The sequence below is a fragment of the Salmo salar genome, chromosome 22 (assembly GCF_965601325.2).
Source record: "Salmo salar chromosome 22, fSalSal1, whole genome shotgun sequence".
NCBI classification, from domain to species: Eukaryota; Metazoa; Chordata; class Actinopteri; order Salmoniformes; family Salmonidae; genus Salmo; species Salmo salar.
This window is the reverse complement of record NC_138312.1, coordinates 23,368,145-23,428,672: the sequence shown is the minus strand read 5'-3', so window position 1 is coordinate 23,428,672 and position 60,528 is coordinate 23,368,145. Positions and strand designations below refer to the sequence as shown.

The following is a 60,528-nucleotide window of genomic DNA, read 5'->3' as shown; positions in this document are numbered from 1 at the left end:
AGCAAGGGAAGCAGGGAAATCAAAGGAATGCAAGGGAATTACACATGTGCTGTACATACAGTAAACCTTCACAATGCAGAACAACATACACAAAGACAAATATACAATCCAAGCAGAATCTGATCAATAAAGAGGATTTTAATTAGGATTTTAATTTGATCATCCTGTTGCAGGATACCTTTCCTGCAATGCAGGACATTTTACATTTGTTGTGTATTTGAGGTTTAACAAGGGTTCTGAAGTTTGTCATTTCCACTTTGAATTTTCAGACTTGATTTTCCCTCACGAAAAATGTCAATTAATTATAATCCGCATAATAATTCAATTTTCCTCCTGTGGCAGGATTATTTTCCTGCTATAGCAAACTTGCAAAAATGAAGATCCTACATCTGTAGTGTAAACATTCCCCATGCTGACTGTATATACTGTAGGCCTTTTTGGTGGTAATCTGGCAGGTGTTATTTAAAAGGAGAAGGGATGAGCACTGAGAAAACAACCGGCATGTGTTATTTTCCTCCGCGGGACTGAACTGAGCTGACCTCTGCTGCTCCCTCACTCCCTCCATGCCAATAACCATCACAGTGTATTTTACTGCTGTGTGCTGGGCATACCAAAACCAATGTGTTCTGAGACTGTGTGTGTGAGACTGGTGTGTGTCATCGGCAAACTTTGAGGGTGTGTACTTTGTCAGAGTTCTCAACGACAGTCCCAGATGTGAGCGTGTGTTTCTCTATGTGTGTGTGATATCCTCACGCGAAGGCACTGAAACTGTCTCCACTGTCTGAGTCGTTTAGTCAGGAGAGAGCACCAGTATCCTACTCTGTAAAGAGAGATACAGCTCAGGTCAGAGCAGCTTTTGTCTCGGCCTGATGGGTATTGCTCTTTTCTTCTCCTTTTAGGAGGCCTGGTATTGTAATCATCATCTGACAGAGAACTATCAGAATGACAGCAACCTCAGAGGAAAAAGACATACTTCCCTGCTCCTTACTGAAACAGACATAGACAAGCAATGATGGAAATCACCTAGTCCTCGCTGAAACACACTCAGCTGGAAAAGCACTACGATACAGACAAAGGCATGCATGCACTTCAAATCTGAGCTGAGCTTGTCAGGGTTAGGGTTACCATAATATACATTTGCTTAGATTCAAACCAATAATGCTTCATTAGCATGTCTGTATGTAACAACTGACACCGCCAAACTGCACTGTTGCCAAAGCGATTATAAATATCTTCAGGATGTGATGTATCACAGGTTCAACCATTACACAATGAAACATGTATCATACGACTTTGGAGCTGTACAGTGCGCCTGAAGGAATGTAGGAAAATCACACTGGTGTGCCAGAGACTGGGGTTTTATTGTAGGGTGAGTGATTAAAAACCTAAAGGAACTGGAATTCCTGTGCATAAAAGGAAGTGTTGGCTCCTATGGTACATATTTGAGTTATTACCAACAGAAGCAGATGTGACCTAGACCAGAGACTGTTCATGTTCACATGGTAGATGTCTCGTAGGTTGAATGAATAAACTATTTATTATATTGAGTTAATATACTTTATTCTGTATGACATAACCAGTAAGTAAGATTTATCTTTGAAGATACGGATGCCTGTTGGAGCAAAGATAATTGTATATGGAGTAAAGCACTTTGAACTTTGTGGTGTAGGTGAAGAGCTGGTTTATTTCCCAAATGGCACCCTATTCACTACGTTGTGCACTACTTTTGACCAGAGCTTTATGGTCCCTTTTCAAAATGAGTGCACTGCATAGAGAAAAGGGTGCCATTTGGGATGTAGCCCTGGTGTTGCCTTCAGTGCTTCAGTGTCACATTTTCTCCTATTAACTAGACAGTCAACTTTATCAATGACACCAACCATCTTTTAAACCACTTAGCATAATTTAGAAGCCATGAAAATGATTCAAACTGTAATTGTCTGCATTTTTTGGGGGGGAGGGAGTTGGTTGAGCCAGTAGAGAGGAATCTTATTGACTAGACACTATCTCTATTTGCCAACAAAATAATTAATCTGTATAATATCTCAATAACCGTATCCCAAATAGCACCCTATTCCCTTCATAGTGCACTACTTTTGACCAGAGGAAAAATACACACTTCCCTGCTCCTTATTGAAATAGACACAGACAAGCAATGATGGAAATCACCTACAGTAGTCCTCGCTGAAACACACTCAGCTGGAAAAGCACTAAGATACAGACAAAGGCATGCATGCACTTCAAATCTGAGCTGAGCTTGTCAGGGTTAGGGTTACCATAATATACATTTGAGTAGATTCAAACCAATGATGCTTCATTAGCATGTCTATATGTAACAACTGACACCGCCAAACTGCACTGTTGCCAAAGCGATTCATATAATATCTTCAGGAGGTGATGTATCACAGGTTCAACCATTACACAATGAAACGTATCATACGGGGGACCCATAGTGCTTTGGTCGAAAGTAGTGCACTTTATAGGGATCAGGGTGCCATCTCATTTTCTTCAATCATTTGTTTTTCTCAATTGTCTAATAACACAAGGTAGAGAGACCTGAGACAGATGCCAGGAGGAAACAGGAGAGGGAGAGATAGAGATAAAAAAAATATACATAGAAGTGATACATAGATGGTTTGAGAACCTAATGAGGTTCTCACGAACTGTATGTGTATGAATTGTATATTGCATGAAATTATGCCAGGATTCAATCCGATCATGGGCTATAGGCATTGCAGCTTTCAAAGGTAATTTCCGATTGAACCAACCATGAATGGGAACATTTCTTTAAAAACCTTCGTGCCTATAACCTGAGATCAGATTGAAACCCAACCTAGCTATTTTACATAGATAATTAATGCTATATTTCCAAGAGAAGACTGACAGAAATCCCCTTACCGTTTATTATACCAGTAATCAGAATAATCCAACATTTAAACTATATGAAAAAGTTTACGAAGAGACATAAAAACAGCAAAATCCCAAACTACATATATAAAATAAGATAAATAAACCAGGTCTATAATTAGGCTGAACGCGCCAGGGAGGACCATCACAAATGCGGCCATATTGTCTGACATCTGTTTTGCAGCAGTTTGCCGGGGCGCGAGGGTTTTATGTTGAAAAGGCAGCGTATGTACATGTATCATCTTTGGCCCAATTCCACAGGGCTATGACATATTCCTGCAGGCAAAACTGTCTGATGTAGTGCTTTGAGAGAGTGGAGGGGAGAAATGAAGAGAGTTATATTCTGTAACTGTCTCCCCTTCGGAGGTCAACCAAAGCCCGCCAGAGGCCCCAAACAGAGAGAAAGGGCTTGTAAAAGTCCCCCACACTCATATTATCTGTGATATGTCTCCATTTTCACCACTGGAAGAGGTTTACACACTGCAAAATGTGTTTTCAATGTTGTCATTTCTGAGTTTTACTTCCCTTTTCCCTCTCTTTTATGAAACGGCCCCATATGGAAGAGATTGGGTTCAGTTCTCTCCTGGAAATTGTGTTGAAAGTTTTTATAGAAAACGGTCTGCCAAGATTATTCCAGATCGGAAATGATCCTTCCTCCGTCGCTATACCTAACTCCGTACAAAAGGATCTTTCGAGGAAAAGGTCAAAATCTGGGCTGACTATTTCGAATCCTGCTTTGTATTCATGCAAAAGAGATCATGATTTATTCACTTTGTATCACATTGAAGACCCCATAAATGCCAGAAGGAATCTATCACAAGCTGTCACACAGCAGAACAGAGGAAACATCTTGTCTGTTTTTGATTTGAGTCTTGTCTGGAAACAACAAGTCTGTTCTGCATGCTCTCTTTGCAACTAAGTTCTCCCGGTGGTAGCTCTAACATTTGGCTGTACACATCTATGTTGAAATACCAGATCCATAGATAAAAAGAGTTTGGCAAACTATCCTTGTTGGCACCAAACATTCCATGACAATATGTATGTAATCGTTTAGTAACCTTTGGTATCAATATGGTACCCTTTGCAATTCTAAATCCCAAACAAATTCTCCTCAACTGTTTACCAATGGCTCCAGGAAATCCCATGGATTCACTAATCCTCCAGTCTAGTTCTAGGGTTTAGTGTACATCACAAATCTGCTCCAAGTGGCGGGGAGTAGAGGGACAAGACTGCTTTCATGCCTCAGTCTAACATAGAACTTCTTTCACTTCATCTCTGTGATGAAAGCTCTTTGGCTGACTGCGTTATCATATCAGCACTGTTCTATATAGCTCTCTGGGAATAGGAGGTAATAATCTGTAGATAATATATCTAGTTATTTTACTATATATAAACATCTCAAATAATCAACGAGAAACAAAAATATAAACACAACATGGAACAATTTCAACGATTTTGCTGAGTTAAAGTTCATATCAGATAATCAGTCAATTGAAGAAAATTAGTTAGGCCCTAATCTATGGATTTCACATGACTGGGCATGGGTGGGCCTGGGAGGGTATAGGCCCACCCACTGCAGAGCCAGGCGCAGCCAATCAGAATGAGTTTTTCCCCACAAAAGGGCTTTATTACAGACATAAATAGTCCTCCGTTTCATCAGCTGTCCAGGTGTCTGGTCTCAGATGATCCCAAAGGTAAAGAAGCTGGATGTGGTGGTCCTGGGCTGGCATAGTTACACAAGGTCTGCGGTTATGAGGCCAGTTGGACATACTGCCAAATTCTCTAAAACTACATTGGAGGCGGTGTATGGTAGAGAAATTAACATTCAATTCTCTGGCAACAGCTCTGGTGGACATTTCTGCAGTCAGCATGCCAAGTGCACTCTCCCTAAAAACTTGACACATCTGTGGCATTGTGTTGTGTGACAAAACTGCACATTTAGAGCGATCTTTTATTGTCCCCAGCACAAGGTGCACCTGTGTAATAATGCTGTTTAATCAACTTCTTGATATGCCACACCTGTCAGGTGGATGGAATATATTGACAAAAGAGAAATGCTAACTAACATGGATGTAAACAACTTTGTTCACACAATTTGAGAGAAATAAGCTTTTTGTGCGTATGGAACATTTCTGGGATCTTTTATTTCAGCTCATGAAACATGAGACCAAAACTTGACATGTTGCATTTATATTTTTCAGCAATATTTGTTTTGTCTCTCCTTCCAACCACATACACTACATGACCTTCCAACCACATACACTACATGCTTCCATTCAGCCACAAGAGCATTAGCGAGGTCAGGCACTGATGTTGGGCAATTATTGGGCGGCAGTTAGCCTAGTGGTTAGAGCGTTGGACTAGGAAGGGAAAGGTTGCAAGATTGAATCCCTGAGCTGACAAGGTAAAAATCTATCGTTCTGCCCCTGAACAAGGCAGTGAACCCACTGTTCCTAGGCTGTCAATGAAAATAAGAATTTGATCTTAATTTGGGCTAGGCGTGCCTCAAGCGACCCACCTCGACAACATCCGGTGAAATTGAAGAGCGCCAAATTCAAATGACAGAAATCATAATATTAAACTTTCATGGAAATACAGGTGTCATACATCATTTAAAAGATAAACTTCTTGTTAATCCAGCCGCGTTGTCAGATTTCAAAAAGGCTTTACGACGAAAGCACACCATGCGATTATCTGAGGACAGCGCCCCACAGACAAAAGCATTAAAAACATTTTCTAACCAAGCAGATGCATCGCAAAAGTCAGAAATAGCGATAAAATAAATCCCTTACCTTTGAAGATCTTCATCTGGTTGCAATCACAAGGGTCCCTGTTACATAACAAATGGTCCTTTAGTTTGATAAAGTCCTTCTTTATATCCCAAAAAAGTAAGTTTATTTGGCGTGCTTCATTCAATAATCCACCCGTTTCCCCTCATTCAAAATGCATACAAAATGAATCCCAAACGTTACCAATAAACTTGGTCCAAACATGTCAAACAACATTCCTAATCAATCCTCAGGTACCCTAATATGTAAATAAACGATCAAATTTAAGACGGAAAATAGTATATTCCATACCGGAGATAAATAACCAGAAATAGCGATAAAATAAATCGCTTAACTTTGAAGATCTTCATATTTTTGCAATCCCAAATGTCCCAGTTACACAATGAATGGTCGTTAAAGTCCTTCTTTATATCCCAAGTCTATATTATGGCAAAAACATCTCAAATAACCAATGAGAAACGACAGTCCATCATTACTTCAAGACATGAAGGTCAGTCAATCTAGAACATTTAGAGAACTTTGAAAGTTTCTTCAAGTGCAGTCGCAAAAACCATCAAGCACTATGATGAAACTGTCTCTCATGAGGACCGCCACGGGAAAGGAAGACCTAGAGTTACCTCTGCTGCAGAGGATAAGTTCATTAGAGTTACCAGCCTCAGAAACTGCAGCCCAAATAAATGCTTCACAGAGTTTAAGTTGCAGACACATCTCAACATCAACTGTTCAGAAGAGACTGCATAAATCAGGCCTTCATGGTCGAATTGCTGCAAAGAAACCACTACTAAAGGACACCAATAAGAATAAAATACTTGTTTGGGCCAAGAAACACAAGCAATGGACATTAGACCAGTGGAAATCTGTCCATTGGTCTGATGAGTCCAAATTTGAGATTTTTGTTTCCAACCGCCGTGTCTTTGTGATACACAGAGTAGGTGAACGGATGATCTCCGCATGTGTGATTCTCACCGTAAAGCATGGAGGAGGAGGTGTGATGGTGTGGTGGTGCTTCGCTGGTGACACTGTCGGCGATACAAATGTAAAAAACATAATGTTTATTTTTTTCATTATTTGCTGTCATACATGAATATACTAAGGTTAAATTAAAGGCAACCAAATGATTATTGTTTGAAGAGGACAAACATAAAAGCCAAGTACAACACATAATAGGGGACTTGGGACGCCTCTCAGTTCTGACACAGAAAAATATTTTACTGTACCACATCACACCTCATTGGCTAGTGGTTGTATTTATTGAGTGCTCAGCACCCTGTTTCAAATATAAAAACACATTTTTCACTCAATAGAAATGTATAAAACCACCCACAAAAAGTTGGGATCTTAAAAAAATAACAAATAAACCTGGAAGCCCTTGGGATAAAGTTATTATTGGTTAATAATAACCATATAACTGGCAAAATGAGAAACATCTAGATTTCAACAGAATTTGTTGGTGTGTAATGGTTATAGTTGGAACTGGGGAGGGGAGGGAAGGGTCGGGAGAGCTTATCAGAGCCATAGATACAGTATTAAGAGTTTAGCATCTGTGTAGTCTATCGTCTGTGTTGTCACTAAATCAAACTTCCTGTACTCTGTGGAAGTGATCCAGCATCAGTTGTTAAGGACGGAATGTAACCTTTTACATGTAACACTCAAGTCATTTAGCAGATGTTCTTAACCAGTATGACTGTTTTGGGTTTCGCACCCTCAGGGCAGCAGTGTGGGGTCCTTGGCATGGTTTTGCCAGCACACCTGTAGGCCTTTCCTTGACTTTCCCACTAGTTCTCCAAAAGGTGACAGCTACCATGGCAGCATCTCACCTGGCATGGAGACTGGCATCGAACTCCACTCTGGGGAAGGCAGAGTATTTTGCCTGGGCATGTTTGGGGCGTGAGAGGTGTGTAAAATTACAGGGTGAGACTTTGACCTGCCAACATAGCTCAAACACCTCACCTTATTTATCAGAATGTTATATATTTTTTCAATATTATATCCTCACAGGAGGATAAGGCTTCACAGAGGCAGCACTGACCTCTACTCTATGGTACTGAGATGAGGGGACCTAGGAAAGGGGGGATATGGGAGCAAGGTTTGGATGAGATAGGGGGTCAGGAAGGCCCGGTGGGATGAGACTGTGATTACCATATCCCCCAGCATACATGTTTGTAACAAAGCAGTTGTATAGACGGGTTGGCTGACAACGTCACAGAAATTACGAGTGTGCATCAATGTGGCCTTGCTTTGTTATGATTCTGAATGATCAGATAGCTAGCAAAAATGACAAGAAGATGCCATTTTGTCATTCGTAGCTGGCTCGTTTCAGCTAGTTTTATCTTGTTCTTGATACCATATCTTGTTTTGAGGTGTTTTCATTGATTTCATGTCAATGCCAAAATGGCAAAAATTCACTAGCTTGCTAACCAAAAAGTGTAACGATGTGTTTGAGAGATGTCCTCATTGTGCAAATGTATTTATGTTTCAAAAAACATTTGGAGACTAAATACAGCTTACATGTTGTCACAATCAAAGCGAACCCCCGTCTGTTTTGTTCTCACTGTTCTATAACCAGTGAGTCGTAATGAAGCAAGAGTGCCGTCTCAGCCTGTGTGCGGAAATCACATTTGATCCAAGACAACGTTTCCCAGCTAGCGCAGTGGATCTGGGCCGATTCCGGCTGAGAGTCGGGGCACTCGGCTGAGAGTCATGTGGCCGACATCATGTGGCCTGAGTGTGGGCCACCTTTGGCAGTATTACTTATGGCTAGGATGCAGGGATTGAGCTCGGGCCTATTCCGGTGTGTGTTATCTGGCCCAAATGTATAACTTGGGGCTCAGGTCGATTCCGGTGAGAGTTATCTGGCCCAAATGTATTACTTGGGGCTCAGGCTGATTGAGGCTACTCTCTGGCAGATTATTACACGGGCTGCTTTATAAAATTAACATTTCATTATACATTTTTTCCATATGTTCTCATAGTTTCTGTGATAAAAAAAATACAAATAAATTCTTTAAGAGTCCTGTGTAGTATTTTAGAATTTTGATACTTTGTGCAAGGCAATTCATAAGCATTAAAAACTTTGTGGATGGAGCCTCCCGAGTGGCGCAGCGGTCTAAGACACTACATGCAGTGCAAACTGCATTGCTACAGATGTTGGTCTGAGACCTGTGCCGGCCGCGCCCGGGAGACCCATGAGGCGACGTACAATTGGCCCAGCGTCGTCCGAGTTAGGGGAGGGTTTGGCCAGCCGGGATGACCTTGTCCCAGTGCGCTGTAGCGACTCGCTGACACGGTCACCAGTTGTATGGTGTTTTTTTGTGGATGGGTATAATTTGTATGTATACAATGGATAATAGTACTATTTAAAATGACGAAATTGGGTAATTTTGAATACATTTATTTACATTTGCATCAGGCCGCTTCTGGGGGGAGTCTGGTAAGATGCCGGAAAAGTCGGCTGAATTCTGGTAGACGGAAACGGCCGATGTACTTGGGCCAATTCTGGGCAGTCATTCATTTTGATTCTGGGCCGAGTCTGACACCTAATTCCGGGCCGATTCAATCAGTTCCGGCCCCCAGGAAGAGGGCTGCTTCTGGGCCGATTCCTCATTGCTAGCTGGGTTTCCTCAAATTGTCCTGCTACTCTTCCTGTGGTAAGAACAGAGTGGCACAATGTGATTGCAATGACAATAAACGCTTATCACATTGTAATGTAGGCATTCCTTATAGATCCATACAGAGTATATGTGTGTGAAATAACTTGATTTATATTTAGAAATTATGAAGGCTATTCTATAGTATTATATTATTGAAGGGAAAAATAATAAGAAACCTCCATCGTTGTTTTACTGCATCGTTTTTTTCAGCATACAAAACATTTCTGATTTTCTGAATGCACTTTCTTGTAACAGAGTTGTGCCTAGTCTGCATCACATTAAGAGTATGCAATTCCGCTATCTCCATAGCTTTTGACATGATACATTATTACATACAATACCTGTCTATAGCCTACTTATCCTTCTCCTGATGTCACATTCTATACAGTTCTTATATCCTTTTAAGCCTGTCCATGTCTGCAGTGCAACAGGTGGTGGTGGTAGGGGCGGGTTTGGGCTTAGTTTTTTAGCGTCTTGGTGAGGATCTTTTTGAGGGCGGGTCTTTTCTGGTCCTGTGTGGTGTCCTGGTGTGGGTGGGGGGGCTCGGGGTTGTGCAGCTGTTTCATTGGAAGGGTCTTCTGGTCCTTGGTGTCTCGTTTAGCCTGGCGTAGCAGGCGCTTCATGTTCTTCACCTTGTCTCGCAGATGGCTGTTGGCCTTCTCCAGAGAACGCACCTTTTGGGAGAGAGTCTTCACACGCTCCTCCTCCTCAAAGAGGGCCTTCTGCACCGTCGAGCACAGCAGCTGGAAGAAACAGGAAGTCAGTCAACAGGAAGTGAGCAAAATGCTAATTTACCAGATTGAAGTTGATCATAATTGATTCAGATGATGTGTGAGTTCAGAGAATAAAGTCTCAGGCTGTTGTTTAGCATGCTGTTCTATAGTATTATATTATTGAAGGGAAAAATAATAAGAAACCTCCATCGTTGTTTTACTGCATCATTGTTTTAGACCTTTGATGATCCATTGCACAAACCCCAACCAAGTTGTTAACCTAATTCAGTCCTGAATCTTTAGATCCTATGGTTACTCAAGTTCCTGATACAGTCTTAATGTTTGGAAATCTATAATTTACTTCAAAAGGCAAAGATATTCATCTCCTTTCTTTGAAACATATTTCAGAAAACAAATGCTTGCCTTGTAGGGGGATATGCTAAAATGGTCATGTCAAGCCACAATGTATTATGTGCCAAGCAATAGAGATAGAAAAACAAATCTAGAAACTGTTCCACTTCAGTGATGGAAAGTCTGAGACAGATTCTAAGAATTTTTCACCTCATATGTCATGAATTAGACCTAATCCTTTGAACGAGAATACACTGATATTGAGGATGAAAGATATCTGCTAATTTACTGTGTTTCTACAGCTAAGTTGTAGGTGAACATACTATCCAACTGAAGAATATTCCCTTCATTCAAAACACATGACGCACAACTTTAATGATTAACGATAAACACAAGGTAATTTCTTCAAAATGATGACAGGTGTCATCAGTTAACAGTGGTAGTACTGAGGAGAGTAACCTATCATGTTTGTTGATAGTGTTAAATCTTCTAAGACCAACAGTGAAGTCTACTTGTATTTAAAGATATTCCCTGGTTCTTTTGGATACTTTTTAGCCAGTAGTTCTAAAATTCAAAAGACACTTGCACATCTGAGCTATCTTTTTTGCAGATGCATGGTAACAGTTGAATAAGATGAGACATTTTTTTTTTAAACCCACACACTGCTCTTGATAGTATCACTGCTCTTGATAGTATCACTGCTCTTTATTAATTAAGCTTTATGTTTCGGCCTCCTTCGTCAAAGCTTTTGTACGTTTTTTTTTAATTAGCACCCTTATGTAGACATAGCTCCACCCACATCCGTTCAATGCATCGAATGTGGTTGGAGTCAAGGGAAAATAAGTAAGTGTTAGCAAATATAACAATGCGCATTTCATAAATATTCGAATAAAGTGTGTACATAAAACGTATTAAACACATCTGTAAAACCACAATGAGGACATCGACCCATCAAGCAAGTTTTCGTAAATCATTGGGTACAGCGCAAGAAAAACGTCAGAGTCATCTGAAGTGGTGGCATTAACTCATGTTCACATTTACAAAATAACATGCATGGGCATTTCATCATTAAGACCTTCAGGAAATAATGTCTGGAGGTTGAAAATCCCATAACATTCTCTGTCACTCAGAGTATTATTTATATCCCCTCCCCTGTCTGATATCTTAACTTTCTCTGTGCCACAAAATCTAATCGGGTAGAAATGTCATGTTTTTGGTCATTAAAATGTACTGCGAATGGATAATCCCTGTCGTTTCTCCTGATGTTCAATAATTCTCTGTTTCAGAGAACGAGAGGTTTTACCTACATAACACAGCCCACATGGACATATAATCATGTAGATAACATGGGTGGTGGAGCACGTAACAATGTCATTTATTTGGAACTGTTTTCCTCTATGTCAGTGGCAGAAACTTTCACACTTCATCATATTGCTGCACTGTGCGCAACCTCTGCATTTATAGCTACCATTCGGAAGACGGCGTAAAAGAGCCTGGCTCATTTTATTTTGTGGCTGGCTGTTGGCATGGCCTGTTGATCGCGTAAATTGCGACCTCTCCTATATACAGTGCATTCAGAAAGTATTCAGACCCTTTGATTTTTTTCCCACAATTTGTTATTCTAAAATGAATTAAATACTTTTCCCCCCCCTCATCAATCTACACATAATACCCCACAATAACAATGCGAAATGTTTGCAAAAGTAGAATTTTTATATATATATATATATATATATATCTTATTTACATAAGAATTCAGACCCTTTGCTATGAGACTCGAAATTGACCTCAGGTGCATCCTGCTTCCATTGATCATCCTTGAGATGTTTCTACAACTTGATTGGAGTCCACCTGTGGTAAATTCAATGGACATTTATTTGGAAAGGCACACACCTGTCTATATAAGGTCCCACAGTTGACAGTGCATGTCAGAGCAAAAACCAAGCCATGAGGTCGAAGGAATTGTCCGTAGAGCTCCGAGAGAGGATTGTGTCGAGCAAGAGATCGGGGGAAGGGTACCAAAAAATATCTGCAACATTGAAGGTCCCCAAGAACGCAGTGGCCTCCATCATTCTTCATTGGAAGAAGTTTGGAACCACTAAGACCCTTCCTAGACCTGGCCACCCGGCCAAACTGAGAAATCGGGGAAGAAGGGCCTTGGTCAGGGAGGTGACCAAGAACCGGATGGTCACTCTGACAGAGCTCCAAAGTTCCTCTGTGGAGATGGGAGAACCTTCCAGAAGGTCAACCATCTCTGCAGCACTCCACCAATCCAGGCTTGATGGACAATGGCCAGACAGAAGCCACTCCTCAGTAAAAGGCACACAACAGCCCGCTTGGAGTTTGCCAAAAGACACCTGAAGGACCATGAGAAACACGAGGAAGGAGGAGGAAACTTGACAACATCCCTACAGTGAAGCATGATGGTGGCAGCATCATGCTGTGGGGATGTTTTTCAGCAGCAGGGACTAGTCAGGATCGAGGGAAAGATCAACGGAGCAAAGTACAGAGAGATCCTTGATGAAAACCTGCTCCAGAGCTCTCAGGACCTCAGACTGGGGCAAAGGCTCACCTTCGAACAGGACAACGACCCTAAGCACACAGAGAGAGAAGCATGGGATAAACTCCCCAAATACAGGTGTGCCAAGCTTGAAGCGTCATACCCAAGAAGACTCGAAGCTGTAATCGATGCCAAAGGTGCTACATCAAAGTACTGAGTAAATGGTCTGAATACTTACTTAAATATGATATTTAAGTTTTTATTTTTAATACATTTTCAAAAATGTCTAAACTGTTTTTGCTCTGTCATTATGGGGTATTGTGTATAGATTGATGAGGACCATTTTTTATTTAATCAATTTTAGAATAAGGCTGTAACGTAACAAAATGTGGGAAAAAAATCAAGGCTTATGAATACTTTCTGAAGGCACTGTAAGTTGTTTGTCATAAGATATGGTATCTATAGCTCTATCGATCACTCAGTAAATAGAGAAAAAAACAATGCGGTTTTGTCAAATAGCAGTAGGCCAGATTCGAACCTATGCCGACACTGTATACAGTATATAGTATATACAGTATGTGCTGGAGGCTGCGTCATTACTGCTAGACCAGCCAGGACACTCAGCAGGTAACTCTTAACAGAAAATTCCAGGTAACCAAAACATTTGGAAGGAGAGATGGAGCTTGTTTGCCTGAGTATTTTTCATTCAGACCAGAGGTACCCAGAGTAAAGTCCCCATTTCCACATCTTTCTGTCATTGTTATTGGAAATGCCAATAAATGCCACTAATCATAAGTGGCACATGAATGATGTATCACTGTGGTCATAATGGTAGGGACCCAGGTTCCATAGAATCATTGACATAATATGCAATCTTGACACTCATCTCTTCATTAATACATTTATTTCCAGCCTTAGTGGAACATTTTCCCATGTTATTAGAGGGACATCAAAGGTTTTTGAGGGAAAACAGCTGTGGGTCCCAGTTGAAGATACCTCCATGGGCATGAGATTTTCAGTCTAACGCAGGAAATTGACGACTATAATCATAACATCATGTGTGTTGGGTAATTATCATTCGTTTTACATGTGAAGACCCTAGAATGTCATTCTTACACAGCAGTAACAGTCATGTCTGTGTGGCATGATGACAGTATATGATTGCGTTGTGCTGTCACACAGTCCAGCCTGTGGGCCTAGCCATTCCTTTCAGTTATTTTGTAATACGAGTGTAATCATAAGAAAAACATTGTGCATTTCCTTGGCTTTGCCTCTGATTACAGATTTGAGCTGAGATGTGGTCATTAATGGAAATAAGCCAATTCTTATTCCTTCATCGTGAAAGAAGGCTTTTATGTGCAGTTAGCACATGATTGGAAACAGAGAAGACTGATGTAAATCTTGAATTCAATGAATGGCATCTAAAGACATTGAAATGGCAGATTATTCGTTTCTATAAAGGGACCGTACAGGACTCTATGATGTAATCACTGGCGTTGATCTTGACACTGGAACTCTGAGGTGAACCATGGATAGGTTATGGAGAAATGTGTAGACATCAGCATGTTTACTAGCATTCAGTATCTTACAATGCGTATGAGGCACACTTTTCCCTCAACCTACTTCAAATCAGGACCACGGGACAGGGCTTTGAAACTGATCCAATAATTTGGTCACACTTAATTTGAACAGTCCAGATAGTCCATCTGTAAATGCTCTAAAGATGGTCCTACTATCAACAAACTATCTGTCGCTAAGCAACTGCTTGCTAAGGTTACGGTTAGGATTAGGTTTAGATTAAGGGTTAGGGTAAGGTTTAGGGTTAAGTTTAGGGTTAGGTTAAGGGTTAAGTTGAAATGTTACTGTAGAGCATCTAAAATGCTTGTAGAGCATCTACAGATGGACTACCCAAATAAAGTTTTACCAAAATGTTTTACCTACAGTACCAGTCAAAAGTTTGGACACACCTACTCATTCAAGGGTTTTTCTTTATTTTGACTATTTTCTACATTGTAGAATAATACTGAAGACATCAAAACTATTAAATAACACATATAGAATCATGTAGTTAGCAAATAAGTTTTAAACACATCTAAATATATTTTATGTTTGAGATTCTTCAAAGTAGCCACCCTTTGCTTTGATGACAGCTTTGCACACTCTTGGGATTCTCTCAACCAGCTTCATGATGAATGCTTTTCCAACAGTCTTGAAGGAGTACCCACATATGCTGAGCACTTGTTGGTTGCTTTTGCTTCACTCTGCGGTCCAACTCATCCCAAACTATCTCAATTGGGTTGAGGTCAGGTGATTGTGATGGCCAGGTCATCTGATGCAGCACTCCATCCCTCTCCTTCTTGGTCAAATAGCCATTACAAGTACAGTCTAATAGATTTCTGTTCTGTGCTCATTGTAGAAAACTCCATAGATGGATAAAAAACCTGTATGCCTCTCCTTGTCTCTCAGCCGCATCCCACTCTCCAGTCAACATACTCTACTCTGCATTGACACTTAGAGAGAGAAGCACAGCAGAGCTCTAACTAAGGGGAGTCTGACTGTCTGCACCATCAGAGCAAGGCCTCTATCCACCACCTAAAGAATTCCGGTCTCCCAGCCACAAAGAACAAATTACACTTACAAGCCTCTCCTCAGTAGACATTTGAAGATTGTGGTTAGCCCTGACTACAAAGCCACTATTAGGGATGTAAAAAATATTTTCACATGGCCATCCCCTTGTACTGTAGAAATGATTTACATACATTTCCCTCTCATAAAATGTACTCAAAAAGAATGATTACCACCACAAATAACAATAACTGTAGCAACCCTGTGTTTATAAGTGTGGATATTCGACTTGACCACTTCTCCCTGTTTGTCTCATTACACTACGAACAGAGCTGGCTGCAGACAATGATCAGCTAGTGGGAAATCAGATAAAAAAATGTTGATGCTATGTATACACTGAGTGCACAAAACATTAGGAACACCTGCTATTTCTATGATATAGACTGACCAGTTATTGACATCACTTGTTAAATCCACTTCAAGCAGTGTAGATGAAGGGGAGGATACAGGTAAAAAAAAATATTTGTAAGCCCTGAGACATGGATATTCCTCTATATTCTTGTGGATTTATATTGAACATTTGTGCAGATTTGAATGATTTTATGTATGGTATGATTGCTAGTTAACCTTGTAAAGTTCATGCCCCAACAAATGGAGGCTGTTCTGAGGGCAAAAGGGGGTGCAACTTAATATTAGAAAGGTGTTCCTAATGTTTTGTACACTTAGTTTGTGATGGCAGAGTATGCAAAACAAATGTGCACCCAATTGATACAAATCATCATGATATCATTCTGTCAGGAAGGCCTACTTTGCAGTCAACATTTAAATAGTAATGTTTTTGGGGAAAAATGTGAAAATTTCAGCATTCATGGCGGGTTTTATAGAGCCAATAAGCTATATATATATATATATATATATCTTACCTTTAGAAGTGTTTACTTCAGGCTGACTACTAGCATCTTTTGAGTTGCAATGTCCCATAAATTGAATGACCAAATAAACCTAAACTACCTACAAAATTTGTTTTGCAGCGACACAATTGGAAAGGAAGGCTACAGCTAAAAAAAAATTGATTACTTCTGCAATTCACAAATGATTCCCATGATTCGATTCACCGCGATGTCACCAAACCCCAACTACTACAATTGGGAAGTACTTTATTCAATTTGAAGCAAATAATCATTTAAAACAAATAGTTTCATATAAATTAATCAATTTTTTATGTGAAGAGATTTTAATGATTTTATGTGTGGTATGATTGCTAGTTAATGATTAATGATTGCTGTTGCAGATCTGGACAAAATTGTCACGGCTGTCAAAAGGATCGGACCAAAGTGCAGCATGGTTGTAGTTCCACATATTTATTTATTACGTGAAACGTTGCGATACACAAATAACTACAATAACAAAACCAACAAACCGTGACGCAGAGAGAAATAAACACTACTCAAAAAATAATCACCCACAAAAACAGGTGGGACAAACATCAGCTTAAATATGACCTCCAATTAGAGACAACGACAACCAGCTACCTCTAATTGGACATCATACCAAACAAAACCAACATAGAAATACAAAACTAGAAACTGAACATAGAAATACAAAACATAGACAAACACCCCCTGTCACACCCTGACCTACTCTACCATAGAAAATAACAACTTACTATGGTCAGGACGTGACAAAAATCCACCTACCACTATTATCACTATGGATAGAGGGCAGGATAGAGTTGACTGTATAGCAAGTGCACAGAAAAGTAATGGAAGTACCAAAACACCTTGATAGGGGAGGCGCATGCAAGCAGATGAGGAAATGTGGCTGTAAGGAAGAAATGATATAGTAAAACCTGCAAATGGTGCATGTAAAACAGGGAAAAGATTCACTACCCTCCCCTGTATCCAATAAATACACAATTTCACATAATCCTCCCCAAAGCAAAAATAAAATCCCCTATTTCGGATCAGCCCCCCCCCCCCCACCCCTGTCAGTTAGCAGAATGCTTTCTGGATAGCATACAATTCCATTCCCTGTGAAGTGGGGGCTCCTATTCAGTGGCAATTTTAGCATGTAAATCTTGGTGGGACAAACAAAACAAACAAATTGGGGGGTGCATACCAGCAAAGCCACTACACAACACAACACTAAACAATGCATTAATTGCACTATAAAGGTGACAAACGGTGACAACAAACTGTTAGGGCCTACATAAAGCTATCCCAACAGCAGAGTTCCAACAGCAGTCCCAACACTTTACCTCTGCTACACGTGGCTATCTGCGGAGCCTTGTCTGGCAGCAAAACAGTTAATTCAGCCTAATTTACTAGCTTTTAAAAAAACATATCTGACATGGCTGACATGCTTAAACAAATGTGGTTTCTACTGACAATTGAGATGTACAAACTATGGCATAAGGGGACGACAAGCGGATAAGAGGCAATCTGTAAATTTTGATTAAGACATTAATGAGCGAGCTAGGACGGATTTAGTCAATATAACTGTTTGTTCAGAACATACTTACAGTGTTCTCCCTGTACATCAAGTCAGAACCGTAGGATAAATAAAGGGGGCATATAAGCCGACAATGAAAGCTCTTACAATATTTGATGATTACATTTCTCTAAAACAGGTTATAGGCTACATGTGCACCAACAAGTCAGAACGGTAGGCAAAATTCAGAGGGGAAAATAGATCAAATTATTAGGGTGAAGCACATGGGCTACTAACAGTTTACTACAAAACATACCTCAGTATTACTTTCTTAGCTACAGTATACATATCTCCCTGGCATATTACATAATTTATACAGCAGCATACAAGACATTTTTGGACTCAACTTGCTGTGCTGTACTCACTTGAACAGGAATGAGGTGCGGCGGTCCTTTGTGGGCAAATTTTGTCAAACTTTATCATCAAAGCTTGGCATTCTCTGGATTTATGTTGCTTTGAAAACATCTGGGAACTCGGGAAAAAAACAAGGTTGAATCATGATGACGTCAGTGATCTTCCGGGAATAGCTTTAGAATGAGGCTCGAGTTCCCAATTTACAATTTGGAAGTTGGATAACGGTTCAAAATGTATTTTCCCTGTCGGAGCTAGTTTTTTCCTGAGTTCCCAGTTGTCTTGAACTCACTGAAGTCAGATTTCCCAGTTCTGAGTTAACACTTGTTATGAGCACGACAGAAATCATGCTAGATTGACAGCATGGCCAACGTTGAATGTTTATAATTTTAAGCATGGAAAGAGAACCTTAAACCGAGAATTGGGACCACACACCTACTCCAATGAATAACAGGCTAGTGATTGCTTTGCAATGCTTACAGTTAGCCACTGATTCCTTCCAAACCACTCATTGTTGAAGGTGCGATTTCCAACTTGCTGTATAATGTTTATGTCCAATGCCCGATGAGCACCGATACTTTTTATCTATAATTTCTCTTCATTATTTCACTTCATATGACAAGGATTAAAAAGGATTTGCCAGTAGATTGTTGACTTCAAATCAAACTGTTGTGTCATCGGCAAACTTAATGATGGTGTTGGAGTCGTGCCTGGCCATGCAGTCATGAGTGAACAGGGAGTACAGGAGGGGACTGAGCAAGCACCCCTGAGGGGCCCCTGTCTTGAGGATCAGCGTGGCGAATGTGTTACCTACCCTTTTACTTCTAGCTAAGATTTTGAAAGTATGTCCAATCAAAGCTACTGTAGATATAACGTGATTTGACATCATTTTATCTGTGGCCAATGACCTTGAGCCTTCTTGGATTGGCACTTATAATGTAACTCTATGGTAGCTCCCAAGGGGCTTGAATTTTGTAGCTCTACCCATAGATTTGTCAGTGATGTAGTGTCCCCATGTGTGACAGAACACTAAGCCAATCACGGCGCAACTAGAGAACATTACCAACCCCTACGCTCCACATTTTCCGCTGGCTGCCCCACCACCACAGAGAGCACTGAGCTAGGCTGAAACACCTGCATTTTGGAGCTGCCTTACTCAAGAAAGCAAAAAAGAGACCATGTTTGTATGATTGAATGGAGGCTTTATTAACTCAAGTATCATTAATATTTTTTGGGCTAAAAATGTGGGGCTCAAAACACCACTGCTCCTATTGCATTCTGTTTCATTATAGGCACTGTTCACTGATTGGGGGTTAAGGGGAGGTTAAGCTAAACATAATACTATGCAGCACTACCTTTTACTAAAATCTTCCTGTCTATCAAGTGCAGGTGATCATGGAAGACTTGCTACAATATGCAACGCTGCATGCTACCTCAGCCATGGGGAATGGCAAGGAAATTTGATCAGCTGTATATAGTGTGTCTGTCAAAGGTTTCCTGCATGTGTTTTGATGAGATTCTTCCAACCTAGGTTGTTTTTCTTTGCCGATCTTGCTCTTTGGTGGTTTAGGAGATGCTGTTTAAGCGATGCTGTTAAGACTTTTGTAATAAAGGCACACATAAACAAGAGCGATAGATAAGTTTAATTTGTACCCGGCTGTCTTCCTGAGCCTCCCACTCTGGGGTGTAGGTGTGGACTGTGATTCCGGCCGTGCAGTTGGAGAACTGGAAGAGGCTGGCGAACATGCGGTGGTTCTCTGGTGTGTCTGGGAAGATTGGGTCTTGGAAGTTAACCCCATGGGGGATGATGTTGTAGTTCTCATCCATCCTGAGGAACACAGAGAGACAGGGGATCAAGATGCATTGCATTTGAATTCCACACACACAGACACACTCTCATACTGTAAGGCTTTGAGACTGAAGTGTGGCAGATTTTGTGATACTGCCGTTGGGGTTTTAGACTGGGTTAAAATAACATGTATTTTATCCTCCTCAGTGTGTGGCTTTGGTATCTGTTTATCTCAACTATGCTTTGGGCCACAGCTGTCTAATAAAACCTCCAATCGTGTGACACGGAGGGGAATACCCGTAGCATAACAGTTAGAGCACCTGCAGTAAAATATTATAACAATTCTTCAGCAGCTACACAAAAACACTTAAGTATTACAAAGGCATTTGGCAGCACAATTACATTTACCTCCAGGTGAAACATTGAAAGTTCACATCCAAACTCATCTAAACTAAGTGGCATACTCTCTCTATGTCTCACATCCTCTCTTCTTTCGTTCTGTTGTTTTTATTAATTGTGGTGTTTAAACCATGTCACTCATAACCTCTCCAAGCAGACATCTGCACACACACACACATATCCACACACACACACACACCTCCCATCAAATGAAGGAAGTCTGTTATCACATCTCTCAAGGTGGCAAAATACATATTAATACAACACCATGGTTACCCTGGCATAAAAGGAGGAGAAATGACACACTTATTTGGTCTGCCTCTCGTTAAGGGCACTGCTCCTTTCTTTACTGTGAGCTTTGGCTGCTTTCCATGGGCAAGCCTGAGGAAAAGTTCAGATTTATGTTTGTGCTACTCAATTACAGAGAATAGATCACGTAATGGCCTGCAGAGTTTATTATAAGTAATAATCAAGCCTACATTGCGGTGAAGGAAGGACACGTGAGTTCTTCCATGGATTGTTTCCTAATGCAGGAAAATGTTAAATGGCCTGGTATGACATCATTTTGAATTATAAAGCTGGAAGGAAATTGTGTGTTTGTTCAAACAGATAGATTTTTAATGTGATTATCAGGAGTTAAACAGCTGTGTTATTCAAATGATTCAAGCAATCAACATCTGACAGATGCTTGAACCACTGTTCTTCAGAGAAAACTTATCTCATGCATTCTGTTAGGTTCAAATAATGACGGTCAGCACAGAACAGTATATGTTACAGTATCTTCTCCAATCAACAGCTTCCACCCTCCCCCCCCCCCCCCCCCCCCAGTCCATGCATCTAGACTCCATCTAGGTTATGAGTGACAGTAGCTGCGTGCGAGAATTGTTACATTGGGTTTTGAGGGTAGTGAACGAAAATTTAGTATGGCACAAAAATACAAAATAAAAAGGCACCTCATGTATGTGTGTGTATGTGTGTGCATGAGCTCTATGTTTGTATGTTTTTGTCTGACCTAGACAGCCTGATGTTTTGTCCCTACAGTGGGGGTCACTCATAACGTTGATAATGATGGCCAACTCCGGCACTGGAATGTTAGCAGAGGCAACACAAGGTCAACCCTAAGAGCTACAGTGCCTTCGGAAAGTATTCAGACCCCTTGACTTTTTCCACATTTTGTTACGTTACAGCCTTATTCTGAAATGTATTACATTTTTCAAAAACTTTCTCAGCAATCTACACACAATACCCCATAATGACAAAGCAAAAACAGGTTTAGAGATTTTTGCAAATTTATAAACAGAAATACCTTCGCTATGAGACTCGAAATTGAGCTCAGGTGCATCCTGTTCCCATTGATCATCCTTAAGATGTTTCTACAACTTGAGTGGAGTCCACCTGTGGTAAATTCAATTGATTTGACATGATTTGGAAAAGGTACACACCTGTTTATATAAGGTCCCACAGTTGACAGTGCATGTCAAAGCAAAAATCAAGCCATGAGGTTGAAGGAATTGTCTGTAGTGCTCCGAGACAGGATTGTGTCGAGGCACAGACCTCGGGAAGGGTACCAAAACAGTTCTGCAGCATTGAAAGTCCCCAAGAACAAAGTGGCTTCCATCATCCTTAAATGTAAAAAGTTTGGAACTACCAATACTCTTCCTAGAGCTGGTCGCCCGACCAAACTGAGTAATCGGGGGAGAAGGGCTTTGGTCAGTTAGGTGACCAAGAACCTATGGTCACTCTGACAGAGCTCTAGAGCTCCACTGTGGAGATGGGAGAACCTTCCAGAACGACATCCATCTCTGCAGCACGCTACCAATCAGGCCTTCATGGTAGAGTGGCCAGACGGAAGCAGCTCCTCAGTGAAGGGCACATGACAGCCCGCTTGGAGTTTGCCAAAAGGCACCGAAAGGACTCTCAGACCATGAGAAACAAGATTCTCTGGTCGGATGAAACCAAGATTTAACTCTTTGGCCTGAATACCAAGCATCACGTCTGGAGGAAACCTGGCACCATCCCTACGGTGAAGCGTGGTGGTGGCAGTATCATGCTGTAGGGATGTTTTTCAGCGGCAGGGACTGGGAGACTAGTCAGGATCGAGGCCAAGATGAACACAGCAAAGTACAAAGAGATCCTTGATGAAAACCTGCTCCAGAGTGCTCAGGTCCTCAGACTGGGGTGAAGGTTCACCTTCCAACAGGACAACGACCCTAAGCCCACAGCCAAGACAAAGCTGGAGTGGCTTCGGGATAAGTTTCTGAATGTCCTTGAGTGGTTCACTTGAACCCGATCAAACAAATCTGGAGAGACCCGAAAATAGCTATGCAGCAACGCTCCCCATCCAAACTGACAGAGCTTGAGAGGATCTGCAGAGAAGAATAGTAGAAACTCCCCAAATACAGGTGTGCCAAGCTTGTAGCGTCATACCCAAGAAGAATCGTGGCTGTAATCGCTGCCAAATGTGCTTCAACAAAGTACTGAGTAAAGGGTCTGAATACTTATGTAAATGTGATTTCTGTTGATTATTTTTAATACATTTGCAAAAATGTCTATGATGAGGAAAAAAAAACTATCTAATACATTTTAGAAAATGCGGACAAATTCAAGGTGTCTGAATACTTTCCGAAGGCACTGTATGTGGCTGGTAAGAGAGGATCCGGCGGGAATAACACTCTGTGTTTGACTGTGTTGGCCCCCCAAAAATGCATATGGTTCTAACTAACTATTTTGTACATACACAATAACACACTCACAATACACAAGACCACTGAGAATGTCTGTGTGTACTCATTTCAATAGCTTTGAAATTAATTTAAATATATATTTTGAAGGATGCTGGAACCAATGTCTCCCTCAAAACAATAACTGATGCACTGGTTTTAATTAATTCCATGCTCCTGAGACATGGATACTTCCCATCCTGACAAGCATGGCTTTGTGGATTGTTTTATACCACATCATTCATGAACAGTACGTTTTGTCCCTATTTTTTCTCCCTTCCTCCATCCCTTACCCGATCTCTCTCACCCTTCCTCCATCCATTCCTCTCTCAATCTTTGCTCTGTTGCATATGGCCAGTGTTTCCCCTACTTCTCAAGTCTAGCATGTAGCCTAAGTCTCCGGACATTTGGTTCCTATTGGATTACAAGCTGATGTATAAACCAATCAAATACTCACAGAGGGCGCAGTAATGTCAACCAGCACTAGTAAATACAGGCCAATGTTTCCACTGGTTTAAATTTCTACTCAGCTTCTACAAATTCCATTGCACTTAGCAGAAACATAATTAAGCCCCAACCACTTGTGTACATTCCCAAAAAGTTCCTCAGGCAATGGTTGTAGAAAAAATTGCTGGCTTAGCCAAGTAATATCCTGGATGCGCTTTCTGTATTAGCTAGCTATATTGTCGCAGTTCTGCCAAACCAACTTATCATCTATATTACACCCTCAGCATAAGGTATCAACTACATACAGTAGATGGGACAGCAGTTATAGAGATTATCCTTTGTTTCAAACCCTCAGACTCCTTTTCACATCCCCTCTCAAATTCCCCAACTTTAAACAGCTCACCTCCCACTCGCTCCCATCCCTCAACATAAAACCCTGTTCCTTCATAGGAAAGCTTGTCCTCTCGTCATAACCTTGTTTAGTCAAAGCACGTTGGTTTAATTAATGCAGCCTTCTCCTATTTCTTAGCTTTTCTTTGATGGTTTGACTGGTGAGTTTTGCCCTACCAAAATGGAACAAGCTGGCTGGTTGGTTCATGTGGCCACACGGTGGTGGAAAAAGTACTCAATTGCCATAATTGAATAAAAATGACGATACCTTATGTGGCGTACAGCGTATAAGCCACCAGGGGGAGACTCGTTGAGGCCAGGTGACAGACGGAGTCTAGATCAAGTGGTGGTGGCTCCCTCTGTTGGATGTGCCTGGTCTCGACGGGTCCGCCCAGGACTAATTAGGGCTGATTGAGGCTGGTGAGTAAGTCAAACCAACTGGTCTGCCACAAGTGGTGGAGAACGCGGCATTTGACAACGTGGTCGGACCAGGGTTGACGTTTACGCGAAACGGGCATGGACGAGTTGATAGCTCAGTTCTTTTGGGCACAACAAGAGCAACAGGACATTCAGGAATGATCGCTGGAAGAACAGCGTCTACAGAATGTCTGCCTGCTTGAGGAAGTCAGGAAGCTGAGGGGAGAAAGGCAGATCGATTTGCATTCCAATCAATTTTTAATCAAGCTAACGGACGATGACGACATCGAGACCTACCTTTGCACGTTCGAACGGACAGCACTCTGGGAACGATGTCTCAAGGCGAAGTGGGCGAGTCTGCTGTTCCCGTCCCTGTCCGGAGACAACCAAAAGGCATACTATGACCTCAACACCGAACAGGTGGCTTACTACGACGGTCTCAAGCGGGAGGTACTCTGCCACTACCGGTACAGCCTGGAGGTTCGTGGCCAATGCTTTCCCCACGAGCCCAGATGAGCGACCTACTGCGCATCACCAGGGCATGGCTCCTAATCGACGTAACTACCCTCCCCGTTACCGACAAAGTGGTCATGGATCACTTCTAACAGGCGCTACCTCACAACATGAAGAGGGCGGCGAGCCTATGCATGCCCCAGACCTTGGAGGACCTCTTGGGAGCCGTGGAGACACACTAGAATAACGAGGCTCTGCTGAAGGGGACGCAGGACGAGTTCGGGAGCCATTGGATGGGACGGAAGGACGACCCCACCCTCGTAGTCCACAATCCGACAGTCAGCCAGGCTAAAGGACCCCCCCCCCCAGGTGGATGAAGACCAAAGGAGGTGTTTTGGGGCTGATTGCTCACCAACCGTACGGGGCCCATAAAGTTGCCATGAGGGCAGCACGTGGGAGGGATGGAGATAGTGAGAGGTTGGTACCAGATAGACGTCCTCAAGGTCTGCTAGATCCAAGGGGCTTGGTGATCTACCCAAGAGGAGACAGCATTCCCTGGAGCCCAGAATGCGGAAACCAGGAGGAGACCTGTTTCTTTTCTTTATTGTTTTAAATGAACACCCTTGAATCTGAGGTATCACACCTGTCTGTCTGATCTGTGTAAACGTAATAGAAAATGACTCAAGTGAATGTCACCCAGTAAAATAATCCTTGAGTAAAGTCAAGTATCTGGTTTTAAATGTACTTACGTACAGTGGTGGAAAAAGTACTAAATTGTCATGCTTAAGTCAAAGTAAATGCTATAAATCAAATTCCTTATATGAAAGGTCAACTGCCCCTTAGAACCAACTTCATGTCACGATCGTGAGGGTAGACAGACCAAAGCGCAGCGTGATTTGAGTTCCACATACTTTTAATCCAAAGTGAAACTACAACAAACAATAAACAAACAAACACCGACCGTGAACAACCAGCGCGCACATCAGCACTTAACAAAATAATATTTACATTTACATTTAAGTCATTTAGCAGACGCTCTTATCCAGAGCAACTTAGAAATTGGTGCATTCACCTTATGATATCCAGTGGAACAACCACTTTACAATAGTGCATCTAAATCTTTTAAGGGGGGGGGGGGTTAGAAGGATTACTTTATCCTATCCTAGGTATTCCTTAAAGAGGTGGGGTTTCAGGTGTCTCCGGAAGGTGGTGATTGACTCCGCTGTCCTGGCGTCGTGAGGGAGCTTGTTCCACCATGGGGGTGCCAGAGCAGCGAACAGTTTTGACTGGGCTGAGCGGGAACTGTGCTTCCTCAGAGGTAGGGGGGCCAGCAGGCCAGAGGTGGATGAACGCAGTGCCTTTGTTTGGGTGTAGGGCCTGATCAGAGCCTGAAGGTATGGAGGTGCCGTTCCCTTCACAGCTCCGTAGGCAATCACCATGGTCTTGTAGCGGATGCGAGCTTCAACTGGAAGCCAGTGGAGAGAGCGGAGGAGCGGGGTGACGTGAGAGAACTTGGGAAGGTTGAACACCAGACGGGCTGCGGAGTTCTGGATGAGTTGTAGGGGTTTAATGGCACAGGCAGGAGCCCAGCCAACAGCGAGTTGCAGTAATCTAGACGGGAGATGACAAGTGCCTGGATTAGGACCTGTGCCGCTTCCTGTGTGAGGCAGGGTCGTACTCTGCGAATGTTGTAGAGCATGAACCTACAGGATCGGGTCACCGCCTTGATGTTAGTGGAGAACGACAGGGTGTTGTCCAGGATCACGCCAAGGTTCTTAGCACTCTGGGAGGAGGACACAAGGGAGTTGTCAACCGTGATGGCGAGATCATGGAACGGGCAGTCCTTCCCCGGGAGGAAGAGCAGCTCCGTCTTGCAGAGGTTCAGCTTGAGGTGGTGATCCGTCATCCACACTGATATGTCTGACAGACATGCAGAGATGCGATTCGCCGCCTGGTTATCAGAAGGGGGAAAGGAGAAGATTAATTGTGTGTCGTCTGCATAGCAATGATAGGAGAGACCATGTGAGGATATGACAGAGCCAAGTGACTTGGTGTATAGCGAGAATAGGAGAGGGCCTATAACAGAGCCCTGGGGGACACCAGTGGTGAGAGCGCATGGTGCAGAGACAGATTCTCGCCACGCCACCTGGTAGGAGCGACCTGTCAGGTAGGACGCAATCCAAGCGTGGGCCGCGCCGGAGATGCCCAACTCGGAGAGGGTGGAGAGGAGGATCTGATGGTTCACAGTATCAAAGGCAGCAGATAGGTCTAGAAGGATGAGAGCAGAGGAGAGAGAGTTAGCTTTAGCAGTGCGGAGAGCCTCCGTGACACAGAGAAGAGCAGTCTCAGTTGAATGCCCAGTCTTGAAACCTGACTGATTAGGATCAAGAAGGTCATTCTGAGAGAGATAGCAGGAGAGCTGGCCAAGGACGGCACGTTCAAGAGTTTTGGAGAGAAAGAAAGAAGGGATACTGGTCTGTAGTTGTTGACATCGGAGGGATCGAGTGTAGGTTTTTTCAGAAGGGGTGCAACTCTCGCTCTCTTGAAGACGGAAGGGACGTAGCCAGCGGTCAAGGATGAGTTGATGAGCGAGGTGAGGTAGGGGAGAAGGTCTCCAGAAATGGTCTGGAGAAGAGAGGAGGGGATAGGGTCAAGTGGGCAGGTTGTTGGGCGGCCGGCCGTCACAAGACGCGAGATTTCATCTGGAGAGAGAGGGGAGAAAGAGGTCAAAGCACAGGGTAGGGCAGTGTGAGCAGGACCAGCGGTGTCGTTTGACTTAGCAAACGAGGATCGGATATCGTCAACCTTCTTTTCAAAATGGTTGACGAAGTCATCCGCAGAGAGGGAGGGGGGGGGGGGAGGGGAGGAGGATTCAGGAGGGAGGAGAAGGTAGCAAAGAGCTTCCTAGGGTTAGAGGCAGATGCTTGGAATTTAGAGTGGTAGAAAGTGGCTTTAGCAGCAGAGACAGAAGAGGAGAATGTAGAGAGGAGGGAGTGAAAGGATGCCAGGTCCGCAGGGAGGCGAGTTTTCCTCCATTTCCGCTCGGCTGCCCGGAGCCCTGTTCTGTGAGCTCGTAGTGAGTCGTCGAGCCATGGAGCAGGAGGGGAGGACCGAGCCGGCCTGGAGGATAGGGGACAGAGAAATCAAAGGATGCAGAAAGGGAAGAGAGGAGGGTTGAGGAGGCAGAATCAGGAGATAGGTTGGAGAAGGTTTGAGCAGAGGGAAGAGATGATAGGATGGAAGAGGAGAGAGTAGCGGGAGAGAGAGAGCGAAGGTTGGGACGGCGCAATACCATCTGAGTAGGGGCAGAGTGAGAAGTGTTGGATGAGAGCAAGAGGGAAAAGGATACAAGGTAGTGGTCGGAGATTTGGAGGGGAGTTGCAATGAGATTAGTGGAAGAACAGCATCTAGTAAAGATGAGGTCAAGCGTATTGCCTGCCTTGTGAGTAGGGGGGGAAGGTGAGAGGGTGAGGTCAAAAGAGGAGAGGAGTGGAAAGAAGGAGGCAGAGAGGAATGAGTCAAAGGTAGACGTGGGGAGGTTAACCTGTTAGGGCTAGGGGGCAGCATTGACACGGCTGGATAAAAAACATACCCGATTTAATCTGGTTACCACTCCTACTCAGTAACTAGAATATGCATATACTTATTACATATGGATAGAAAACACCCTAAATTTTCTAAAACTGTTTGAATGGTGTCTGTGAGTATAACAGAACTCAAATGGCAGGTCAAAACCTGAGAGATTCCTTTACAGGAAGTGGCCTGTCTGACCATTTCTGGAACTTCTTTGCCATCTCTATCATTTACTAAGGATCTCTGCTCTAACGTGACACTTCCCACGTCTTCCATAGGCTCTCAGAGCCCGGGAAAAAAGAGAATGTCGTCATTCCAGCCCCAGGCTGAAACACATTATCGCCTTTCTCAAGTGGCCCATCAAGAGACACTAGCTTATGCGCGTGACCCCGACCGCCCCCGCCTTTGGGATTTTTTCCTCTGTTTGCCGAAAAGGAGATTCCCTGTCGGAATATTATCGCTTTTCTACGAGAAAAATGACGTAAAAATTGATTTTAAACAGCGGTTGACATGCTTCGACGTACGGCAATGGAATACTTTGAATTTTATTGTCAGGAATTGCGCCAAGCGCGCGACACTTCTTTACTATTTCGGATAGTGTCTGGAACGCACGAACAAAACGCCGCTATTCGGATATAACGATGGATTATTTTGGACCAAACCAACATTTGTTATTGAAGTAGACGTCCTGGGTGTGCATTCTGACGAAGACAACAAAAGGTAATGACATTTTTATAATAGTAAATATGATTATGGTGAGTGCTAAACTTGCCGGGTGTCTAAATAGCGAGCCCGTGATGCCTGGGCTATGTACTTAGAATATTGCAAAATGTGCTTTCACCAAAAAGCTATTTTAAAATCGGACATATCGAGTGCATAGAGGAGGTCTGTATCTATAATTCTTAAAATAATTGTTATGCTTTTTGTGAACGTTTATCGTGAGTAATTTAGTAAAATGTTAGCGAATTCCCCGGAAGTTCTAGTTCTAGTTCTGAACGTCACATGCTAATGTAAAAAGCTGGTTTTTGATATAAATATGAACTTGATTGAACAAAACATGCATGTATTGTATAACATAATGTCCTAGGGTTGTCATCTGATGAAGATCATCAAAGGTGAGTGCTGCATTTAGCTGTCTTCTGGGTTTAGGTGACATTATATGCTGGCTTGAAAAATGGGTGTCTGATTATTTCTGGCTTGGTACTCTGCTGACATAATCTAATGTTTTGCTTTCGTTGTAAAGCCTTTTTGAAATCGGACAGTGTGGTTAGATTAACGAGAGTCTTATCTTTAAATGGCTGTAAAATAGTCATATGTTTGAGAAATTGAAGTAATAGGATTTTGAAGATTTTGAAAATCGCGCCACAGGCTGGCAGTGGCTGTTACGTAGGTGGGACGAATTCGTCCCGCCGGTCCCATAGAGGTTAAAGTCACCCAGAACTGTGAGAGGTGAGCCATCCTCAGGAAAGGAACTTATCAAGGCGTCAAGCTCATTGATGAACTCTCCAAGGGAACCTGGAGGGCGATAAATGATAAGGATGTTAAGCTTGAAAGGGCTGGTAACTGTGACAGCATGGAATTCAAATGAGGAGATAGACAGATGGGTCAGGCGAGAAAGAGAGAATGTCCACTTGGGAGAGATGAGGATTCCAGTGCCACCACCCCGCTGGCTCGATGCTCTAGGGGTATGCGAGAACACGTGGGCAGACGAAGAGAGAGCAGTAGGAGTAGCAGTGTTATCTGTGGTAATCCATGTTTCCGTCAGCGCCAGGAAGTCTAGGGACTGGAGGGTAGCATAGGCTGAGATGAACTCAGCCTTGTTGGCTGCAGACCGGCAGTTCCAGAGGCTGCCAGAGACCTGGAACTCCACGTGGGTCGTGCGCGCTGGGACCACCAGGTTAGAGTGGCAGCGGCCACGCGGTGTTAAGCGTTTGTATGGCCTGTGCAGAGGGGAGAGAACAGGGATAGACAGACACATAGTTGACAAGCTACATAAGTGTTGTTTCTTGTATTATTGTCTCTTGTGTCTTTAGAGAACTGTTTCACTTTCATATCCTTTTTCTTCTGTCCTGATTTTCTCTTTCTTTTCTTCTGTTAACTAGATATTCTTTGTTGTTCTTCGTTAGCTAGCTAGCTTCTTCCAAAAGAGTCCCTAGCAACTGCTTAGCAACTGGTAAACAATTCAGCTAGCTAAGATAACTACAATTTTATGAAAAATAGTTATTTTTCAAAAGCCTATCTTCTTTGTTTGTTGCTTGTTTTTTCTCCTATTCAGTCTTGCAGTTTTCTTTTGCTTTTTTCCGATGTACTTCACTCTAAAAACCATGTACATTTCAATATTTGTAGGAGCTCATTTTTCAGCTGCTGCTACTCAAATTGGAGTTCCGGAACAATATAATAATATATAATAATATCCCACAAAGCAGGTGGGCGAAAGGGCTTCCTAAATATGATCCCCAATTAGAGGCAACGATTACCAGCTGCCTCTAATTGGGAACCATACAACTCACCAACATAGAAATAGAATGACTAGAACACCCCCCTAGTCATGCTCTGACCTAAACACCATAGAGAACCAAGGGCTCTTGTGTCAAGGCATGACACTTCACTGGTTTTAAAATGGCATATGTGGCATCGATATGAGTCAGCAACATCAATTCTAGTGTCAAAATTGACTACAAAGTGTAAATAGCATAATTTTGGTCATAAAGTCAGTCTTGTCAAACTGAGTTTTGTAAGTGAGTTCGTCACAATTTACCGGAGGGTTGGGTATGGATTAGAGGTCTTCACGGGTCCCGTTCTGAACGTACCCGAGGACAACTAGACCCGTTCCATATAAACCTGGTCGGATCCACACCAGGTCTGAGTTAGGGAAGCAGCAGAAAAGTCTAATTTTAAGCTACTTTATTAACCAGAGCTGATAAAGCCAGAGAAGGAGAGAGGTTCCACTCTAGCAGGTGGGGGAGGGTCCGTACTGTGAGCGAGTGACACAGGGAGGAGGGAGGGGGATACGCGAGACCGCAACCAACCAAGCCGACTTGTGCTACAGTAGACTAATAGCTGCCACAGCTAGGTTATTTAGCATCAATATGATTACGTAGTACCTGTCTTGGACTGCATCAAATCGGGAAAATCTAGTTAAGCTAGCTAACTGAGGCTGCAGTGCATGAGCTTTATCATCCTACAGTTACCAATAACTTAATTCAGAATATTATGTAGCAGCCTGCCTACCTGTTGGCTCTTGGTTGTTGTAGCCTCAGTGGTGTGTATTCATGGATGCCAAGGGAAGCCAGCCTTCTCCCCAAAATGTACCAAAAAATTATTATAATAATTTATCTATCTTTCATCTCTCTGTGTTTCATCATCTATGACTGCCTAATGCCGCTTTGATGACTTATGATTGGCCAACAAGCTACAAGTGCCACGCTCCACTCTCGTGAAAAGCAAGAGCAGCGGCATAAATTATACAATTTCTCTCTCTCTCTACTGCAGCAGACGCGTTTGGATCTGTATGGACCCTTCCGGACAAGTCAGTTAAAATTACAAATACACGAGACCCATGACAATCATATCAGATCCGACAATCATATCAGATCCGGACCCGCTCGGGTCCCAGATCGGGTCTTGGGTATTCGGGTAAAGGTGGATCCGTGAAGACCTCTAGTATGGATTACTTACATGCCCACTTTTGCCAATGACACCCAATTGCCCAGAGACAACATGTTTTGCTCTGCCCCCAGCTGCCATGTGGACATTTATCGTCAAGTCTGCATATGAGCGCAATGCACACACATTTCGCTCGCCCAATATTTGCTGTCAATTTAGCATTAAACTAACTATTACTGGTTTTAGCTATATATGGCAAGTTTAGTTGAGTTTGTTTTCCTCAAGTTGAATGGGCAGAACACGACAGAAAGACAGCAGAAGACGACATAACTAAGTCTCACAGAAGATGGCAGGCATGCTAGATAGCAACGATGACAGCTATAGCAGCATGAACACACAATGGCGCGAGCTCAAGCAAGCAAGGAAGGAAATGGACCAGGATGAGATCCTTGCAACCTCTTTACCTCAGACCCCAAGCAAAAGTCCACCGGTGGAAAAAAGTGAAAAAGGACATTTCCATGTCTGAACTTCTCACTGCAATCCAGACCCTGACTACTAAACAAGACGCCACATTCTCCGAAGTGTCCACCATAGAGCGGGCTACCAAAGAAACATCAATGAAGATGGATGGTTTGTCAGAAAATGCCTGTCAGCTTCACACAGATGTGAGCGGGAACAAGGAAAAGATAACATTTCTAAAGAATGAGAGGAAGAAACTGAAGTCCAAAAACATGGAGCTGAGTGAGAGTGTAGCTGAACTTCAATGTTACTCTCGCAGGTGGAATCTGAACATCCAAGGTGTAAGAGAGGTAGAGCGAGAGGACATCAGGAAAGTCGTCATCATATCCTGGGGCAGGTGGCTCCGTGCATCAAAGACGAGCTAAGAGATGTGATCAACGTTGTACATCGACTTGGGAATCGAAGGACTGATGGACCTTCTTGCAATGCCATCCTGTGTTTCACCATACGCCACTACAGGGAGATCATCTGGAAAGCGGACATGGGGAACAAGTTGCTGGACTAGAAGACGCTTCGCATCAAAGAGGCTCTGTATACCGCAAAATCAGACTCTCAGGGAGAAGCTGTGGCCGCTAATACAGAATGCTCGACATGAGGGCAAAAAAGCTAGGTTCAAGGGCCCACATGTGTTCATTAAAGGAAGAAAGATTGCTGGTTGATTCTTGTGACATGACACCCCACTTGAACTGTGAGTACTGCCAAGAGTAAATTTACCGTTCGAACTATAACTTTATATAAACACTTTCCAACCCCCTTCTGTTGTTGATGCCTAGTCTTATTTCAATCTGGATGCAAGGGGTTATACCTGGACCAACAAAATTATGTCACGAAAATCTATAATAGATTTATTCCTAATTTCCCCCTTATTGTTACAATTTGTTCTAGATGTAGATTATCTAAGGGTAATCGAGGCTATTTGAAATTAAACAACACACTTCTCAAAGAACCTATTTTCAATGGGAACATCAAAATCAATAGCCAAATACATTTTTGCGAGAGAAGAATTGGGTCATGGAAGTAAATGGGAAATTCTTCAAAAGTCAGCGTTTTATCTATTAAACATGCCAAAGAGCTGAAGCACCTAAAGCACCTTAGATAATGTTTTTAAATGTTTTTATTATTTTATTTAACCCCCTTTTTCTCCCCAATTTCGTGATATCCAATTGGTAGTTACAGTCTTATCCCATTGCTGCAACTCCTGTACGGACTCGGGAGAGACGAAGGTCGAGAGCCGTGCGTCCCCCGAAACATGACCCCGCCAATCCGCACTGCTTCTTGACACAATACTTGCTTAAAGAAGCCAGCCGCACCAATGTGTCAGAGGAAACACTGTACACCTGGTGACCGTGTCAGCGTGCATTGCGCCCGACCCGCCACAGGAGTCACTAGAGAGCGATGGGACAAGGACAACCAGGCCGGCCAAACCCTCCCCTAACCCGGATGACGCTGGGCCAATTGTGTACCGCCCTTAGATAATGTTTTTAAATGAGCAATCTTGACAGTCTTCAAAAGAAAGATAATTTATCTCAAGAATTAGAGTCTGAACTTAAATCTTTAAAACTAGAGTTAGAACAGTTTTACACAGATCTGGCAAAGTGTGCTTTTGTCAGATCAATAGCAAAATGGATTGAAGAGGGGGAAAGAAACACCAGTTATTTATTTGCACTCGAAAAGAGAAACTACAAAAGAAAATCTATAACTGAACTCAAAATGAATGATGTATTATGAAAAGATCCCACTGAAATATCAATGTTTGCTAATTCCTTTTATGAAAACCTTTACAACTCACAACTTCAGGTAGATTGTTAAGAAAGCTACATTCAGAACTATGTCCCTGTGTTTGAGGATGAATTCCACTCAGTTTGCGAATCAATAGTGTCAATTAAAGAAATCACTTTGCCCTGATGACCTGTCAGTTGAATTTTATATGCAGTTTTGGGAGTTACTTTTTATGTTTCAAGGTTTCATTGAAACTTCTGAAATGGTTTCCACTATGAAGCAAGGCCTTATTTCACTGATTCCGAAGCCTGATAAAGACCCCTCTCTCATTGACAATTAGAGACCCATCACTTCATTAAATATTGATTACAAATTGATTGCTCTGGTTTATGCCAAAGGATTAAAGAAATGAATAGATCCAATTATAAATGAGACTCAAACAGGCTTTATGAAAGGCCGTCACATTAAGTTTCAACATTAGTTTAGTCTTGGACCTTATGGATTATTCAGATGCAATTGACTCAGATGCTGTTATTTTATGTTTAGACTTCTGTAAAGCCTTTGACACAGTTGAACATTAATTTATCTTTTGGTTTCGGTAAAAATGTGATCAAAGTCATTCACATGTTTTACAAAGATCTAAATAGTTCTGTGATATGAAACCTTAATATATCCAAAAGAGTCAGTATCAACATAAATGTACGACAGGGATGTCTGTCTTCACCTTTCTTATTCATTTTGGTATGCACATTTGCATGGCTTATCAATTTTTGACTGAGATATAAAAATTGACCAGCCTGCTAACAATACTACTCTTTTTTTAAGAGACAAAGACCAGGTTGCCCATTCCCTTAATACCATCACTGCATTCTCTATTGCATCTGGATTAAAACTGAATGTTTCTAAATGTGAAATCTTATGTTTACAGTATATGACTCTAATGATAAAGAAATATAAAATATTCCTGTACAGGACTGTGTTAAATATTTAGGAACACATATGAATTTCTCTCCTAAAATTAAGAAAACAAAGTACATATTTAATAATTGGCTACAAAGGGATCTACACTTGGAAGAGCACTTCTGTCCAAAGCAGAGGGACAGCTCACTTTGTGTACCATCTCATTGTCTTTATTTGTAAATCCCTCTACCTGTAATGAGATTGACAAGGCATTTCTTATTTGTAAAAGTCTTTCAAACTAAAAAGTCTATCCTCTGAAATAAGAGAGCTGAAGGAGGTCTGGTAGTGTTGGATTTTGTTGACAAAAATAACACGTTCAAGGTCAATTTATTGAAAAGATGTTTGGTCAATAAAGAATCCATTTGGTATTTCATTCCAAACAATGTATTTTATAAGTTGGGAGGTCTTACATTTTGACTGAAATGTAATTATTTTCCTGAAAGATTACCCACTAAATTAGATAGGTTTCCCTAACAAGCTTTAATATCCTGGAAAATACTTTTGCTACACAACTTCTCCCCGCATAATGCTCTTTTGTGGAATAATTCAGAAATAACTGTAAGGAGTAAGTCATTGTTCTACCCTAGCTGGCATGAAATAAATATTAACTTTGTTCTTGATGTATTCGACAACAGGGGTAATTTTCTTTCATAGGAACAATTTATTACATTGAATGAGTTTCCAATACCTTTCAGAGTTTATTTCTGTGATCAAAACCATTCCTAGTGGTCTGACTACACTAAGGAAAACTAATCTTAGCTTTGGTGATGATCACAGAGCTTATCCAGAACTCAGCCTGTAAGGCGTGGGCTTACTTGAGAAATCTTGTTGTAACAAATACAAAAAAGACACTTTCCATTCAAAGAACAAATTTATGCCTAGAGGTACATTTTGTTTGGAACATGTTTATTCCTGACATTGTCTGGAAAAAAGCAGGGTTAATGCCTTACAAATGCAATTTAAGATTCTGCATAAGATACTATACATCCATATAATTCCACGGTGTGTTTTCTACAAAAAATGTGAAAATCTTATGCACTTTTTTCTAAGAATGTAAATCTATGATAGATTTTTGGAGAAAACCTTGCGGAGTACATATTTAGCTTTTTGAACACAACCAATGTTGTTGGCATGAAGGATATGGTATGTTACTATTGCAATCTTGTTATTAAATACATTAAACATAAACAAAAATTCCAGAAAGCTATACCAAAATTACAAATATTTCGGATTGAGTTGAATCCCTTGTTAATAACAGAAATGGTCCTTGAATTATTATAATGCGATTTTTTGAGTGAAGACAATTGCACAATAAAAAAAAAAAAAGTAAGGTCTCTTCTTGTTTTAACTATGCATTTTGTTTTGTGGCAGGGATGTTTGATGTAGTGATGTAAATTGTTTATTGCTGATAATCTGTGTAACAAATATTTGTGCCGGATATTTGTAATTTGTACTTGGAATAAAAAGGAAAAAATGTAATAAAATGGACTTTCATAAAGTTGGTGTAAACTTCCAATGCATTTCAACAATATTGCCAGATGGCCATGAACAGATTACATCAGACATGGTTACATCTGCTGCCTGTCAAGCAAGGTTAATACAAATCTCTGCAGTTGAAAATGAAATGCTAGTCTGAAAGAAATGGGAGATGTCTAGATGCTTTTTACAGTGGAGATCAAGTTTATAAATTGCCTGGTTTGGCTAATGAGACAGTGGACTGCACAGTCAAATACTGTAGAATAGTGAATAGGCTTTTCAACATCATAGCCTTAGCCGGTGGTATCTTTTGGAATAGACACTGGCTGGAATGAGGTTTTAACCAATCAGCATCCAGGATTAGACCCACCCGTTGTATAATATTTGTTAATGCTAGCGAGCCAGGCTAGCTATGCTATCACAGATGAAAGGGGAAAGATACTGTAAATAGCTAAATAAATCAAGCTAACATGTGATGTAGCATATAAGAGGGAGATGTGCATAGCTCACATTAGCTAGCTACCTTTCTAACAGCAGCTAACTGTAGCCCATTGGCATTTAGGGTTAATACAGGGCAGGTACTTGGATACAAGCTTGCTAACTAATCATAGGATATAGCCAGCTTGCTTTCAATAATGTTTCAACTCGAACTGGCAAGCTAATGTGTTAGATAGCTAGCCAACTAATTTCAAGTCGGACAAAGATAATGATAACTGACACGGATTTGCAAGTTGGGTAGCAAGCTAGCATTTTGGGGCTTCGTCTGCTAACCCAAAACAACATGCCTGTTCTCATAAAAGTTTATTGTGTATTTTCTAGGGCAAAAATAAATGAAGGATGGTACTCGTCTACTACAAATATAGCTATGGCTGTGGCAGCAAATAGCAAAACGTATCAGCAAACATTAGACGTAGACAGCTGGTTGCACCGTAACGGTGTCAGCATCACCGGCCTGAAAATATTATGTAGTTACCGTCCATCTATTAGCATATAAATTACTAGAGGCTACCTTTCCCCTAGGCTGAGTTTAGGGACCTACATCAAAGAAAGGGACAGAAAATAAAAATATTTTTGCAATTTGAGTGGTATCAATGGAAAGACTGGCTCTGTGGCTGCACTGCTAGCAACCAACTCTACTGAGTCAGTTACTGTGACTTAAATAACTTGCCAATAGCACTCAACAAGCATGGGAAATCAGTATCTCACATCCAAAGCCAGATACAATAGCTCTTAAGACATTTGGCAGCTCACGGATAGATTTGACATTGAATGAACAACAGATATTGAACATCAGCACAGTGCAAAGGAAAAAGAGAACCGTGAGATTTTGGTTTCTCCTGCGCCTGTCTTCCCTGCCACCTACATACATGATTATGACACTTTCACACTGAGGCCTGGTGGTTATCGAGGGGGAGTGTTGAAAAGATTTGTAAAATGCTGTGAGGAACTATTAGCCTATCATTCGCAATGGATGTTAAAAAAAGCTGACTTTGTTGACTTACTGTGTGAGGTGAGGTGAGGCTCAGCTTATTATTAGTGGTAGTCAGAAGTATCCTACTTAGTGCGTGCTCAGGCACGCGCACTCCGTCAACATTAGCAGGACAGAGAAATATACCAGAGACATGTTCACTGCTCACATGGATCGCTCCAAACAAAAGACAAGGAAAACAATTACAAAACTTGTAAATGGTATGAAACAAAAACCTAAACTTACTTCTCACAAGTGTAGCAGGTTAATGTGAATTCTGCAAACAACTTTTCCACTCTGAAAATTAATATATGCATTAAGTGACCCCTTAACACGCGAATCCCGTTAGCGGGATCGATTTGACAACAGCCAGTGAAATAGCACAGCGCCAAATTCAAAAAACAAAAATCTCATAATTCATATTTCTCACACATACAAGTATTATACATCATTTTAAAGATAAGATTCTCGTTAATCTAACCACAGTGTCCGATTTCAAAAAGGCTTTACGGCAAAAGCAAAACATTAGATTATGTTAGCACATCACCTAAACAAGAAAAGCCAAACCGCCATTTTCCAAGTAAGGAGAGACGTCACAAAAAACAGAAATACAGCTAAAATGAATTACTAACCTTTGACGATCTTCATCAGATGACACTCCCAGGACTCAATGTTAGACAATACATTTATGTTTTGTTAGATAAAGTTCATATTTATATCCAAAAACCCCATTTTACATTGGCGCGTGATGTTCAGAAAATGTATTACCACCCAAAACTTCCGGTGAATGAGCACATCAATTTACAAAAATACTCATCCTAAACGTTGATAAACTTTACAACAGTTATTGAAAGAATTATAGATACACTTCTCCTTAATGCAACCTCTGTGTTAGATTTCAAAATAGCTTTACGGCGAAAGCACATTTTTCAATATTCTGAGTACAGAGCTCAACCGTCAAAGCAAGCTATACAGATACCAGCAAAGTTCTGGAGTCAACTAAACTCAGAATTAGTATTATAAATATTCACTTACCTTTGCTGATCTTTGTCAGAATGCACTCCCATGACTCCTACTTCCACAAGAAATGTTTGTTTTGTTCGAAATACTCCATATTTATGTCCAAATACCTCCTTTTGTTCGCGCGCTCAGATCACTATCCAAAGGCATAATGCGCGAGCGTAAATCCAGACACGAAAAGTCAAAATGTTCCATTACCATTCGTAGAAACATGTCAAACGTTGTTTACAATCAATCCTTAGGGGGTTTTTTTTAACATAAAACGTCGATAATATTCCAACCCGACAATAGTGTATTAATTCCAGAAGAAAAAGAAGGAACGGTGCGCTCGCGCATAACCAAGTCCTTTGTCCTCAGGCAGTCCACTGATTGACTGAGCTCCTATTCTCTGCTCAGTAACAGGAGAAGGATGAAACAAGTTTCTAAAGGCTGTTGACAGCCAATGGAAGCCTTAGGAAGTGCAACGTGACCCCACAGACACTGTAGTTTCGATAAGGATTCAAAAGAAAAACTACAATTCTCACACTTCCTGGTTAGATTTTTCTCAGGTTTTTGCCTGCCATATGAGTTCTGTTATACTCACAGACATCATTCAAACAGTTTTAGAAACTTCAGAGTGTTTCCTATCCAAATACACGAATAATATGCATATCCTCCTTCTGAGTCTGAGAAGCAGGCAGGTTAATTTGGGCACGTTTTTCATCAGAATGTGAAAATACTGCCCCCTATCCTTAACAGGTTTTAACAGAAATTAATATAACCAAATGACAGGGATTAACGGTAAATTTACCACCGGTTACATATGTAATGGGGAATTTATTAAAATAAACAATCAAAGGGCAAACAATTCACACAATGAAACAACCCACTGGGCACAAACTGGTTGAATGAACGTTGAACCAATGTGGAATATACGGTGAACGTCTGTACCCAGAAGGAATTAAATGCGCAACAATTGGATGGAGTGCTGAGTGCGTTCTGGAGAGAGATTTCACATTATACTCATGACATTATCTTCACAAATATTTTAAATGCTTTTCCCTGACAGTCGCAACTCAATAATCAGCTAGGGCTATTGCCATGCGTGCTGCCCAAATTGCTGGCTTCCAAACAAGGCATAGGCCTAGGTTCTTGTGATTTGAAACAAACCACAGCAATTTTTTTTACGAAGCTAATGATCTTCTGCAGCTAAGTCATGCTCTCTGGTGAACTATTTTGAAATTATTGTATTTATTTCTGTAAAGAGAGGAGTAATTATATAATTTTGGCAAATGTATTTCAATTTACTTTAAGATGTGCTGCCTATGGTGCAGTAGTTGAAATTCAGAGCTTGAATAGCAAAAAGGATTAGTCTTAGGTCTTTGTCAGGTATCAGGACTATAAAGCCAATGCAACAGCCTGTTTAACAAACTATAACTTGCACATGGATGGTATTCATAAAAGTGCATTGCGGGCTACTAGGCTACTATTTTACTTTGCTGGGTTAGGGGGAGGGAGGCATATCAGCCAGGACCGGGCCTGTTACCAAGTCGTACTTACGTTTGTGAACTGAACACAATGGAGATATTATAACACTGTGACAAAAGCCTTGCAGTAGACAAGATCAAGTGTTTATTGCTCTCAGACAATGCTTTCACCTATTCTATTTTCTCAGATCAGTTATTATAGTAATTAGAAAATAGAGAAGGAAACTTCTTCCAGATTATAGTAGCCCTCCCTAGTGGCAGGCAGCTCAGTGTCTTGAGGCTTAAAGCTAGTCAGAGTACCACCACTGCATTGAGATTTATTTACCTACAGTAACTTGTGAAGACCCCCTTGTTAATGGCTGTCATGACCCCTTCACTTAATCTGGTTAGATGAAAGCAAGAGATGAACTATTAAGTCCTAACCTTGATATTAACTGTAAAGCCTTAACCTGTTAGGGCTAGGGGGCAGTATTTACACGGCCGGACAAAAAACGTACCCGATTTAATCTGGTTATTACTACTGCCCAGAAACCAGAATATGCATATAATTATTGGCTTTGGATAGAAAACACCCTAAAGTTTCTAAAACTGTTTGAATGGTGTCTGTGAGTATAACAGAACTCATATAGCAGGCAAAAACCTGAGAAGATTCCTTACAGGAAGTGGCCTGTCTGACAAGTTCTTGTTCTTCTTGACTCTCTTTATTGAAAACTTAGGATCTTTGCTGTAACGTGACACTTCCTACGGCTCCCATAGGCTCTCAGAACCCGGGAAAAAGCTGAATGATGTAATTCCAGCCACTGGCTGAAAAACATTAGCGCCTTTGGTAAGTGGTCGATCAGAGGACAATGAGACTGAGGCGCGTGCACGAGGCGACCCCATGTTTTTATTTTCTCTCTCTTTGTACTAAAACACAGATTCCCGGTCGGAATATTATCGCTTTTTTACGAGAAAAATGGCATAAAAATTGATTTTAAACAGCGGTTGACATGCTTCGAAGTACGGTAATGGAATATTTCGAATTTTTTTGTCACGAAACGCGTCGGGCGCGTCACCCTTCTTTACCCTTTCGGATAGTGTCTTGAACGCACTAACAAAACGCCGCTATTTGGATATAACTATGGATTATTTTGAACCAAACCAACATTTGTTATTGAAGTAGAAGTCCTGGGAGTGCATTCTGACGAAGAACAGCAAAGGTAATAACATTTTTCTTATAGTAAATCTGACTTTGGTGAGGGCTAAACTTGGTGGGTGTCTAAATAGCTAGCCCTGTGATGCCGGGCTATCTACTTAGAATATTGCAAAATGTGCTTTCACCGAAAAGCTATTTTAAAATCGGACATAGCGAGTGCATAGTGTATCTATAGTGTATCTATAATTCTTAAAATAATTGTTATGTTTTTTGTGAACGTTTATTGTGAGTAATTTAGTAAATTCACCGGAAGTTTGCGGGGGGTATGCTAGTTCTGAACGTCACATGCTAATGTAAAAAGCTGGTTTTTGATATAATTATGAACTTGATTGAACAAAACATGCATGTATTGTATAACATAATGTCCTAAGATTGTCATCTGATGAAGATCATCAAAGGTTAGTGCTGCATTTAGCTGTGGTTTGGGTTTATGTGACATTATATGCTAGCTTGAAAAATGGATGTCTGATTATTTCTGGCTGGGTACTCTGCTGACATAATCTAATGTTTTGCTTTTGTTGTAAAGCCTTTTTGAAATCGGACAGTGTGGTTAGATTAACGAGAGTCTTGTCTTTAAAATGGTGTAAAATAGTCATATGTTTGAGAAATTGAAGGAATAGCATTTCTAAGGTATTTGAATAACGCGCCACGGGATTCCACTGGCTGTTACGTAGGGATGAAATCGTCCCACTGGCCCTAGAGAAGTTAACACACACATTCTACTCACAGAATCACCAAGAATAATAATCTGTCTCTTCACTTTGTTAAACAGCAGACCAGCAACAATGTTATGGGAGTGAGACTGCTACATTTGGCACAGACAGGCAGACCAATCAACCAGTCTACAGTTTGGGTCCAGTGGGAGATTCCTTATTGCATTTCTTCCTATGCTAAACTATCCCTTTAGTCCTGTCCTGGGGACTCATAGTCGCGATTGATTAGGGGAGGCTGTTTCAGACTCTGTGATTTGGGGGGCTTTAACAGGAAATGGGAGATCACTGGAGACTCTGATGGAAACTTTTCAGCACTGGCTTGCTGATTCAACGCTTGAGAGAACCATGCTTGCAGAATGACGAGAACAATGCTTACTGGAACTGGAGACTCCTCTGTTAAAAGTTTAAGACGCAGGTCTGAGATTAGTTGAGAAGCTGCAGAGCAGCACTAGAGGCTCAGACAGACACATCCCCCTCCATCCCAGCATCCTAATGAAGGAAGGTACAGATGTAGGATCTTATTTGAGCCCTTTTGCTACAGCAGGGAAATTATCCTGAAGCAACAGGAAATGTGAATTATTATGTGGATTATATATAATGGATTTTTGTTGATACATTTTTCATTAGGGCAAATAAAGTCTGACCTGTTTAGTGAAAATTACAAACTTTAGAAGCCTTTTTAAACCTAGAATACACTACAAGTTTGCATTTCCTGCTGTACAGGTGTCAGGCCCTGACCTGAGAGAGACGTTTTTCTCTGTTTAGTTAGCTCAGGGTGTGATATGGGGTGGGCATTCTATGTATTTTATTTCTATGTTTTGGCCGGGTATGGTTTCCAATCAGAGGCAGCTGTCTATCGTTGTCTCTGATTGGGAGCCATACTTAGGCAGCCTTTCCCACCTGGGTTTTTGTGGGTAGTTATTTTCTGTTTTGTTTTTCTGTGACCTGACAGAACTGTTTGGCTGTTTTCGGTTTGTTTCTTTATGAAAGTGTTTTCATTGTCTAAAGAAATATAATGAACACTCACCACGCTGTGCTTTGGTCCCCTCCTTTCGACAGCCGTAACAACAGGAAAATTCTCAGCAACAAAAGAGTGATCAAATTACGATCCTACATATGTAATTCAGAGATGCATCAGAGGAGGTATACAGTATTCTAATATAGGCTTTTTATGAAACTTTTAGTGACAGTGTAACGCAGCACACTAAATGTCAATGTCTCGGGCTGTTTTATTCTAGTTTTCATTGCACCCTAAATCCTTGGGCCCATATGTCTGTGTCTTACTGTAACCCTTATTAGGTTGTTTCCTCCCATAGTAGCTGGCTGATTGCATCCCTATGGCTTGTAGTTGAGGACACTTTCAGATCAGCAAAACCCCCAAAATGCCTTAAGGATTTCCCAATGATGGAGAATGGTTATATCATGACACCATCAACCTGTCCTCTCAAATGGAACACACAATTTCCTTCCTATGTGTGTTTAAAACGTGCGTGTATGTAGTCTGTGTTAATGTCTGTGTGTTCATGTGGGAGTGTGTGCGTGTGTTTGAGTATATGGATTGGCAACAGGGGGCCTATGAACCTGGGGTCTTCAAAAAACGATTGAAAATGCAGCTGGCCATCCAACTAATCCACACACACACACACACACACACACACACACACACACACACACACACACACACACACACACACACACACACACACACTCTTTCCCTCTGACTATCTAAACACACGGTCACTATTGTACTTGGCGCTGGACCTCCATGCGGGATAGCTGAACACTCCACACTGGAACGCCTTTGAAAGACTCTTTGAATGACTGTGCACTTATCTGTTCTAGGTGCTGAGAATGAAAGGAACACAGGAAGACTTGAGACATCAGTTAAACGTGTCGGCACAAGTTAATCTCCCAGAACAGAAGGCTGGTGTTATTCAGCAGGGTTGTTCCGTGTTTGGGAAACAATAGACTTCCCAGCCAGCCTGTGGTTGGTGTGGAGATAACACCATCAGCCTAAACTCCTAGCTTTGAGGGTCTTCCCTAAGCGGTTGGGAACTGTCAGCCTCTAATTACACAAGCTGGAAAGCCATGGCCACTTTTTTATATGATTGCTGTGTTGTTCCCCTCTAACACCAAGGGAGATGCAGTGCCTTCAGAAAGTATTCAGACCCCTTGACTTATTCCACATTTAGTTGTTTTACAGCTTGAATTCAAAATGGATTGAATCATTTTTTTTTCACCCATCTACACACAATACAACATAATGACAAATTGAAAACATGTTTTTATAATTTTTTTCACATTTAGAAAAAATTTAATACATAAACAAATAATTTACGTAAGTATTCACACTCCTAAGTCAATACATGTTACATTCACCTTTGGCAGTGATTACAGCTTTGAGTCTTTCTGGGTAAGTCTCCAAGAGGTTTTCACATCTGGATTGTACAATATTTGCACATTATTCTTTAAGAAATTTGTCAAGCTCTGTCAAGTTGGTTATTGATCATTGCTAGACAGACATTTTCAAGTCTTGCCATGGATTTTCTAAACGATTTAAGTCAAAACTGTAACTAGGCCTCTCAGTAACATTCAATGTCGTCTTGCTAAGCAACTCCAGTGTATATTTGGACTTGTGTTTGAGGTTATTGTCCTACTGAAAGGTGAATTTGTCTCCCATCGTCTGTTGGAAAGCAGATGGAACCAGGTTTTCAACTAGGATTTTGCCTGTGCTTAGCTCTATTCTGTTGCTTTTTATCCTAAAAAAAATCTCCCTAGTCCGATGACAAGCATACGCATAACAAAATCGAATCAAATAAAATGTTATTTGTCACATGCGCCGAATACAACTATTGTAGGCCTTACCTTGAAATGCTTGCTTATGAGCCCAACTCAACATTACAGAGTTAAAAAATAGTAACACACGAGGAATAAAATAAATAAAATATACAACAATGGAGCTATATTCAGGGAGTACCAGAACCAGATCGATGTGCAGAGGTACGAGTTATTTGAGGTAGATATGTACATGAAGGCAGGGTAAAGTGACTAGGCATCCAGATAGATAATAATAATAAGAGTAAAATAAAGAACAGAGTAGCAGCAGCAAATGATGTGTGTAAAAGTGTGTGTGTGTGAGTGTGCTGTGTCAGTATGCGTGTGTGTGTTTGTGTGTGTGTGTACATGCATACGTAATACATGTAAATGTGTGTGGGTTTTGTCTGGGAGTGGCAATGTAGTGTGTGTGAGTGAGCGTGTATATGGTTTGTATATGTAGTCTAGTGAGTGTGCGTAGGGTCAGTGCAAGATAGAGTCAGTGTAGATAGTCGGGTACCATTAATTGGCTATTTAGTCTTATGGCATGGGGGTAGAAGCTGTCTCGGAGCCTGTTGGTCCGAGAGCCAATGCTCCGTTACCATTTGCGGGATGGTGCAGAGTGAACAGTCTATAGGTTGGGTGACTGGAGTCTTTAGCAATTTTTCGGGCCTTCCTCTGATTCCGCCTGATAAAGAGGTCCTGGATGGCAGGGAGCTCGGCCCCAGTCATGTACTGGTCTGTCCGCACCATCCTCTGTAGAGCTTTGCGAGGGCCCCTACCAAACCCTCTTCAAGACTGTGCGGGTGTGTGTTGACCATGTTAATTAAGTCCTTAGTGATGTGGATGCCAAGGAACTTGAAGCTCTCGACTCGCTCCACAACAGCTCTCTCAATGTGAATGGGGGCGTGCTCTCCCCTCTTTCTCCTATAGTCCACGATCAGCTCACTGAGGGAGAGGTTGTTGTCCTTTTGTCACACTGCTAAGTCTCGTACCTCCTCCCTGTAAGCTGACTCATCGCCGTTGGTGATTAGGCCTACAATCGTAGTGTCGTCAGCAAACTTGATGATGGTGTTTGAGTCGTGCGTGGCCACACAGTCGTGGGTGAACAAGGAGTACAGGAGGAGACTAAGCACACCCCTGAGGGACCTCTGTGTTGAGGGTCAGCATGGTGGAGATGTTGTTGCCTACCCTCACCACCTGAAGGAGGCCCATCAGGAAGTCCAGGATACAGTTGCAGTGGAATGGGTTTAGTTCCAGGGTCCTTAGTTTGGTGATGAGCTTAGAGGGGACTATGGTGTTTAACGCTGAGCTGTAGTCTATGAACAGCATTCTCACATAGTTATTTCCCCTGTTATCCAGGTGGGAGAGGGCAGTGTGAAATGCAATTGAGATTTCGTCAACTGTGGATCTTTTGGGGCGGTATGTGAATGGGAGTGGGTCTAGGTCCCGTGTGACTCAGTTGGTAGAGTGTGGTGTTTGCCATGCTAGGGTTGTGGGTTCGATTCCCACGGGGGACCAGTATGGAAAAAAATGTATGCATTCACTACTGTAAATTGCTCTTGATAAGAGTGTCTGCTAAATGACTTAAATGTAAAAAAAATAAATGTCTGGGATAATGGTGTTGATGTGTGTTGAAAGCAGCCTTTCAAAGCACTTCATAATTTCTAATGTGTGCTACACGGCGATAGTCATTTATGCAGGTTACCTTGGAGCTCCTAGAAACAGGGACAATGGTGGTCATCTTCAAACATGTTGGGATTAGAGACTGGGACAAGGAGAGATTGAAAATGTTTGTGAAGACACTTGCCAGTTTGTCTGGGCATGCCTTGAGAATGCTCCCTGGTTTTCCGTCTGGCCTGTCGGCCTAGTAAGTGTTAACCTGTTAAAATATTTTGCTCACATCAGCCATGGAGAGTGAGATCTGAAAAAACAGGGGCTTTCATGTTATATGCCTTGAAGCGAGCATAAAAAGGCATTTAGCTCATTTGGGAGTTCTGCATGGCTAGGTTTCCCTTTGTAATCCGTTATCGTCTGCAAGCCCTGCCACATATGACAAGCGTTGGAGCTGGTGTAACAGGATTCCACCTTCAGCCTATATTGTCCTTTTGCATGTTTGATGTCTTGTCGGAAGTCGGAGCGAGCTTTCTTTTATGAGTCCATGTCCGTGTCCCGTTCCTTGTAAGCGGTAGCTCTAGCCTTTAGCCCAGCGCGGATATTGCCTGTAATCCATGATTTTAGGTTTGGATACGTTTTTATAGTCACTGTAGGGACGACATCGTCTATACATTTATTGATGAAGCCCGTGACTGTTGTGGTAAAAGCCTCAATGCTATCGGATGAATCCTGGAACATATCCCATTCTGTACAAGCAAAACGGTCTTGTAGCCTCGCGTCTGCTTCATCTGTATTGAGCGCATCACTGATACTTACTGCTTGAGTTTTGTTTGTAAACAGGAAGCAGGAGAATGGAGTCTGGGTCAGATTTGCCAAAGGGAGGACAAGGGAGGGGCTTGTATGCATTTCTGTGGGTAGAATAAAAGTGGTCTAGACTTTTAGTGCCCCTAGTGGCGCAGGAGACTTGTAGGTAGAAGTGACAAAGGACGGTTTTAAGTCTCCCCGCATTAAAGTCTCCTCCCACCAGAAACGCTGCCTCTGGGCAAGCGGTTTCTTGTTTGTTTATGGCCTCATACTGTTCGTTGACTGCCAGAGTGGTGTTGGCTTGTGGAGTTACGTAGACAGCCATGATAATTTCAAATGAGAACTCTCTTGATAGATTAAAGGGTCTGTAGATTACCATGAGGTTGTGAGGATCGACGCTGGTAGAGACGAGAAGCAGGTACAGGGAGTGAACATTTAATTATCAATGGACATGGAACGGAACAGGACGGGACAGCGTCTGGACAAGAACACATAACGACATTAATGCGGACACAGGGAACAAATGGGGGAGCAGACAGTTAGACGGGGCAATTCACAAAGGGAAGGAGTCCAGGTGAGTCCAATGAGCATTGCTGCGCGTAATGATGGTGACAGATGTGCGAAATGAAGGACAGCCTGGCCCCTCCAGCGCCGGAGAGGGAGAGCGGGAGCAGGCATGACAGAGGTATTCTATATCAGGTGGGAAAAAGCTTGAGATTTCCTTCACACTTGAAGCAGAACACTAGTTGTTATTTATGAAAAAAACACACTCTACCTCCTTTCGACTTTCCCGAAGCCGCCGTATGATCCTGCCGCTGCATGGAGACTCCACCAAGTACTACGTGCATAGCGTCAACATCCAGACACGTTTCAGTAAGAGATATAATATTTCTGCTTTTCAAGTCTCTCTGATAGAATGCCTGTATCTTTGTAGTGACTGGGTGTATTGATACAACATCCAAAGTGTAATTAATAACTTCACCATGCTCAATGATACAGTGCCCGCCCTAATTTTTGGGACAGTGACGTAATTTTTTTTACTCCACATGTGTAATTTTGGAGTCACTTTTATCGTAAATAATAATAGAATATGTTTTTAAACACTTCTACTATCACGACTTCCGCCGAAGTTGGTCCCTCTCCTTGTTCGGGCAGCGTTCGGCGGTCGACGTCACCGACCTTCTAGCCATCGCCGATCCACTTTTCATTTTCCATTGGTTTTATCTTGTCTTCCATCACACCTGGTTCCAATTCCATCAATTACATGTTGTGTATTTAACCCTCTGTTACCCCCAATGTCCTTGTCCGTAATTGTTTCTTGTAGTGCTTGTGCACGGTATGCTGGTTATTACTAGGTTTTGTTTGACCCATTTCATGTATTGTTATGTTTATGTTTATTAAACGACACCGTTGTAAATCAGTTTCCGCTCTCCTGCGCCTGACTTCTCTGCCACCAGTACGCACCTCATTACATCTACATCAATGTGGATGCTACCATGATTGTGGATAGTCCTGAATGAATCGTGAATAATGAAGAGTGAGAAAGTTACAGACGCAAACAAATATCATACCCCCAAGACATGCTAACCTCTCACCATTATAATAACATGAGAGGTTAGAAAGAAGAAGAAATGCTTCACTGTCCCAATAATTATGGAGGGCATATTCAATGTCCACTTTTTTTTTTTTTTTTTTTTACCAATCTACCAATAAGTGCACTTGTTTGTGAGGCATTGGAAAACCTCCTTGGTCTTAGTGGTTGAATCTGTGTTTGAAATCTACTGCTCGACTGAGGGACCTTAAAGAATAATTGTATGTGTGGGGTACAGAGATGCGGTAATCAATTCAAAAATCATGTTAAACACTATTATTGCACACAGAGTGATACTATGCAACTTATTAAGCAATTATTTACTCCTGAAATTATTTAGGCTTGCCATAACAAAGGGGGGGCATTTTCCCCCCAAATTTCGTGATATCCAATTTGTAGTTGCAGTCTTGTCCCATCGCTTCAACTCCCATACGGACTCGGGAGAGGCGAACTCACTGTCTCAAAACATTTAAGCTTTTAATTTTCTATTAATTTCACTTTAACATTATGAAGTATCGTGTGTAAGCCAGTGACACAAATCTAAATTTAATCATTTATAAATTCAGGTTGTAACAACAAAATGTGGAGAAAGTCAAGGGGTGTGAATACTTTCTGAAGGCACTGTATCAAACTCAATTATCTCCTACTCCTGCACATTGACTGATTCGGGACTGGTACCCCGTGTATATGGCCAAGTTATTGTTACACATTGTGTATTTATTCCTTTTGTTCCATTTTTTTTCTAGATTTTTCTCTGCATTGTTGGGAAGGGCCTGTAAGTAACTATTTCACTGTTAATCTACACCTGCTGTTTATAAATGATCTAACAAATAAAATGTGATTTGTAACTTTACAGGGGTTACTTCTAAACGACCTGAATCTGATCATCTTTTCAATCTGTTGATATTTATCTCACATGCGAAACGGTTTGTGGAATCTAGCTACACAATATGACACACTATAATATTGCGCGCACACACACCCATGGTTTGGTTTATTCTTTCTGCTGTGTTTGCTTGCCACTTGGGTCTTCCAAAGTCTAAAACATATCCCAAGACAATCCTAAGGGCAGACCCAGCACTCTCAACTCTATTCCACCTAGTGTCTATTCATCAGACAAAAGTTTCTCATTAAACTGTTAAAAGGTTAACACCGCTGGAAATGTAAGGGTTATATTATATCTAGACACAATACATCTCTATATGTCGATATTCTGGTGTATTGTACTTGTGTCATTTCAGTCTTTAAACTTGCTTGAAAGTGATAAATGCTCCTCCATCAACACCAGGACTTCACGGTCTCTTACCTCAGAAAGAAATAGTAAGAGCTATTCTCCACGACGCTGTAGGAGTAACAGGGGAAGTAGCCCAACCCGGTGACATTGAACCGGGAGCCGGTGGGGACCTCCAGCATGCTGCCCCACGCCTGGTCGCATTGCAGCTCGATCTCTGCGGAGAAGAAGAGGTCCGTGTCATACTGCCAAGGCAGGTAGTTATACACACTGTACGAGTCCTTGTGCAGCGCAAGCACCTTGGCGAACACGATGATCTCCGCGAGCTCCGCACGGCACGCCTCAGTCTGGGGTCTCCAGTCGTGTGCCAACTGACATCCCCAAACCCTGCTCAGACAGGTCGCCAGAATCAACGCAAAAATAGCACCCATTTCTGGTAACTGCAGGTTTCGATTGCAGCCCACGCCAAATTCGGGGCAGTGAAGGGTGTGCGGGCTGGTGAGAGTTACAGGACCAGGACCACAGACTTCTCATCAAACTGTCAGGCACGACTGTATTCCATGGGCTTGTCAGCGCATGTAGCATCAATATGTGACAGGTATCATACAAGTAGGCTATGCTCTCTTTATAAATAACAGCAGGAAAGTGACATAAAGTAAGTTGTTGCATTCAAATTCAATAGCAGTTACTTATGCTAAACCCTCTTCCCTCATCCCCTCCTGCACGCTAGGCTACACTGTGAGTGCTGATCTAAAATTACGCGCAGCTTCCCTGGATCCTGTGAGTAGAGGCGCTCCGTGCGCTTGACATCTGACACGCGTTAAAGTAGGCTATTCTGACTAGCCAAGAGAACACCTTGTCTATTAGCTAACACTTTATAATACATAACCTCTCTCAATTATACATGCATGGGGTAATCTTGCTTCTACAACTGCATTGCTTGCTGGTTGGGTTTCTGTATCGGCCCTTTTTGACATCTACTGATACATGTGATTGATTGATCGGGGTTATCAACAGTGCCATTGCTTAAAATTGAGATCCTATCGAATGTTTTTATTTTATAATCCTCCAAAATTGCAGACCGTGGTCTACTTCCATACATTTCCAACATCACATAATATTGGGTTTATTTCTATACTTCTGTATTTTTTCGATCACAATAAGCCTTGTAAAATGTACTAAAAGACATTTGTTTTCAGCCCCTCACAACAGCAACCTTATCACAGACACAAACTATGTCCTATGGGGACATGACTTCTGAGATATGATGAACTGGGGCCCCGCCCACTCCACGTGTGATAACAAGTTGGGGGTGCAGTCACAAATTAGGCTACACCTAAGAGCAAATTAGACCACCAGATAACTTTCTAATCAGTCTGGTATCTGAAAAATATATGAGTTGCTGCTAAGCGTCAGAGGTCAAGAATACTGTACATTTCCCAAATGTCTCAGGCTCAAAAGCCCAACAGAACAGTAGGCTCATACATTGACATGTAACATCATGTCTGTGTACCTGCATTGCACCTCTGTCATGGGAATGTCCTTCCCAGCAGAAGAGCCCCCAGTTGTCTTCTCTTTAGTAACCTCATCCTGGAATGAGATTACCCAGCAAACATGACACCTATGTTGTTATTACACAGCCTAGCCCACAACAAGCCCATATCAATCCCACATTACATTTACATTTTAGTCATTTAGCAGAAGCTCTTACCCAGAGCAACTTACAGTAGTGAATGCATACATTTCTTTCTCCATACTGGTGCCCCGTGGGAATTGAACCCACAACCCTGGCGTTGCAAACACCATGCTCTACCAACTGAGCCACACAGGACAGACATGGTTAAGCCTAAACCCAACATATAGGCTAGCCCAGTGTTTCCCAACCAGGGGTAGGTGTACCCCTAGGGGTACATGGGCAGTCCCCAGTGAGTACGTGGGAAGATTTAAAAAAATGTGAAGTAAAAAAATATAAGAAAAATATAACCAACAAAATACACCGCTCAAAAAAATAAAGGGAACACTAAAATAACACATCCTAGATCTGAATGAATTAAATAATCTTATTAAATACTTTTTTCTTTACATAGTTGAATGTGCTGACAACAAAATCACACAAAAATAATCAATGGAAATCCAATTTATCAACCCATGGAGGTCTGGATTTGGAGTCACACTCAAAATTAAAGTGGAAAACCACACTACAGGCTGATCCAACTTTAATGTAATGTCCTTAAAACAAGTCAAAATGAGGCTCAGTAGTGTGTGTGGCCTCCACGTGCCTGTATGATCTCCCTACAACGCCTGGGCATGCTCCTGATGAGGTGGCGGATGGTCTCCTGAGGGATCTCCTCCCAGACCTGGACTAAAGCATCCGCCAACTCCTGGACAGTCTGTGATGCAACGTGGCGTTGGTGGATGGAGCGAGACATGATGTCCCAGATGTGCTCAATTGGATTCAGGTCTGGGGAATAGGCGGGCCAGTCCATAGCATCAATGCCTTCCTCTTGCAGGAACTGCTGACACACTCCAGCCACATGAGGTCTAGCATTGTCTTGCATTAGGAGGAATCCAGGGCCAACCGCACCAGCATATGGTCTCACAAGGGGTCTGAGGATCTCATCTCGGTACCTAATGGCAGTCAGGCTATCTCTGGCGAGCACATGGAGGACTGTGGGGTCCCCCCAAAGAAATGCCACCCCACACCATGACTGACCCACCGCCAAACCGGTCATGCTGGAGGATGTTGCAGGCAGCAGAACGTTCTCCACGGCGTCTCCAGACTCTGTCACATCTGTCACATGTGCTCAGTGTGAACCTGCTTTCATCTGTGAAGAGCACAGGGCGCCAGTGGCGAATTTGCCAATCTTGGTGTTCTCTGGCAAATGCCAAACATCCTGCATGGTGTTGGGCTGTAAGCACAACCCCCACCTGTGGACGTCGGGCCCTCATACCACCCTCATGGAGTCTGTTTCTGACCGTTTCAGCAGACACATGCACATTTGTGGCCTGCTGGAGGTCATTTTGCAGGGCTCTGGCAGTGCTCCTCCTGCTCCTCCTTGCACTAAGGCGGAGGTAGCGGTCCTGCTGCTGGGTTGTTGCCCTCCTACGGCCTCCTCCACGTCTCCTGATGTACTGGCCTGTCTCCTGGTAGCACCTCCATGCTCTAGACACTACGCTGACAGACACAGCAAACCTTCTTGCCACAGCTCGCATTGATGTGCCATCCTGGATGAGCTGCACTACCTGAGCCACTTGTGTGGGTTGTAGACTCTCTCTCATGATACCACTAGAGTGAAAGCACCGCCAGCATTCAAAAGTGACCAAAACATCAGCCAGGAAGCATAGGAACTTAGAAGTGGTCTGTGGTCACCACCTGCAGAACCACTCCTTTATTGGGGGTGTCTTGCTAATTGCCTATAATTTCCACCTGTTGTCTATTCCATTTGCACAACAGCATGTGAAATTTATTGTCAATCAGTGTTGCTTCCTAAGTGGACAGTTCGATGTCACAGAAGTGTGATTGAATTGGAGTTACATTGTGTTGTTTAAGTGTTCCCTTTATTTTTTTGAGCAGTGTATATGTTCAAGTTATTTAAATCTTAATTGTCAGGAAAACATTTACTGAGATCACTGGTGTGAAATCTCTAGTTATTTTATATTTATAGGCCTATTTTGTTAACTATAGTTTCTGCTACTGCGCGCCCGCCCTTTGGGTCAATGGTTGATCCTCTGTGTCACGGTTGTCGTTGGTTAAGGAGGACCAAAACGCAGCAGGTATGTGGATGCTCATCTTGTGTATTTATTTACAAACTAAATGAACACCAAAACAACGAAACGAACTCACGAACAACAAAACAGTCTTACAAGGCTAAACTCAGAACAATCTCCCACAATTAAACAGACAAACACACCCAACTAATATAGGACTTCCAATCAAAGGCAACACCACACAGCCGCCTTCAATTGGAAGTCCACCCCAATTAACCAAACATAGACATACAACTAACTAGATCAACATAGAAATACGTAAACAAGGAACAGTGCCCAAAAACCCCGGAATAATAAATCAAACACCCTCCTAACTAACACACCACCCTGAACCACATAAAACAAATACCCTCTGCCACGTCCTGACCAAACTAAAATGACAATTAACCCTTATACTGGCCAGGACGTGACACTCTGCTTGCGCCGAGTGCATGTGATCCTTTGCTCTGTGCGCTAGAGTGCCTGCTACTCTTATCCTCGCAGAAACTATGATTGATAAGACAGCAGTTGATGCACTGAAGACGGTACCATTGTCAAATAACATAGTGTGCTGTACGATCGAGGACATGGGCATTGATATTGTGGATCAAGTGCTGATAAAATATTAATTCCGGTCCATTTTCTCTGCAGTTAGAGATATCGACTGATGTCATTGGGGAAGGCAATTTGATTGCGTTTGTGCCATACAGAAACATTTAGGAAATTAATGAGCAGATTCTGTTCTGCAAGAAGTTAACGGGGAGAACTACGGGTGAGGATGTGTTTCACGCTATTGACACCTTTTTCTCACAGCACAATCTGGATTGGGAAATCCTGTGTTCATGTGTGCACGGTTCGTGTTGCATCAATGCCTGGGACTCGCAGTGGCGGATTTAGGCATAGGCGACATGGGCAGGCGCCTAGGGCGGCATCTTGCCGTGGGCGGCATGGGGCGCCCGCACAAAAAAAAATTAATAATAATAATAATATTCCGAATGGTGACATTTGCGCAATCGGTTTTCTATCGCTCATTTACACGTCACGTCAATGATATCATGTCACCGTGTGGGACTGTGGGTCAATTAACCTTGTCTGAGTGGGCGCCCTGATTCTAGTTTGTGAGCTAGGCAGGCTACTGTCTGGGAAGGTCTCCCACTCAGAATTACTAGGTGGAGAGGGGGCGGGGTAGGTTGACCTCAGGACTCCCCACTGGAAGCCTGAGGAAGGGGGAGCGGAGAATCTATCAAATACCGCACTTCTAACTTCGTACAGTACTAATGCAATTAGTTGTGCTATTTAGTTTCTGTGTTTCTTGTTTGAAGTGCAATAGTGTAATAATCAGGTTCTCTTCTTTATAAGTGTGTTATTCTATTTGTCTATGTGTGATATAGGAGTTGTGCAATTTAGTTTTATTTGTGTGTTTTTTGTTAGCAATAGTGTAATAATTTGATTCTCTTTTTTATTTGTAGTTATATACTACAATTTGTTTCTATTTGTCTTTGTTACTTCTTTTTGATATTTATGAGTCTTATTTTTGTATTTTTATATTTATATCGTTTTAAATGTTATGGTTATGTATTTGTGTTGTTCCAAATGTCTGAATAAAATTTACAGTTAGTGCAGAATGGTGGGTTTTTGTTGTTGTTGGGGGGCTGAAGGGGGGATTCGCCCAGGGAGCCTTACAAGCTACAACCACCACTGCGCTGGAAGAGTGAAATTATTAATTGCCGACATAAAGAAGATATATCCCACTGTATCATTCACAGAGAGGCATTGGCTAGCAAGAGAATGTCCTGAGTTGCATGATGTTTTGAATGACACAGTGAAAGTGATTAACCAAATTTTTGTCAAATTTACACGTAATCTATGAATCACGCCGGTCGCACACACATGAGGGGGTACTTCAGGTAGGTCAAAGTGCTTTAGGAGTACAGTACTCAAATAAGGTTGGGAACCACTGGGCAAGCCCACACCTGCCCAACACGGGCAAGCCTACACCAGCCCAACACAGGCTAGTCCACATCAGTCCAACACAGGCTAGCCTACACCAAGCCCAACATGGGCGAGCTCACATCAAGTCCACACCAGCCCAACAATGGCTAGCTCACACCAGCCCAACACGGGCCAGCCCACGCCAAGCCAACGCCAAGCCCAAAATGGGCTAGCCCACACCAACCCAACACAGGCCAGCCCACACCGAGCCCAGCACCGGCTAGCCCGCACCAGTCCAACACAGGCTAGCCTACACCAGCCCAACACAGGCTATAGCCCACACCATACCATGCAAGCTAGAGGCGGGGGCTCATACAAATATTTGGGGGCGTGGTTTGCACACTTTTTGTGCAGCCGTTACTGAGATTGTCGTTCCAGTTTAAATGTTATGTTGTGTGATGCAGAAGTTTAAAAAGGTATTGTACACTGCCAAAAAGACTCTAATAAGTGCATATGACATATGAGAAACATAACAGTTTTTCTTGTAAAAATATATGTATGATAGTATCAACTTGGTTGGCATTCTGCTACAATGTAACATATTCCCTAATTACCTTTTAGGCTTGAAAATGATGCAATTTATGCATTTAATTAAATTCTAATAATTAAATTATAAATAAACTAATTCCTATTAAAAAACAGTGTTGCGGCGTCACTACAGCCTGGGGTTTGATCCCTGGCTGTGTCATTACCGGCCGTGACTGGGAGTTCCATAGGGCGGTGGACAATTGGCCCAGCATCGTCCGGGTTAGGGAAGGGTTTGGCCGGGGGGGCTTTACTTGGATCATCGCTCTTTAGCGATTCATTGTGGTGGGCCAGGCGCCTGCAGGCTGACTTTGGTCATCAGTTGAACAGTGTTTCCTCCGACACATTAGTGCGCCTGGCTTCCGGGTTAAGCGAGTGGGTGTTAAGAAGCGCGGTTTGGCGGGTCATGTTTTTGAGGACGCATGACTCGACCTTCGCCTCTCCTGAGCCCGTTGTGGAGTTGCAGCGATGAGACAAGATCGTAATCACGAAATTGGGGAGAAAAAGGGGGTAAAACGTACAAAAAATACATAAACAAAATAGCAAAGGAGCATTGGCCCAATGTGGGCGGCCTACAGTACGTACAGGAGGGACATTATTTTAGTCTGTATTTGGCACACATCGTGCCAATGTGGGCATGTTTGCTGGGAAAAGATGGTCTTATTTAGGCAAAGTGAGGGCCGCTCTCACCAGAGAAAATGTGGAGCCGATAAGCAAAGGCGCATTATCCTTATGTGGGCAGCCTACATGGGGCCAACGTGGGCAGGTTTTCCTGGTTCTTTAGTCATCTCTCATGGACAGCAATAGTTCCTGGCCATAGGTTTTTCCATCACTGGTTATTCGAATTTCGGAAGGGAAAGGGATATTTGGCCCATAGACTTGCCTGTAACTTGCAAAGAGAGAGGGTGGAGCTCCTCATTCCGGTCCTCGTTCTAGCATCTCTTCATGGGCATGTTCCTCTGCACCGCAGGAATTGCTGACGCATACCAGATCTTACAACGCCTGGATAGGTATTTTACATATCAGCTAACCACATCAATCGGGGCAGCAGGTAGCCTAGTGGTTAGAGTGTATGTTGCAAGATCAAATCCCTGAGCTGACAAGGTACAAATCTGTTGTTCTGCCCCTGAACAAGGCAGTTAACCCACTGTTCCTAGACTGTCATTGAAAATAGGAATTTGTTCATAACTGACCTGCCTAGTTAAATGAAGGTAAAAAAAAAAAAATTGATAGATAATGTTGATAATGTGGCACGCAAACATTGGTTGATGCATGCAATGTCTGAGCAGAGAAATGTGACCCATATCATCTCTTAACACATATGGACCCAGCACGTAATTGAGCAGCTGACCAATGATGTGATACTCTAGTTCTGGTTTATCCAAGATGATCTCATTAGCAGTGAGGGATGCAACCCAGGCCAGCCATGCTAAAAAAAATAGTGGGCATAGGCGAGAAGGGATTAAGAGATCTTGCTCTCTCAGTTGTTCACATAAACATAACAAGATTAACAACTAACGCTAGCCAGAGCGAGATTAACTCAAATTTAAATAACAAAAACATTAGATAAACCATCTAAAACTGTTTCAGGTAGTTGGCCATCAAAAATGTATAAACAACCTGGTCTCAGAGCATTTAGTATTATTCTATAAGTAAATCCGAAACATGTTACATTTGGCTACATAAAACAGATGCTTACTTAAGGCAAAAATGAAAGGAGAGTTGGTGTATAATGTGAATGTCTAGCAACCCAAAGGTTGCGACTTCGAATCTAATCACGGACAACTTTACCATTTAGCTACTTTGCAACTTCTTAGCATGTTAGCTAACCCTTCGCCTAACCCTTTTAGCTAACCCTGCCCCTAACCCTAACCTAACTCCTTAATTTAACCCTAACCTTAACCCCTAATCCCTAGACTACCGTTAGCCACCTAGCTAGAATTCTTAACATATAAAATGCATTTCATTTTGTAACATATCATACATAATGGGTGATGGACTTCCACAAATTTATACATACCATACATACATAATATACAGTGCATTTGGAAAATATTCAGATCCCTTGACTTTTACATTTTTCCCCTCATAACTCTACACACAATCCCCAATAATGACAAAGTGAAAACAGGTTATAGAAGTATTTGCACATTTATTAAAAATAAAAAAGGCTCAAATCTGTTTAAATAAGGTCCCGCAGTTGACAGTGCATGTCAGAGCAAAAACCAAGCCATGAGGTTGAAGGAATTGTCCGTAGAGCTCCGAGACAGGATTGTGTCAAGGCACAGATCTGGAGAAGGGTACCAAAAAATGTCTGCAGCATTGAATGTCCCCAGGAACACAGTGACCTCCATCATTCTTAAATGGAAGAAGTTTGGAACCACCAAGACTCTTCCTAGATCAAGCCACCCGGCCAAACTGAGCAATCAGGGGAGAAGGGCTTTGGTCAGGGAGGTGACCAAGACCCGATGGTCACTAATAGAGCTCCAGAGTTCTTCTGTGGAGATGGGAGAACCTCCTAGAAGGACAACCGTCTCTGCAGCACTCTACCAATCAAATCAAAATCAAATTAAATCTAACTTTATTAGTCACATGCACAGGTACAACATGTGTAGACCTTACTGTGAAATGTTTACTTACAAGCCCTTAACCAACAGTGCAATTCAAGAAAGACTTAAGAAAATATTTACCAAATAAACTTAACTTAAAAATAATAAAAAGTAGCACAATAAAATAACAATAACGAGGCTATATACAGGGGGTACCGGTACTGAGTCAATGTGCGGGGGCACAGGTTAGTCGAGGTAATTTGTACATGTGAAGTGACTATGCATAGAGAATTAACAGCGTAGCAGCAGTGTAAAAAATAAATGGGGGGGGGGGGGGTGTCAATGTAAATAGTTTGGTGGCCATTTGATTCATTGTTCAGCGGTCTTATGGCTTGGGGGTAGAAGCTGTTAAGGAGCCTTTTGGTCCTAGACTTGGCGCTCTGGTACCGCTTGATGTGCGGTAGCAGAGAATACAGTCTATGACTTGGGCGACTGGGGTCTTTGACAATGTTTTGGGCTTTCCTCTGACACCGCCTAGTAAACTCAGAAAAAAAAGAAACGTCCCTTTTTCAGGACCCTGTCTTTCAAAGATAGTTCGTAATAATCCAAATAACTTCACAGATCTTCATTGTAAAGGGTTTTAACATGGTTTCCCATGCTTGTTCAATGAACCATAAACAATTAATGAACATGCACCTGTGGAACGGTCGTTAAGACACTAACAGCTTACAGACGGTAGTCAATTAAGGTCACAGTTATGAACACTTAGGACACTAAAGAGGCCTTTCTACTGACTCTGAAAAAAAACCAAAAGAAAGATGCCCAGGGTCCCTGCTCATCTGCGTGAGCGTGCCTTAGGCATTCTGCAAGGAGGCATGAGGACTGCAGATGTGGCCAGGGCAATAAATTGCAATGTCTGTACGGTGAGATGCCTAAGACAGCACTACAGGGAGACAGGACGGACAGCTGATCGTCCTCGCAGTGGCAGAGCATGTGTAACAACACCTGCACAGGA

The 60,528-nt window shown here is 42.2% G+C and overlaps 1 protein-coding gene across 1 annotated transcript; it reads right to left on the bottom strand.

Annotated features, from left to right (window-relative positions):
* Positions 1-6,728: 6,728 nt before the first annotated feature.
* On the bottom strand, positions 6,729-51,464 carry ccdc3b (coiled-coil domain containing 3b). The gene is made up of 3 exons (XM_014166755.3): positions 50,776-51,464; positions 19,967-20,141; positions 6,729-10,086 (listed from the first exon to the last, which is right to left on the bottom strand). Exons 1-3 carry the CDS (start codon positions 51,129-51,131, stop codon positions 9,802-9,804), a joined length of 816 nt encoding a protein of 271 aa, XP_014022230.1. The 5' UTR covers positions 51,132-51,464; the 3' UTR covers positions 6,729-9,801.
* Between the last annotated feature and the right edge of the window lie 9,064 nt (positions 51,465-60,528).

Excerpts from the sequence above, each read along its gene's own strand:
- ccdc3b (XM_014166755.3), bottom strand. The coding sequence starts at position 51,131 with ATGGGTGCTATTTTTGCGTTGATTCTGGCGACCTGTCTGAGCAGGGTT. Across the intron at positions 20,142-50,775 it reads TCTTACTATTTCTTTCTGAG|GATGGATGAGAACTACAACA; the intron begins GTAAGAGACCGT and ends TGTGTTCCTCAG. Across the intron at positions 10,087-19,966 it reads AGGCTCAGGAAGACAGCCGG|CTGCTGTGCTCGACGGTGCA; the intron begins GTACAAATTAAA and ends TGTTTCTTCCAG.